This window comes from Quercus lobata, chromosome 10 (assembly GCF_001633185.2).
Source record: "Quercus lobata isolate SW786 chromosome 10, ValleyOak3.0 Primary Assembly, whole genome shotgun sequence".
NCBI classification, from domain to species: Eukaryota; Viridiplantae; Streptophyta; class Magnoliopsida; order Fagales; family Fagaceae; genus Quercus; species Quercus lobata.
This window is the reverse complement of record NC_044913.1, coordinates 16670594-16742682: the sequence shown is the minus strand read 5'-3', so window position 1 is coordinate 16742682 and position 72089 is coordinate 16670594. Positions and strand designations below refer to the sequence as shown.

Here is a 72089-nt window from a genome sequence, read left to right as displayed (position 1 = left end):
CACACATAGCTAATAGCAGTAGCACATTGCCCATAGCATACTAGCACACACAGCTACATGACCCATGGCATCACACGCTAAAACCAACTTCCCGAAGAAACTAACCCACCCATTGTAGCATGAATAGTCTTTTTTACTTTATTATAAGTTATCATATCAATTAATAAAATCTTATTTAGGTCTACTAAAATTAAGTGAATTAGTCATATCATTAATTGAAAAAGAAATGTTAAAGGAATTTAAAAATAAAAACTTAATTAGTAATTTTACATATCAAAAAGAAAAAAAAAGATTTTAAATAAAAAATAAAAATATTCAATAAATATTATTTAATTAATATTGAAATATAAAAAATAAAAAAAATCACATTTAAAATTTTTTCCTTAGCCCTCAAAGTTGTTGAGCCGACCCTGTTATACACACGAAAATTTTGTAACAAAATATATATATGGGCATGAAGAACAGAACAGTGAAAGCAGCCCTATCAAATAACCAAGCAATCAGTATGTATAATAGTATTAGAGCCCAAAAGGCAATGTTTCTTCCTTTATTTTAAAATGAATCAATTATTTCTCTTTAAAATAAAATAATTTTTTTTGAATGATTAGTTTTATAAAATTAGACCTACTGGGGGGGGGGGGGGGGGGGGAATCCAAGTGCAGGTTGGGCTCGGCCCGAGAAGTGTGCTAGCCCAACTGCATATCCTTGATTGGTGTAACCAGAGATGACTTGGAAGAGGAGCTTAAATCGCCAGACCTGGATCGTCCAAGGAAGTTCCTTGGATGTGGACCACTCGAAGAGAATGAGATAAAGCCCACACATCAAGCTAGGAACATGAAGCAAGGGAAACAATAGTAGCAAGTGTGGATAAGGGGGGAGGAAGGCTTTCCAAGGAAGCATTCATTACCTACGCATTAAATGCACTGCACCAACTATGTCTGCCTTAATGACTAAATGACACATGAACAGTGTCAAGACAGCCTGTAATTCACTCAGCACTTCCACCAAAGGAGGGATGTGATAAGTATCTAGTGAAAGATTAACCACCCTCCATGTGGAAGGTTAGGATGAAAAGGAAATCATTATAAAAGGGGGATGGATCCCAATGAACAAGGATTGAAAAACAAAGGGTGAGAGAGAGAAACACTGTAACCTACAATACCCCAAGTGTAAAAGGCATCCTTGGTTGACCGAGGAAATATAAATATATATGTTTATATTCATTTTTGCTTGTTTATCACTACTTCTCATGTGGGCCCACTTCTTAACTTCAGCCCATTAGATAAGAAGTCAAGTGTTGGTCCGCTTTCCTATCTCTACAAATTAATTGTGATGAGCTCTCATTCCAAGCCCTTTCTTTCTTTTTGAGCCTTTTTTGGCTATTTGTGCTCCACACAAGGCTAAACAAAGAATTGAAAAGGGAAGTTGTTCTCACATTTTTCTAGTCCAACTAGGGTCAGACTCATGGTTAAACCAATGATGTCATATATAAATCATTAATAGTTATATAATTATAAATAGTAATTGAAATTATAATAATTCATGTATTTAAAAATAGATTATCCATAAAAAAATATAAACAATTTAAAGTAAGTTTCCATGTCTTATATCCAAAAATTGGAAAAGAAAGCAACTTAAAAATAACTTGAATAACTTTTTTTTTTTTAAATAATCACAATAGAGCTTATTTTTTGTCATCTTCTCTAATATAATAGAGAATAAATGGATTTAATTAACTTCCTTTGCAAAAATTAATAGGATTGATAGGCCCCTCTTTAGAGCATCTCCAGCAGTGTATGTATCCGGGTATATTAGTTAAAATTTGGAGAATTTGTGCACTGTTCATACTCCATTCATGCTCCAGCAGATTCGGTAAACCTGGATTTTTTTTTGGCTCATGAACAGTAGCCCATCAGACCTGATGGGCTACTGTACATTAGCAATCGAATTTCTTGGATTAAAAAATTACACCATCTATTATTATATCAATTCTTTCTCTTTCCTCCGGATTTTTTTTTTCTCTCATTCTCTCCGTTTCTCACATAATCCAAAAACAAAACACAAAACACAAAACAATTCTTAAAATAAAGTTGAATCAAAACAAGCAAATATGCAAAAAAAAAAAAGAACAAGCCGATCTGACCCCGTTTCTCACATAATCCAAACACAAAACACAAAACAAATTCCAATTCTTATAAAATAAAGTTGAATCAAAACAACCAAATATGAAAAAAAAAAAAAAAAAAAAAAAAAAAAAAAAAGAAAAAAAAGAAAAGAAAAAAAAGAAGAAGAACAAGCCGATCTGACCCAGCCTGGTGGTGGGGAGGAGGACGAGCGGCGGTGGGACGGCGAACGTGGTAGTGCATGGTGAACGCCGATCTCCGACGGCATGGTGAACCTCGATCTCCAATGGCATGGTGAACGCCGATCTCCCAGTCTTTCTCCTCTCTCTCTGTCTCTGTCTCTCTCTTTTCTTTGATGAGAAGAGCAAAAAAAAAATTTTTTTTTTTTTTTTTTTGAGGAACAAAGGAGCAAATAAGATGTTGCTGGAACTTTCACCAAAAAAAGAGATGTTGCTGGAACGTTCTGGAGGAGAAAAAGAAATAAAAGAAGGGGGGTAAAGGACACGTGTGTGGAGGAGAATGAAATGAAAGAATAAAAATCTTAATTGAGAAATTCTACCACAATATTTTCACAATAAATTTTAAATAACAAATTGTTATTAGTTAATATTGGTGAGAAAAAAAATAATTTCAGTGGTGAGTTCAAATTAGAACTATTAAAAACTTTCCACATAAATTTTGTTGTGAAAGTATTACGAAAAATGTTGTAAATATAACACTTTTCATTAAAAATATAATTGTTGGGAATAAATATAGGAAGAATAAATGATGATAAAGAATGAATGAAGAAATAATATTTAAATAAAATAGAGAATGTAATAGAGAATCTGTTAGAAGTGTATTTGAAAAAGTGGGTATGTAAAAACTAAATGTCACTATTCATTCTCCAAACAGTACAAAAATTTGATGAAACTGCTAGAGATGCTCTTAGCCGTCTATCAATAATTTTAATTGCTCTGACTGGGATCTGACACAATAATTTCAAATAGAATATTGTATTTTATTGTTTGGGAGGACCACTAGGTAAAGGTGATTTGTTTTATTGAAGAATTGAATCATTTCTTTAATTCTAGAGGATCTAGATCCCGTTAAAAAAACCAACCCAACCATAAATGCCAGATATATATATATATATATATATATATATATATATATATATATATAGACACACACTCTGATTGTTTCATCTCATATTTTTGTGCCCTATGTTTTTGCTCTTTGAGAAACCAAAGTAGACGGAACCTTTATATAATTTGTAGCTTAATATTCTTTATGCCCCCTGCCCACACTAGGAGGGATAGATTGAGATTAAAGATGGATGTAAGAAGAGCTTAGTATGCGTTGGAGAATTGTTAAAAATTTGTTTTCTTGTCTTACCTATTTTGCAAAAATCTAGTTTTTTATTTATTTTTTATATGCCATCTTTTAGCTTTTTGTAACACATTTAACATAAAAATTACCAAAAACTATATCTTTTTATAAAAATTATGCAATAAGCCACTAGAAATAAGCAATCCTCAAACAAACACTAATATCATTTGAAGATATTGCTCATAGTGGCAGATTATAGATGGTCAGAAATAAAGCCCTATGACTTTAGACTCGATAACAAAAAGGTGAAGCAATACTATGTTTAACCAATCTAGGTGCAGTCCCTGTCCACACCACACACCGTGTAATTACATGGACAAAACCATTGCAATGGCCGTAAGATGCTAGCTTAAAGGTTTTGAATTTAAGTTCTCATAAATCTCATTAGACCTTGAGAACTATTAGACCAACCGATAGGGATTTATTCCAAAATTTCCATTGGTATTATATAGTTAATGGAGTTTTATATTATAAAAAGAAAGAATGTAAATTTGCTAGTGGAATTTTTTTTTATATTGAAACTAAATATATTAGTCAAAAATAGCAAGATGTCTTAGAAATTAGTACAAACAACTAACTGCTAATACACATAATATTATCCATTACCGTTACATGAAAACCCCTTTTTTATCCAACGTTTGGCCGCCACTTATTAAAAGTACTTAATGGATCAAAGAGCTAAGAACCACATCTTTTTTTTCTTTCTTTTTTATGAACAAAGACTTTATTCAAGCTGAAGTAGATTTAAGTCTCCTGTCTCATATATTTGAGAAACCCCACCGTCTTTTCATGAGGGGGGAGTGCCTCCTTCACCAAAGGTAACTCAAGTAAAGCTGTCAGCCAAGAAAAAAGAAGGGGAGTCTATAAGCTTTAGACCAAGGTATTCTTCCTGAGCCTTATAGTGGCTCAATGAAGTTACAACTACAAGGTCCAATGTTGGGTTCTAAGACTTTAGGTTTAAATGTATTAAAACTTCAATTTGTAATGTTGGCAAACCATGATCAAAACGTTTTAGTCTTGTTTAGACTTGCTCAAAGTATGTGATTGTATGTAAAGTTGGAATCGAGTAACTGCAGGATTTATTATGTAAATCTACCTCGCTGGATCGATCGATCGAAAGTCGTGTAGATTGTTTTTTTTGCATAATTTCCAACTCAACCCAAGCTCGTTTGTCATGTAAGGTTTTATGTTTTGTCTTAAGTATAAAAGGGAAAACCCTAGCCATGTTTTGGGGATGCTCCTTATGCTGTGTGTGTGAATCTTTTGTGAGATCAAGAGGTGTTTGCCTTCACACATTCTTAGGGTTTCCAATATTCAAGATTATGTCAAAAACTTGGTGATCGATTCAGTTGCTGCATTAAGAGCTTAAAGATACACAAGCGGGGGTGTTTGTACTTGCTGTGAATCCAAGAAAGAAGTAGTCCGTGAACTCAGAGTTATCATGTGGTCGTAGTAGTAAGTTTCCTACTCGATGTAGCAATAGGATGTTAGTGGTCTAAGTCGCTATTGTGTAAACTTCAATTCTATCATAGTGGATTCAATTTTACTTTGAGGATAGCTAGATTAAATTCTCCCTAGGTTTTTACCGGTTTGGTTTTTCTGAGTTATCATATTGTTGTGTTCTTTATTTTCCGCACTTTACAATAATATGATATTTGTGTTAACTTAGACTGCATAATTTACCTAAGTTAATCACTTGACTAAATAACTAGGTTAATCTGGTTGTATTTTAAGGGGTCTAAAAACAAACATCCAAGAGTCCCACATTTTTCTGATCAATGACTTGAATCCCCTCTGGAAAAATGTTCTTAATTTCCACTTCAAGCGTGCTTATTCTCTCGAAAAATTCCTTGACAGCTTTCTCTTCTTCTTCTCCATTGGATGTGAGTACTAACATCATGGTCTCAAATACCTGCATGCCAGAACTTGCAAGCATTAGTTCCTGTATAGGTTAGTTTTTTTGAAAAATGAAAGATTGTTCATTGTGTTCCGCACTGATTACTATGTTCCTATAGCTCGAAATTATATATTTTTAAACAAATATTTGTGTTCTTACATGTGCATAAGCATGCATCTTGACTAAATAACACAAACAATCTTCTACACTCTATACTATGAGGTTATAACTTGTCCTGATAATTAAATCAACGTGATTAAATCAATTCCTATAAATCGCAACTTGCAATATTCTATGTTATTTTATATATGCATGTAAAAATTTAAAGTAAATATAAATTTTACTAAAATAAACTTACAAATTGATATGATAAATATATAGATTAGTGTCACTTTAATAATATAAGAAATAAATATTGATTTTTCTTTTTTCTTTTTTTGTAAGCGAGACACTTGAATATATAAGATTTATACGATAAAAACCGTTTAATATCTACAACAATATAAATCCGATCGATTAGCCAGGTTATATTTACCATACAAAGAGGCATGAATTCAAACATGAATTTTTCACTAACTTGTTCATGGACAAAGCTACACCAGAAGCGAAGTTGTGCTTTTTTATATGGATTTTCAGGTAAAAATCGAGGACTATTCTTCCAAGTTTCATCAATATATTCGAGGATGATGAGTGACTCAACGAGTGGTTTTCCATTAACAACAAGTACAGGAACCTTCTTATGGACTGGGTTGTACTTGTGCAGCACTAAACTTTTGTTCACCAAATCTTCTTCCACGTACTCATATTGTATGCCTTTAATTTCGAGGGTCAGTTTCACAAGCCTAACGAAAGGACTAGCCCACATATTCCATGCAGCCTCACTTTGTTTTCCTCCACCATCTCTGTGTGTGATATTGAGATTTAGGGGGTGTTTGGATTTCTGATTTCCATAACTCATAATTCAAAAATGGTGGGACCCATTATGGAAACAAGTTATGAAGCTTGTTTGGATTTCAATAACTCCGTTTTCAGTTTTTGTTTCCATCACTCAATTCTATGATTTTTGAGTTATGAGTTATGGAAACTGAAAACACATTTTAGGTGTTTTCAATTTCCATAACTGAGTTTCCAATGGCATTTTCGTAATTAAACACACATTCATGGGACCCACAGCTAGAGACAAGCCACGTCAGGCGCACCTTTTTCTTCTTCTTTCTTTCTTTCTTCTTCACAGACTCACTCCAATGGCCATTTTTTTCTTATTCTTCATTCTTTTTCTTTCTTTTCTTCTTCACAGAAACACCAAATATACTTTATCAAAAAAAAGAAAAAAAAGAAACACATGGGTACCGATTTCTCAAACCCAAAAAATCAAACCCATAAACACATGAGTTAGATCATACACATTAACACAGAAACACAAACCCACAAACTTTTCTCTCCTTAATCTTGTTTTTGTGTGCTTTCTCTTTAGCCAAGCACCAACAGAGGTAACCACAATCACCATAAAAAAAATAAAAATAAAGCAATAAAGCACAAGCAACAGAGACAAAGAAAGGGGCATGAACAACAACAGAAAAAACAGAGCACAAACAGAACAATACCCACAAAAATCAAGCCTTGGGGTTTTCAAAAATCAACACCGATAAAACGTGGAGATCGGCACTGGGTTGAGAAGGTGGGAAATCTGTGTCAATCAACACCGCTACACGTCAGAGGTGGGAGATCGGCGCCGCCACTACACCAATCGACGACGCTGCTACACCGATCATCTTTTATCTTACCTGGGTTTGGGTTTGTGTTGGGAGAGTAACAGGGCAATGGTGACTGGAAGAGAAGAAAATGAAATGAAAAGAGTTGAGAGAGGCAGGTAAGCTAACTATACTCAGTGACATGGTGCTCAAGCAGTGGGTCCCACAAACAGTAGAAATATTTGAGTGATGGGGAGTGAAAACAAAAACCAAACGGGTAGGATATTTTAAGTGATGAATGATGAGCAATGAGTGATGAGTGATGAGTGACGAAAATTGAGTGATGAGTGATAAGTGATGAGTGATGAAAAAAAAAATCCAAACAAGGCCTTAAATTGCAATGGAAGCCTTGTATACATAGTTGTTTGTCAGTTGTCACCTTCTCCAAACCACCTCTAGTCAACTTTCTTCAAAAATACAAACATAAAGTGGCACAGAAAAACCCACAACTTGCCCATGTGGTGAGTTGTGGTTGGTGGAAGGGTAGTGGTGAGACACCCCTCTACCAACCACAACTCGCCACATGGGCGAGTTGTGGCCTTTTTTGTGCCACTTTATGTGGCACAAGACTTTTCCAATAAAAAAATCATAATGCTTCATCATGGATTACATCGGTCTAGTGGCAGCGCCACATGGTGTTCAGAATCAGGGGGTTCAAATGAACCCCCTAACTTGTGTGTGTGTGTGTGTGTGTGTGTGTGTGTTTTTTTTTTTTTTTTTTTTACATATAACATTTTAAAATATATTTGTTTTGAATACCTTAAAATAAAATTTTGAACCCCTAAAATAAGTCCAAAGAACAAATCAATTCAATACTAAAATTTATCTTGGCCTTCTTAAACAAAAAGAAAAAACCCAACATCAAACTAATTTAATAAAATCTCAGGAAAAAAAATAGCAAGTCCAACAACAAAAATTAGTAATTTGTTAATCTTAAATCTCAGAAAAAGACAATTAAATGAGCTATAAAGTGTAAACACTAAAAGAAAATTAAATGTGAGGTAGTGGAAGTGGGACGTGAGATGGCAAAAAGTGAAGACAGTTTTTTTAATTATTATATTGTTGCGTTGAATTCTTAATAGAGTAATGTAAAAATCACAACAAAATTCTTCTTAATGAATTACAAAGACTTGTAAGTTGTCACAATTGAGTTCAATTGTTAAATAAAAGAATTGAAAAGAGTAAAAACAAAAACTGATAAATAATGAATTAGAGTATTCTAAGTAATAATAATTAAAATTCACTTAACAACAATAACTAATAACTTTATTATAGTAATAGAGAATAGATAATTTACAAAATTTAATCTTAGCAATAATAATTAATATCTTCATTATACTAAGAAAATATATGCCCAATGAACTTATAATTTATCTTTAATTCTTTTGCTAATACTATGAATAAATTTTTGATAAGGAAGTCACATATACCGCAAGATTTATCTCTTACCTAAGATTTATTATCTAAAAGAACTCGTGTTGACTTTAAAAAAAAAAAAAACTCTTCCTTTGGATCATAGGTTACGAAAGATCTCATCAATATTATCATAATGATCAAGATGAAAAAAAAAAAATTTATTTACTAAGAGCTCCTTATCAACCTCTTCAACACGAATTTGAATGACCCTCCTAAAAAATATTCTTTGAGTCATCATTGCGTCGGTCACTAGTCCCATTTTTATTTTTGGCCATTCACATTTGTCACCACTAATTAATAGCCTATCACACTCAGCACCCAAAAAAAAAAAAAGCCAAAAGTCATTGTTTCTTCCTTTTTTCTTTTTTTTTTTCTTTTTTTCTTTTTTTTTTTAATGAATCAACTGTTTCTCTTGAAAAAAATTTAATCAATAGTTTTTCAACTTGTCCCTGATATATCTTCAACTTAAATGACAAGTCATTAAATATAATAATTAAGATAAAAGAGATTATTAATAAATTAAAATTTTTAAAAAGTAGACAAATTATCACTAAAATACATGACAAAAGTTCTAATCAAATAAACCAATGACACGTTAATAGCAAAATATTTGAGAGAAGAAAAGTCATATACTTGAGTAGAAATTTGCATACACAACTCCAGTCGAATGTGGAACGGCGACGGTCGGTTCGCTGATCGACTCCTGACATGGACTGATGTAGATTGCGATGGCAGCCCAAGTCTGCGCTGTAGTCATGCATGCAGAGATGTCGTTGCTACGAACATGGTGGACAGCATGCCTGCCTTAGCAGCGTGCACGTGAGGCTACCATATTTGGGCATGTTGGGATGCCCAAATAACCACTTTTAGGCATGCTAGCATGCCAATGGCAGCCCCTCATGCATGCTGCCAATTCTCTGGCATGCCTGCATGTATTTTGGCAAGGGCGGATTGATGCATTTTGGGGCCTAAGTCTAATACTGCAATTGAGACATTTTATATATTTAAATATAACTTTAAAAAATTAAATATTACTTAAAAATTTATTATCTTATTTTAGATCCAAAATTATTATTAATTAACATGAACCACATAGAATTGTTTTCTAAAAAGTCTATAGACAGAGAAAATTGACAAAATTTTTCACTTATGTTGATGTGGCAGATTAATAGTGGTAAGTAAAAGAGTAATGTTAATGGTAGACTTAGATGAAAACTAGTAAAAGTTTGCCAACTCAACTATTGTGAAACATGTTGTGAATTTTTTTTTTTTTTTTTTTTTGGTACATTGCTCTCTTTTTCTTCTTCTTCTTCTTCTTCTTCTTTTTTGATAAGTGCTAAATTCACAATATTTTTCACAACCAATCATAAGTGTTAAGTTGTTACTGATTCTAATTTAAACACACCACTAAAATTATTATTTTACCAATATAACAATCTATTACTTAGGATTTATTGTAAAAGTGTTGTGAAAAATATTATGGACTTAGCATTTCTCTCTTTTTTTTCTTGTTTTTCATTTGATAAAAAAATATTATTTTATTTATTGGCAAATATTTCTATGGGGCCAGAGAATTTATGACCCCGGCCCACTTTACATTAGGGCCCAAGGCCCGAGCCGAGGGGAGGCATTGCCGAGGACGTACAATGAAAGTCCAAATGGCCTACAGATATAGCCGAGGACGATTTTGTCCTCGGCATCCCAGAGCGCTCTTAAAAGAAAGGGCGAGCAGAGTGTGGGAACGGCCCAAGTAAAAGGTTGCCAATACTGCAATTAAGTACTCTGCGCCTGACAGGTCCATGCTCTCCACCATGCTCTTCAGCTTTTACAACCACCCCCAACAGTACCAGCCCTAAAAAGTGAAACCTACACGTGGACGCATAAGAAAGGGGAAAGGCTAGTATAAAAGAAGGGGGAAGCAGCCAAAAATAAGGGGGGAACATATCGTCTCCCAGACCATTGAGCCCTGAAAAAGGAGAATAATAAGAACATGAAACTCCTCGAACGAGGTCTAAGGACCGGAGCCACTAAAGGCGTGTTGGAAAAAAGTCTTGTTAGATACGCCAGGTTCACCCTCGTGCAAATTACTACGAAGACCATGACTAATCACTGTCTGGTGACCAAGGTCTAGCCTTTCAACCCACTCTTTACAAATTTATTGTTTGAGCCTTTAACGTATAAACCCAACACCAGTTTGGGAACGTTACAAATTAAGTCCTTACAATTTCAACTTAATTAATACTTTACAATGAAAGAAATAACTATATTAGTTAAAATTTAGGGGCCTTTTTTCTTCTTGGACCCTTAGGCAACCGCCTCAATTGCTTATAGTATAAAGTCAGCACTGCATGCTAACATGCCCAAATAACCTATTTTTCCCAAATTGTATTCCTAAATTCCTTCTATGATTTTAGGGAGGGTCCCAACAATCGGTTTGGCATTCCAAGCATTTTTTAAATTTGTTATGATTTTTCCTAACTTTCGGCTTTCGAAAATCATTAAAAAAAAAAAAAATATATATATATATATATATGTTGATTTTGGCTTCAAAGAACATGTATGAGTACGCAAGCTAGGGCACGCGTACGTAGAGAGTTAAGCATGCATACACATGCTCAAGCTTGTGTACACATGCTGACCTTGTAGTCCGAGACTATCTAAGAACTTCTCTTACTTTTAGAGACTTGAGCAGTAAACTATACACATGTAGGACTTGGAGCAAGCTCGCAAACTAAAACTATGAATAAAAATTATCTATCTCACTTTATTTTGTGTTCCACTTTATACTTCATCAATCACAATATGCCATGTGTTTGATTATTTTCCATTTTGAAGTTTGGTTATTTTATAAGGAAAGTTCAATGAATATATTACAAGTTGTGATTGATAAAGTATAAAGTGGGATTGAGGATTTGTATTCAAAACTTGTTGATGAGGATAAAATAAGTGAAGGACAAGGGTGATGGGACATGTTTTGCCGTCAGCATTTCCAAAGAGCTGACGGCGATATGGTGTGAAGGAACTCCACGTAGAGTACCATAAAGCTGGACATCCAGAAGCTGACGGTGCTTAATCTGACGAAACAACATAGACTGACGGCGTCAATCATTGAATACTTGATCACCACGTTTGCGTGTATAAGTAAATAACTTGCTCCCCACGCTTCATGAAACCTAAGGACTCCTATATGGAAAGAATCCCGCAAAATACGCCGAAAGAGACTCCTATAAGGAAAAGACTTCTATTCCAAGGAAAAGAAGGCAAGCCCTACAACTATAAAAACCATGCTCCCTCACAAACCAAGGTACGAATAATTGACCCTCTCTAGCACTCTAGAGCAGTGAGAATAATTCTGACTTGATCTTCGAAGGGTGTTTGGCCGATACCACACCGGTACTCTCTACTAGGTCCTTTCTTTTCACTGTGCAGGTGTCGTTTGTAGTGCGCGAGGACTGTGCGGCTTACTGGTGGTATTTTCGGCATCATCACTTGTAAAAAAAAATAGTCTTGGAATTAGAGATTAATAAATGAAAACGAAAAAAAGCAAAAACAAAAACAAAAAAACTAGGTCAAACTAACTAGTAAGCCTAGATGATGTATATTAAGAGCATTAGCATTAGCTCATGTAAAAGAAGACTTGAGCATTAGCATTAGCATTAGGTTATATTTACCAGACAAAGAGGCATGAATTCAAACATGAATTTTTCACTAGCCTATTTATGGACAAAACTACACCAGAAGCGAAGTTGAGCTTTTTTATATGGATCTTCATGTGGAAATCGAGGACCATTCTTCTAGGAGTGTGTTTGGATAGAACTTATTTTGCTGAAACTGAAAACTGAAAACACTGTAGCAAAATAATTTTTAAATGTGTGAATAGTACTGTGGGACCCATTTTTAATGAAAAAATTGATAAAAAATGAAATTTGTGGGTCCGTGAACAGTGCATATGTGCACTGTTCACTGCAAAAAGTCAACATTTGCTGCAATACTCCAAAAACGCGTGAAAAAAAAAAAAAAAGAAGAACCAAAACGCAACGCAACTTATTAGTGAACCCAAACACACACTAGATTTCATCATATATTCGAGAATGATGAGTGACTCAATAAGTGGTTTTCCATTAACAACAAGTACAAGAACCTTCTTATGGATAGGGTTGTACTTGAGCAGCACTAAGCTTTTGTTCTCCAAATCTTCTTCCACGTACTCATATTGTATATCTTTAATTTCGAGGGTCAGTTTCACAAGCCTAACGAAAGGACCATGCAGCCTCATGAGGAAATGCAGCCTCACGAGTGATCACTTTGTTTTCCTCCGCCATCTCTGTGTATGATATTGAGATTCAAATTGCAATGGAAGCCTTACATACATAGCCAACTTTCTTGGAAAAAACAAACAAATAAAGAAATCACAATGCTTCGTCATAGATTACGTCGGTCACTAGTCGCATTTTTATTTTTCGCCATTCACATTTGTCATCATTAATCAATAGCCTAATAGACTAATAGTTATACAACTTTTTTTTTAATAGTCATACAACTATTTTATACATAAGAAGAATAGAGCAAAACATGTATACCGTCATAAAGAACAGAATAGTGAAAGCATCCCTATAGATAACCAAGCAATCAGTATCTGTAAGCATAATATCTCCAAGGTATATATCCGATCGATCAATAAGCCAGGATATTTTACCATACAAAGAGGCATGAATTCAACCATGAATTTTTTTTACAACCTGTTTATACACATGTAGAACCTGGAGCAAACCAGCAAACTAAAACCGTGAATACAAATTATCTATCTCACTTTAGTTTGTGTTCCACTTTACACTTCACCAATCACAATATGCCATGTGTTTAATTATTTTTCATTTTAAATTTTGGTTATTTTATAAGAAAAGTTCAATAAATACATTGCAAATTGTGATTGATAAAGTATAAAGTGGGATTGGGGATTTATATTCGAAACTTGTAAAAAAAAGTCTTTGAATTAGAGATTAATAAATGAAAAGGGGGGAAAAAAACAAAAACAAAAACAAAAAGCTAAATTATGTATATTAAGAGCATTAGCATTAGCTCATGTAAAATGGCACAGGGGTCAAATTTTGCCCATCCAACCCCAATAATCATCCACATCAGTATATGCATCTATTGTACAAAATACATTTTTAGTATAGTACTTGTGTATATTGCTATTGTGCATTTTTGGTTTTTATTCTTGCTTTTTGTATCCCAAGAAAGAAGGAAAAATATGTGTTGCCATTTCTCAATAAAAAAATCAAAAGTTTTGAAACATTAAACCCCCCCCCCCCACCAAAAAAAAAAAAAAAAAAAAGCCTCTTATGTTTGTGGTGTCACTTATGTGTCTATATCAAAGTGATGTTAATCCAACATAATTTGTCACTTTAGTAAGTTGGGGAATATTAAAAAAAAAAAAATTTTGCTCAAAATAAAAAGTCCAAGAGTTTTGAAACATTAACAAAAATAATAATCACTGTTAGTGGTGGGTCTAGATCACAGTGATATATTATTCCAAGAAAATTTGTCAAAAAATTGTCTATAATATTGCTCCATCTTAGAGTCTTGTAAGTTGTAGCTTAGAAGTATTGACTACTCTTATTTACAAGCAATGGCAACTCTAAGAATTTTTTCCAGGGAATCATTAAGAAACTTAAATTTAATAAAATTTAATTAAAAAAAAAAGAACTTGAATATATTGAGTTATCAAAAAAAAAAAAAAAACACAAATACATGAAGTTTTACAATTTCCTTTTACGAGTTTTCATATTTTGAAAATGATAATTTATTATTAGTTGTCATTATCTATTGTCAATGTAAGTATGATCATTTTATTTTGTTAATTTTGCATAATATTTTTGTCTTTATGCAATTGTGGTTATATATTTGTCATTTTTTTATAAAAATATTTTAAACTAAATGACAAAACTCAACTCCACTTGCACTGTATAATTATTAACTCTCACAACTACACTCATCCATACATAAATAATACACGGAGTTGTTGTTTAATTGTGGGATCAGCTGATATGTGACTAGGGTGTGCAAAAATATTTTTAAGAGTAAATTAAATTAGTAAAGCAATATTTTATATATATAAATTTTTTTTTTTCAAGGCAAGGGGTTCATTTGAGCCCCTTAAGTGTATGTACAGCCACCCCTATTTACAAGGAGAGACGATGATCAACTCCCCCCTCCCCTAGGACTGTAACTATCAAAATAAAAACTCAATAGCTTTTAAACTATAACAAAAAAAATAAATTTAGCAACACAAAAAATTTCACACACACACACACATATATATATATATAAATATATATATAAATATATTGTAACTATTAATATAACCTTTTGTAATTGGTATATAATAAAATTCATTTTAATGATGTGCAAGTTTCACAATGCATTCCAAAAGAACACCAATAAACGCAACTACTAATGAAATCCAATAAGAAGAATAAATTTTATGGTTGCTTATATATGAAGTGATGTTATTCCAATAAAAATAGTGACCTTAACAAGTTGTAAAAATATTTAGTAAAAAAGTCACTTATGTGTTTATATCAAAGTGATGTTAATCCAACATAATTTGTCACTTTAGTAAGTTGGGGGAAATGAAAAAAATATTGCTCAAAATAAAAAGTTAGAGAGTTTTCAAACATTAACATAATCGATGTTAGTCGTGGGTCTATATCACAGTAATATATTATTCCAAGAAAATCTATCAAAAAATTGTCTACAATATTATCCCACCTTAGAGTCTTGTAAGTTGTAAGTTGTGGCTTAGAAGTATTGACTACTCTTATTTACTAGGAGAACTGATGTTCAATTGCCTTCATGACTGTAACTATCAAAATAAAAACTCAATAGCTTTTAAACTTTAACAATAAATTTAGCAACGCAAAAATTTTCCTATATATATATATATATATATATATATATTGCAACTATTAATATAACATTTTCTAATTGATACATAATACAATTGGTACATAATAAAATTGATTTAAGTGATGTGCCAGTCTTCATAATGCATTTCAAAAGAACGCCTATGAACGCAACCACAAATGAAATCCAATGAGAAGAAAAAATTTATAGTTGCTTTTATATATGAAGTGATGATATTCCAATAAAAAATACTGACCTCAACAAGTTGTAAAAAAAATCTAGTAAAAACTTTGTCTCTAATTTAATTTTGCTTAAGTTGGAGATTTAAAAAAGCAACGGCCAACAAGTTGTAAAAAAATTTTAGTAAAAACTTTGTCTCTAATTTAATTTTGCATAAGTTGGAGATTTAAAAAAGCAACGGCCCACAAGTTGTAAAAAAATTTTAGTAAAAACTTTGTCTCTGATTTAATTTTGCTTAAGTTGGAGATATAAAAAAGCAACAGCATTATTTTATTTGTCAAGAATGGGATTCGAACCCATGCCCTTTCGGACCAGTACCTGAAACTGGCGCCTTAGACCAACTCGGCCATCTTGACAGTTTTTAGCAAGTTGTCGCAAGAGAAAATATTTGTTTAAATCTACGATTGACACGCAGAAACTCTGAGTCCCGCGCTCGGTCAAACCAAATCTTCTGTATGCTGTGTCTCTAACTCTCTTGCTTTATGAATCCAAATGAACACTCTCCTCAATCAAAACTTCCATACAAAAATCCCACTTTTGGCTTCAAAACTCATATCTTCTCTTGCAGTTTTTGAAAAATCACCGACTTTTCTTGCCAAACATGAACAAAATCTTACTACTCCTTTTGACCCATTTCAGTTCTTCAATGAGAATAGGAATTCCACACAATGCACCATCAGAAATACAAAAGTTATACATACCCATTTGCTCAAATCTGCTGCTTTACAATCTAATATCTTTGCTGCAAATTCTTTACTCCATTGGTATTGTAAATCCGCTGCCATGGTTGATGCACTCAAACTGTTTGATACATTGCCTCAACCAAATGTTTTTTCTTGGAATATCGTTATTTTGGGTTACAATCAGAATGATTTATTTGAGGATTCATGGAGGATTTTCTGTAGGATGCATTCGTTGGGTTTCGAGCTCAATGAGATAACCTGTGGGATTGTTCTTTCTGCTTGTACTGCTTTGCAGGCTCCCATGCTTGGTACGCACGTTTATTCGCTTTCCATGAAAAATGGATTCTTTTCGAATGGTTATATTCGGGCAGGAATGATAGATTTGTTTGCAAAACATTGTAACTTCAAGGATGCCTTAAGGGTGTTTCATGATGTTTCATGTGAGAATGTGGTCTGTTGGAATGCTATTATCTCTGGGGCTGTTAGAAATGGAGAGAACTCAGTTGCCTTGGGTCTTTTTCGCCAAATGTGTTGTGGGCCATTTCAGCCAAATAGTTTTACATTTTCAAGCATTTTAACTGCCTGTGCAGCACTTGAAGAACTTGATATTGGAAAAGGAGTTCAAGGGTGGGTGATTAAATGTGGTGCTGGAGATGTCTTTGTGGGAACTGCTATTGTTGACTTGTATGCCAAGTGTGGAGAAATGGAAGAAGCTGTTAAGGAATTCTCTCAGATGCCATCACGCAATGTTGTTTCTTGGACTACAGTTATCTCTGGTTTTGTGCAGAAGGATGATTCTACTTCTGCCCTCAAGTTTTTCAAATATATGAGAGAGCTGGAAGTGGAAATAAATAAGTACACTGTTACTAGTGTACTAACTGCATGTGCTAAACGAGCCATGATTGAAGAGGCAATCCAAATCCATTCCTGGATATTAAAAACCGGGTACTATTTGGATGCAGCAGTGGGGGCTGCTTTGATTAATATGTATTCAAAAATAGGAGCTCTTTATCTATCTGAGTTGGTCTTTAAAGAGGTGGGAAATATAAAGAATCTGGGTACATGTGCTGCAATGATATCTGCTTTCACTCAGAATCAAAACTTTAGGGGAGCAATTGAAATGTTCCAGAGGATGTTACAAGAAAGTGTGAGACCAGATAAGTTTTGTACTTCTAGTCTCTTGAGCATTATAGGTTGTTTATATTTAGGAAGACAGATCCACTGTTACACTCTTAAAACTAGTTTAGTATCTGATGTTTCTGTGGGTTGTTCGCTTTTCACTATGTACTCAAAGTGTGGTAGTTTGGAGCAATCATACAAAGTTTTTGAGCAAATCCTTGAGAAAGACAATGTTTCATGGGCTTCAATGATTGCCGGTTTTGCAGAACATGGCTGTTCAGATCAAGCTATTCAGTTATTTAGAGAAATGTTGCTTGAAGAAATAATACCTGATCAGATGACCTTAACTGCAACTCTAACTGCATGTTCTGCTCTTTGTTCTATACGAAAGGGTAAAGAACTTCATGGTTATGCTCTCCGTTTTGGAGTTGGCAAAGATATAGTTGTCGGTGGTGCACTTGTGGGTATGTACTCAAAATGCGGCTCCCTAGAATTGGCAAGTAGAGTGTTTGATATGCTTCCTGAAAAAGATCAGGTTGTGTGGTCATCTTTGGTTTCAGGGTATGCCCAAAATGGGTACATTGAAAAGGCCCTTATGCTGTTCTGTGATATGCTGATGGCTGATTTCACCATTGACTGTTTCACAGTTTCATCAGTGCTGGGGGCGGTTGCACTTTTGAATAGATCAGGCATTGGGACTCAACTGCATGCCTATATTACAAAGTTGGGCTTAGATTCAGATGTTTCTGTTGGCAGTTCACTGATGACTATGTACTCAAAATCTGGAAGCTTAGGAGATTGTCGCAAAGCATTTGATCACATAGAGAATCCTGATTTGATAGGTTGGACAACCATGATTGTCAGCTATGCTCAACATGGGAAGGGTGCTGAGGCTTTGAGTGTCTATGAGCTTATGAGGAAAGAAGGAATTAAACCAGATTCAGTGACTTTTGTTGGGGTTTTGTCTGCTTGTAGCCATAATGGATTGGTTGAAGAAGCCTATATCCATCTTAATTCAATGGCCAAAGACTATGGAATTGAGCCTGGTTATCGTCATTATGCCTGTATGGTTGATCTTCTTGGTCGGTCAGGGAGACTGAAAGAAGCTGAACAGTTCATTAACAATATGCCTGTCAAACCTGATGCTTTGGTTTGGGGAACCCTGCTGGCTGCTTGCAAAGTACATGGAGATATTGAGCTTGGAAAGCTAGCAGCCAAAAAGGTTATGGAGTTGGAGCCATGTGATGCTGGAGTTTATGTTTCCTTGTCAAACATTTGTGCAGATATGGGCCAATGGGAAGATGTCCTGAAGATTAGAAGTCTGATGAAGGGAACTGGAGTGACAAAGGAACCTGGTTGGAGCTTTGTGTGACACAGTTGCAATATGAATGGTGAGTCTCGATAACTTATGATTGTGAATATTTGGTTTCGTGTCTGTGTGGTGTTCTCATATAATGCCCCTTTGAAGTTGTGGAACAAGGAAAGTTGATAGATGTCTGAAGAGTAAGCAAACCAACGCGGAAGGACTTTAATTAATGGGAAGACAATGCTATGCCCAATAGCACATTCTGTTTAGACAAATTTTATGGACTTTCATATTGCTTTTCAATTTTCTCTTGGTTTTGCATTTATAGTTTCTAACTTCACAGTTTTGGATGGGGTTTTGCCTCTTATGTTCTCAGTCTTCTTTTTGTTTTAAGCTTTCCAGTTTACAGCCTACAGGCATCTACATTATCTTATTGCATTATTCATGTAAATTATTAAGTTAAAATACCACTAGAATATCTTCTAGTGTGAAGGCCAGCTTTACCAATCGAAAGTAGAAGCATTCTCTGTACATAAATTTGCTGATTTGTATCACTGCACTTCCTTGCAGAATAACTAGTCTACATTTCACCAAGAGTGGTATTGAAGTTTCAGAGTAAATCAGGCAGATCTGGTGGTGACCTGTTCAAAAATTCAAGAGTTTGGACACTTCATATAAATACAGGGTGATAAAACCTACATTCTTTTAGTCCAGTAAAGAGGGCAACACAGATAACTCAGGCTAATGGAAACTTTTCAGACTCTGAACATATGTAAGTCATCCATTGTATTCATGCTTCTTTAACTCTCTTCACATGAAAATATGCAAGGTGGTCTATGTTTATTACTTGAGGACATGCATGGGTCCTTATCTCAGATTGTCTACTCTTCCTCAATCTACCTTCTTTGATGTTTGTAATATTTTTTTGTACTGAACTTTAAGTAATTACTAATGACTACAAAGGAAAGGACCCAAATAACTTACCAATCAAAAGAATAGTTAAGATGAGGCTGCAGGAACAATGGTGCTAAATTTTGTCTGTGTTATAATTTGGTAATATATTTATTTGTTTTTCTGTGGCTCTTCATATACATGATACTGCAAAATAACATCACCAAACTTTCTAAATAATGCATTCAACCCAATGCTATAACAATTTGAGGAATGAGCTTGTTATTTGGTTGGTTGACATTTTACATCATGGTCATGAATCATGATATTGGTGGCCACACCCCAAAATCAACTAACTCTGATAATTTTAGTAAATACGACATGGCTGTATATGCATAGAGAGAGAAATTTGCATCAACAAGAATAATTACCAATGCTACAATATGTCTTACTGTTGGACTTTTCCACAACGTACCTGATCTTCATATCTTCATTCCAAATCCACATTGATTTAAATGCTCTTATACTTGTTAATATGGCTGAATTTTATCACACTGCTTTGCATTTTTTCAATTCCCTGTCATATGCAATCAGAGATTTACCTTATCAGCTGTTTGTTTTTCCTTCTATTACTATTAGTTTTGAGTTTTGAGGGCAGGGTGAAAGAGGGGCGACTGGGGAAGGGTGTGGGAAAGAGGTCATGCCCAAAAGTTTGTACATATTTTCTTCAAATGAATGTATGTTTTTATTGGGATTCCATATGATAGTAGATGAGTTTGTTTTAGTGGGCATGTGTTTGGGGTTTTACGAATTGTATTTCCATTTCTGAATTCTTACACTCTATTATATTAAGTTTTTGAACCTGCTGTATTTTTTTTTATCAGAATGTTCACCATCGTGAACATGATGCTCAGCATTTTTGAATAAAAGTTTTATTACCTATCAAAAAAAATTTATATATGATAGTAGATGAGTTATATAACATGTAAGTTTTTCCTCTTTCTTCTGCATGAGCATTGAGATCATTCCCAACTGTTTTTCCTATCCAATCCAATTCTGTACTTGAACTGTCTCCACTTCAAACATTTAATTTTGCTTTCTTTTTTGAACTGCTTTGTAGTCTGAATGTGGATATCTATCATGTTCCATTGATGAAACAATGCAAAGATCGAAAGGTGACATGCTATTCAAGGATATTTGCCAGGGTTTAGTATGCTCTTTCCAGCCTGTAGTTGCTCTTAGCTTCGGATATAAGAAAAAATGAGCTGAAGGCCGAGTGGACACTGACCGCACAGTTGAGTATGTGTAGAATGACATGGGTGTAATCTGTGATTGCATATCATATACAGAAGGGAGCAGACCCTTTTTTTGGGTGATAAGTTTTCTATTATTGTGGCTAAATTACAATTACAACGGGCCTTTGCCTGAAAGAAAAATAGCACCAAATGTTTGGATATTGGTTGTTCATTTTTCATTGTAATTTGTACAGACATTATACATGCAGTATTTTGCCAGTTTGTTATGAAGGGTGTGCCTCCAGAGGCTTCAGCATTCAATGACCCTTATTGACCAATCACCTAGTGATAAAAGAAACTAGCAAACCAAACTTGCACTGCAAACAAGAAATCCTAACATGAGCATGCAGCAACACAAGTTTTTGTACAATTTAAAGGAACTGAAAGTTGAAACAATGATTTTTGTGATATTGGGGCTTATGTGCAATTGTTGAAAGTTTATGGGTTACAATAACATTTCTGAAAGGTTAGGAGTCTTTGTACAATTTAAAGGAAGTTTTGGGGTCAAAAAGTAATTTAATGAAAGTTTTTGGAATTTATGTGAAGTTTATGAGCTCTTGGGCTTTGTTTTTGGGGTTATGAGTTAATTTGATTTGGGCTTGGACATGACTCTTAATGATTTTATTTTTAGGTTTGGACCGTGGGTTGGTGGTGTTATGGGCTGGCTGTATTTTTATTTGAATGAGCTTCTCAGGTTTCAGATTGGGCTTTGTCTTTGCATGGTTTTTATTTCTTGTATTTTGTTTTTGGGTTTTTGGGTTGGGCTGTGTATGTATATTTTGAGTTTAATTGTGGGCCTGAGACCTGGAATGGGTCCAAAATAAACTGGGTAAAGCACCTACAATGTATCCAGCTAACCGGACCCAAATTTGGTTCCTCTTTAACCTAAACGTAAGGCACCCTCTGGCCCCTAAATCAAGCTTCTTCTTTTTCTTTTTCTTTTTCTTTTTCTTTTTTATAGATTTCATCATTATATTCAAGTTGATAGTAAAGTCTTTGATGGTTGAATAAGAGATCTGGGGCTAAATTTTTGCTTACACCAAAAACCAATTGGTCTAATGATAAAAGAATTATTATCAGGAGCAGACACCATACGTTGAAACTTTATAAATATATATATATATATATATATTAATTATTATAGATACCAATTTTGAACAAATGATAATGGTGTTAATTATTAGATTATTTAAATTATACATAATTGAATGATAAGTGAGATCGACACTATGAAATACAAATTCAGGGTTCTATTCATCTAAAGTTATTTCATTACAGCTTATTGTATTCTTTGTAATTTTACTTGTTTTCAATGTAACAAACATGCCTTAAGTGTTGTTTGTGCTTAGGAAGCATATTTTATATTTTTGAAAAGTCTTAGTAGTTTATGGTATTAGTCTAAAGCTCGAGGATATTTTTGTATTTTACCTTTTTCTCCTTTAGTTATTATTTTTAATTTTACACCTCAATATTATTTTTCTCGAAAACAAAATCTTACATAGTTTTTAAAAATTATTGATAAACATTCTAATCAATTAAATATTTTCACACACACACACACATATCATATCATATACTATATAATAAAAGTTGGGCTTAGAAGCCGTAATTGCGCCAAGTGACTTCACCAAATTGTAGAAATTTTATTAGATTTTAAAAATATATATATAATTTTTATTTTCCTATAATTTCTAAGTTGATAAAAATCTTAATTTGATTACAATCCAAATTCTTCATCTAATCCTTATTTTTTAAGTGTAGTGTATTATAATCCAAATTCTTCATCTAATCATTTAATTTTATTTTATTTTAAGTATGGTGTATTATTAAAGAAAAGTAGCAACTTTCTTATTTTTTTGTACTACACTACACCTATTTAGTTGGTTTTTTTCTTTGAGAGGTAAATTTAGTTGGTTAGTGCCATACAGCTAAAACCTTCAAGTGTGTCTATCTAAATATTATCAACAAAGTCTAAAATAATAGGATAGAAAGAAAAAAAAAATCATCTAAAGCATAAACTATTAAAATGTGTAGTTATGATGTAGAAGTATAGCTAATCCCATGAATTAAAAAATAAAATAAATAATAAATAAATAAACCAATTTCATTGGGATACACACAGTTTTTCCAAATATATTTTGTTATAATTTTTATTTTTTTGGATAAATGTCAAATTTTTGGATAACAAAAAAAAAAAAAAAAGCTAATAACGTTAACAAATAACAACTTGATTTTTACGGTGTAGGGACACGATTTTCGGCCCACGCCCAAAGTGTATGGGATACTAGCCCAATGAACTTAGTACAATAAATTTGTAGAGAGTGGGTAGAAAAATTAGGTTTTAGTGAATGGGATAACAGTTATAATGAGTTTCCAAGACAATCAAACAGAAACGAACCAAGTTTGTACAAGAGAGTTTGTCCTCGACACAATCCGAGGAGCTCTGTTTCAGTATATATTGGATGATAATGGTTACGGGAGTTGTTAAGATTGCTACAGTGCTTTCTCTTCTCCTTCCCCCCTCCCCCCCCCGCGATCTCTAGGGTCTCTACCCTTATTTATACTACATATCTTCCTTCATCTCTACCTTACATGTGGATAGTTGATGGTTTATGCTGATACTTGTCCTATCAGCCCCCTCTAAAAGTCTTCTGGGGTAGTTGTAAGGTTGCAATAATACTGTACAGAGGTCACTTCCTCATCAATGCGGCCAGGGAGTTAGATGGGGTGTATTCAATGCAGTGATAACAGCTTTTCCCAAGATATTTTGGGATTCTTCTCTGTCTTTTGTTCCTACAATGCTTATCCATATTTCCAGAACTTCATGGATCACACCTCTAGATGGCAGGCATCCTTTACGGACCTCGGCCTTGGCTAGCCAAGGAGAAATTCATCCTCGACACAAACTCCTAGGCCATTATGTTCAATATTGTCTTCCTTATCCACTAGCATGGGTTTCCTTGGCTATACTTACCCATCCTCGGACGGCCCCTTATCCTCGGCTTGGGCCTTAAGCCCAAAACCCAATTGTATGATCTGGGCCCATGACCCCACAATAGCCCCTCAAAACTCCAGTTTTTTCCTCTCATCAGAGGAAAAAGGTAGGGTTTTGAATTCTTAAGAGTTAATTTTGCTTTGATCCTTTGATTTACACCCGAAGGAGTGCCGTTTCACGCACCCCATATTTGTACTATAAATTGCTCCTTTCAGAGCTACCAATCTGAGGAGTTAGTTATAATTTTGGATCTGTCTTAACACTTATAGAAAGATGTCATGTGTGTTAATTTTCCCAAAACATGTGGTTCGAGGACTTATGCATAGCTAAGGCTCTGTATAACGCTTAGCAGGAGATCTGAGGGGTCCGACATAGCTAAGGTTCTTCTTAGCAGGAGGTTTGAGGGACCCGACATAGCTAAGGCTCTGTATAACGCTTAGCAGGAGATTCGAGAGGATCCGACATAGCTATGGTTCTTCTTAGCAGGAGGTCTGAGGGACCCGACATAGCTAAGATTCTGTATAACGCTTAGCAAAAGATCTGAGGGGATTCGACATAGCTAAGGTTCTTCTTAGCAGGAGGTTTAAGGGACCCGACATAACTAAGGCTCTTCTTAACAGGAGATCTGAGGGATCCAACATAGCTAAGGTTTTTCTTAGTAGGAAGTCTAAGGGACCCGACATAGTTAAGGCTCTGTATAACGCTTAGCAGGAGATTCGAGAGGATCCGACATAGCTATGGTTCTTCTTAGCAGAAGGTTTGAGGGACCCGACATAGCTAAGGTTCTGTATAACGCTTAGCAGGAGATCTGAGGGGATCCGACATAACTAAGGTTCTTCTTAGCAGGAGGTTTGAGGGACCCGACATAACTAAGGCTCTTCTTAACAGGAGATCTGAGGGACCTGACATAGCTAAGGTTCTTCTTAGCAGGAGGTCTGAGGGACCCGACATAGCTAAGACTCTGTATAACGCTTAGTAGTAGATCCGAAGGGATTCGACATAGCTAAGGTTCTTCTTAGCAGGAGGTCTGAGGGACCCGACATAGCTAAGACTCTGTATAACGCTTAGCAGAAGATCCGAGGAGATCCGACATAGCTAAGGTTCTTCTTAGCAGGAGGTCTAAGGGACCTGACATAGCTAAGACTCTATATAACCGCTTCAAAAGATTAGAAGATACCAATATATTCCTTCCAAAATAGAAGTTTTTGCAAGGAAATTGTGCCAACTGATTTTCCGTCCATGCTTTGATTCTCGACTTCTTTCTCCAATGGGATTTAGCGAATCGGGTTACTTGACCTGCTAGAACTAGCCCTTTGACAAGTGTACGGGGCATATACTTGATGTCAATGGCCCCTAAAACTGTGCCCCATTTAGCAATCCTCCATGCGTAATCAGTACTTCGAAGCGTAGACCTGAGCAGAAGCTGAGTTATGACAACAACTGTGTGTTCTTGGAAATAATAGGGAACCTTTCGTGCAGCATGCACCACCGCCAAAATGGTCTTCTCGAGGGACTCTTGCTGATAAGAGCTTGGTTCTATCATGATTAACCGTTGCACTCACTAACACACAAGCTCTTCCCATAGACGACGCCAATTATAGGGACATGATTTTCGGCCCAGGCCCAAAATGTATGGGATACTGGCACAGTGAACCCAGTACAATAAATTTGTAGAGAGTGGATAGAAGAATTAGGTTTTAGTGAATGGGATAACAGTTATAATGAGTTTCAAAGACAATCAAACAGAAACGAACCAAGTTTGTACAATAGAGTTTGTCCTCAGCACAATCCGAGGAGCTTTGTTCCAGTATATATTGGATGATAATGGTTACGGAAGTTGTTGAGATTGCTACAGTTCTTTCTCTTCTCCTTTCCCCCCCGATCTCTAGGGTCTCTACCCTTATTTATACTACATATCTTCCTTCATCTCTACCCTACACGTGGATAGTTGATGGTTTATGCTGATACTTGTCCCATCAACCCCCTTTAGAAGTCTTCTGGGGTGGTTGTAAGGCTACAATAATACTGTGCAGAAGTCACTTCCTCATCAATGCGGCCAGGGAGTTAGATGGGGTGCATTCAATGCGGTGATAACAACTTTTCCCAAGATATTTTGGGATTCTTCTCTGTCTTTTGTTCCTGCAATGCTTATCCATATTTCCAGAACTTCATGGATCGCACCTCTAGATGGCAGGCATCCTTTACGGACCTCGGCCTTGGCTAGCCGAGGAGAAATTCATCATCGGCACAAACTCCTAGGGCATTATGTTCAATATTGTCTTCCTTATCCACTAGCATGTGTTTCCTTGGCTATACTTACCCATCCTTAAACAACGCCTTATCCTCGGCTTGGGCCTTAAACCCAAAACCCAATTGTATGATCTAGGCCCATGACCCCACATACGGTATAACAGAAAAAAAAAAAAAAAAATTGTAATTAATTATGGTATTTGATTTTAAATCATTTTTTTTTCTTTTTTTGCTTATATCAACTTCTTCAAAACTTAAAATTATTGTTTTTAAATGGAAACGACTTCTTATCAACTTTTTATAACAATTGAAATCATATAATTAAACTAAATTTTAAAATATTAAATTAAATATTTAACGTGATGTGTATCACAATATTCTTCATAATTATCGTTAACATGTCCTCTCACTTATGATTTATTTGATTAGCAATTGGAGATTTATTAGATTTATGACTTATGACTTATGGGTCTAGGGTGATTAGAATTTCTGCTTCACACCTGCACTCTCTACAATAATATCCATTCCCTTAATTGATAATTATGTCTCAATCTAAAAATCATGAAAGAGTTTAAAAAATATATATATTTAATATACGGATCTCTTCTCTTCTCTCTACCTGATAACATGGTTTACATGATAAAAACAAACTCTATATGTTATGCTAGAGATAAGGATAAAGATGACATACTTAATTCTTTCACATACGTGTGTATATACCAACCATGATATAGAAAACTTTAAACGCAAAATGGTTATCATTTGAAATGCCGTTGACTTCAATTTCCTCTACAGGTAACATGTAGATGAATCTTTTCCATTTTATGCTTTGAGAAAAATAAAAATATAACTTTTTTCTTTGAAGATGTATATAAATATTAATGTTATTTATTTAAGTAAATATGCTTGACACAGATGTGCAAGGCAAATGAGAAGTAGGTACATTTTACAATATTGAAGGAAGTACAAGTTGGACTTAGAAACTGTAATTAAATAAAGTGGTTCTTTTGTTCTCTTTTTTATTTATTTATTGAATTTGTTCATTTTATAGATAGTTTAAAATTTCATGTATGGATATATTTACAAATTATGCTGGCTTTATCATTTATTTTTATGTTATATGTTATTGACATCAATATTGTGGATTTAATTTATTGCAGTTTTTGCTTGATACTTTCTTATGTATAGTCTAGCTTTTCTAAAAGAAAAATTTGTTGCCAATTTAAATTGGATAAGAGAAAAAGAAATTGGATAAATTAGATCCATCAGTCCAATTCCTATGTGTATGGACGCGATTTGTAACGACCCGTAACAGTGTTGGGTTCGTACGTAAAAAGGCTCAAACAATATCATTTATAGAGCGTGGGTTTGAAAGGCTAGGCCTTAGTCACCAGACGGTGAGTTTTTCGTGGTGTTCATACATGGTTAAGTCGTTTTCGCCCTAGGAGTCTTTCTCCTAGAGGGGGGCTGGGAGGCTCTGGTTTTTTGCCATATTTCCCAACCCCTTTCTTGGTGCACTAACTTTTACATTATATAGTTCTTCTTGGTTGATCTTAGCCCTCCACTTGTTGGTCAGGCAGGTGCTTACTTCTATACCCGTCCCATCAGCTGTCCCCTCTTACTTTCTGTTAGTTGCGATGATCGAAGTTACACCGTCCAAGCGTCTTTTCTCATTAACATGATCAGGACGCTGGCGAGTGCATTTAATGCGGAGGGGACGTATTTTTCTTGATCCAATTTTGCACCGTACCTCCATGTGGGCCCCATTCCACTCACATCCCCTTCAGGGGGCTGTTCGGGAATAGCCTTCATCGAGACGTTGCTCTTCCCATTGAAGTCCTGGAGTGCCGAGGATAGGGTCGTCCTCAACTGTTCCCCTTGACACCTCGGCCTTTGATCATTCGTCCTCGGCACACGACTTCCTCGGTGCGGGCCCTAAGCCCGAATAGAGCGTGGGCCGGATCATAAGCTCCCCGGCCCCACACTATGTAAGTCTCTCTTTGCTTAACTTAAATTTGTTTTTCATATTTTTAATGTTTAGAAATTTGGAATATTCTTTTTTCTTAAAAAAAATGGATTGTTCTTAATTAATGAATTGAGATTTCTATTTAATTTTCTTTTTGGCTGTTTGTAATTATTAAATTAATTTTTTTTTTCATGTGTGTGTTGCTCTTTTTGCCTTCAGTTTTAATTTTTTTCTCTTCTAAAAAAATGTTTTAAATATTTGTTACTGCTTATAAATTTCAATAGTTTTTAAAGTACAATCCAACTAAAGACATTACTCAAGTTATATAATTTAAGGGGTTAGATTATATATATATATAATTATGTTAGATAAAAAAATATGAAATGATGTAATAATAATTTATTCAGTTCACATAAAAAAAATGATTCATTTAGTTATAGTTTCTAAAAAATATATAGAACAAATTAATGACTAAAACCGTGCAACGCACGGGACTTTTACTAGTATATATATATCAAAGAAAATCTAGCTAGTTTACTAAAGATATTAAAAAAAATGCATATATATACTTTATGTTTCTAAGTTCTCTTATAAAATTTACACCAATTGGATCTTAAGTGGTAGATTAAAATTAAAATTGAATGAAAAGTAGCTTTTATCCAAAAAAATGAAAGAGTTGTGTTGTAAGAGATTGTTATTAATGTGAAAATTACTATTTTTTTGGTCCATTTCTATTTTGAGTAGTATAAAAATATGATCATTTTTAAAAAGTTAATGACACAAAATTTATAAACTTTTTAGTACAATATTTATAGACTTATAGTATCCATTTATTATTACATTAGATGAGATGAAAATAAGTATTTCTAATTCTAATATTTATGAATGAATACATCCAACCCACACCCACGATGATAATGAAGAGGAGATATAGAATCTAATGGGATTAATAATAAAGATTTTTAAATATTCCTCTTATTTCTCTTGCTGTTGTAACTCTGTTCTTTGTACGTTAATCCGAGTGGGTTTTTAAGGTGCATACATTGATTTTTGAGGGTGACTTTTTCAGGTTTCTTCCTAAATAACTTTACATATACATTTTTTTAACTTATTTCAATTGGGGATTTTTTTTTAGTTATAGCGTAGATGAAAGAGAATGGAGGAGCAAAGTAGAGATGAGGCCATGGTGGTGACTAAGGTATGTAGTGTAGAAGGAAGAGAATAATGGAGCAAGGTAAAAATTAATTAATGGTGGTGATTGAGGTTGTGTGAGAGGGTTTTAGGAGTGGAGTAAATGTGTTTGTGCCAACTATTTTCAAGCCGATTTGTGTTGATAGTGAGGTACATGGAAAGTACTATATTGAAAATGAAATTCACATCAATAAGAAAATTTACTAATGCTACAAACTACAACTATGTCTTGATGTAAGACTTTTCCATAACTTACATACTTTTAAGCTTGTTGGTTACTTCGAAATAATCAAAACCTCCTAATTAATAGATAAATTACTTCGGGGAGTCTAGACCTCCAAAGTGAATACTCACCCAATAATATTTTTCAATATCAAGTCATATAAATAGATGGTTTTACAAGATAAAGCTAACATTTAAATTCAAAAGAAAGCTAATCTTTATCTACAACAAATAGATAAAATTTATTCAAATACTAAGCTAACTCCTAATACGTAACATTCTATAAGAGCTCAATCTTCCCAAAATGCGAGGTGAAAAGCTATTTGGTGCTACAAAACTATCTTTAACCTAATTTAAAATTTGTTGGAATGATTTGATTTTGTAGAGCTCCCATGTCCTTCTTATCTTCAAGTTTGCATTGCCCATCATTTCCATTAGTTAGCTTCTCTTGTTCACAGAGCCATATTTATTCCTCTCTTTGGTTGCGCATTTCCCAAATTCTTCTCTTTGGTTGCGCATTTCCCACCACCCTTTTTAGTTGGTGTCTCTTGTTCATATATAGCCAAACGCAAGGACTTGCAAATCACTTGCATTTTTTTGATACTTTCTAGCCAAACGCAAGGATTTGCATATCACTCGCATTTTTTTGATACTTTCTAGCCAAACGCAAGTACTTGCATATCACTAGCAATTGTTCCTTATGCTAGTTCTGATACCAATTGTTATAAACCCAGTTAAAATTATTAATTACTTCAAAGAATCAAGACCTCCTAATCAATAGATAGACTAATTCAAGTGAGTCATACAAATTCAAATAAAACATAATCTTTATCTACAACAAGTAGATAAGATTTATTCAAATACTAAGTTAACAATTTATCCTATTCATTATTTGATTATCCAACTCCTAATAACAAAAATAAAATCTTAAATAATAAAATTAAATAAAAACTACAAAATTTCCTATATTTTGTATTTCACTAATTTAATACAAGTTCATTTATTGTAATTAGTAAGAACTAGCCGAGTTTGCACAATGTGCTATGTAGTTTATTATTAGTTTTCTCCAATATTTCAATACTTTTTTACCAAATCTTGTAACTCAATTGTTTGGCGAATAGAGACGTTAAAGGTTCAAATCCCCCACCCTCAACTATCATATGAAAAAAAAAATCAATAACTTTTCTTGTAAAAAATTGTAATATTTAGTATTATGTTTTATAGACAAAATAAAAAGACAATAAAAATGGTGTAGTGATTTGATCATACTATATGTGTTTATACAAATTTGAAAATTGCATGATATAGAGACTAATATAGATAGGCATGTTTTACACCTAATCAAAAATACAAATATCATTTTGATAAAATTAAAATGAAAATATCCTTCAATTTCTTTTTTTATTCTTGATTGTGAGTTACTAGTTTTTTTTCTTTTGTTAGACTTTGTTTCAATTGTTAGTGTAGGGATAAAGGCCCAAAATTATATATTGGGACTTGGGCCTTGGCTCCAAAGACAAATAAACAATAATGAGGATATTAAGCTTACAGTCCCATGAGTATGTGGCAAATGGAAGGATTGGGGGAGGTTGTTTGAGGAGAAATATCTCCTTGGATCAGTGAAGTACAGACCAAATGTATATTCTATCGTTCAAAGTAACATTCCAGTAAGTTCCACTAATAGGGTGCATTATGAACGTACAAGAGGGATGGAAACCCGGAAATATCTAAGGGACTGCTGCTATCGCATTAAATACTCTGCAACTAACTTTCTGGTTGCATTAATGTGGAGTAGACTCCTAAATAGTGCTGTCTTGGCTACCCTTACTCACAGAAGGCCTAAAGGAGTGTTCGATAGGACAAGCACTCAAGTAGTGGCTTAGATGATCAACAAGTGTAGGACTAAGATCGTTTAAAGGGAACTATATAATATAAGAGACCCTCCATAGAGGAAAGATCAGAAATTTGTGAGAAAGCACGATAGCAGCTTGAACCACATTTGTAACCATTTTCAATCAATATATACTAGAACAGACTTTCTCGGATTATGCCGAGAACAAATTTACTTAGATAACTCCAGTCCATTTCTATTTGATTATCTTTTAAAATTCATTCTAACTGTTATCCCATTCATTAAATCCTAGTTTTCCAACTCACTTTCTACAAATTCATTATATTGAGCCTATTAGACTTGGATCCAATCATACTTTGGGTCTAAGGATCACAAATGCATCCTTATAGTTGTAAATGCAACTAAATTTGAGCAAGAATACCACATTTTAAATCAATTGTTTCTTGTATCAATCTTAGAAAAATGACATCAAAATTTCATTATACTTAAATAATTAATGCACCACTTAAAATAATTTAATATAACAAAATAAATGTATTTATCTTATGATTTCTAAAAAAAAAAAGTATTTAATTTATTAGTAATTTTTTTTCTAAAATATTAGTAATATTTTTAATTGCATAAAATAAATACTACAATGTTGGTTCCATATATATATTACATGCCACTAAAAGAAGTTAGGAAATCAAAATGATTAAGATTAATTTTAGTGGATTCACTACTATTTAATTTTTTATGGCTTTATGTCAATTGTTGTCAAAACAAATAAACATAATGAAGATTGTCATATTCTAATAATAATATTATTATTATTTTAGATAAAAATTGTTTCTTATGTAAAATTTAGAAAAATAATCATATAAACTCCTTTAATAAAAACAATTAATGCACAACTACAAACAATTTTTAATATATGCATTTAATACATCACATTGCAAAACTTTAACTCATGCTCTCCCACGTAAGGTTCCTACTATTTTATATATATATATATAGTCATGGTAGCTGATATAAAAGTAATAACAAAAACGTAGCAATAGTTATAATCAAATGATAAAATTAAAAACTAGAATCATATTCATGCTTTCACAACAAAGGACTAGATAATTTCTGAATCATGAAATTTTATTCCATTGTGGAGAGAGAAAAAAAAAAAACAGTTGTATGGGCACAGTAATGTTTACAACAGTACCACACAAACTCTTGGTCAATCAGTAAGGAGTGAATAATTTTACAATGTTTTCTGGCATCTTCCATTTTTGCTAAGCCAATCCAATTTTTGAAAAACTAAGATAAAATGTACAATTGGAGGAATCCCCTACATCTGCATAAGTTAGAAAGGAGGAATGGAAGAAGGATGGCCAAGGTGCTGCATTGAAGCCAGAATGCAAGAATCCAGCCCTGTAGAGAGGGATTGACCAAAAGATATTCACCTTCAAGAAAATACATTCTAAAAAGTTTCTACAATTTTCTTCCCTGTTTTAGCATTACCAAATGTCGGGTCCAGAGAAGGTAACATTTTCATGCTCAACATCCATTAGAAGCTACTCCCTGATGCTGCTACTCTATTGGGCATGGTCCCAACATATTCTTGGTTTCATACCTGAAACACGAAATGTGGCAGCCATAATTTTATATTTTGAAGTTTATCCATATGAATAACCCTCACTAACAGAAATAAAAAGTTCAATCTAACACAGAAGGGCATCAAAAAATTTCATTACTCTTTTTTTTTGTCGTTCTATTGCAACTTGCAAGAGATTTACCTCAGTACTTAATTTTCTATTTGATTTCTGCTTCAGCTAGTTATATCTTCAATGTCCTTCTTTTTTCTGCATTTTAGCAGATAAAGAATAGAGAACAATGGCGAAGTAATGAGACCAAAGGAAGAGTCACGAGACGAACCTGCATTACTTTTCCAGTTGAATAGAAGCAGAAAAAGTAACCCAAAGCACTTTTAAGGTACGCTGAGCTGCATGAAACAGCAAGTTGATTCACATTCTTAATTCAATTTAAGAGATTAAATTACTTAAAATGTATCAAATGAGCTCTAGCACATATGGTACTTCCTTCACTTGTAAGAGCAAAATTTAGGTTCAAGCCCCACTAGATGCATATATATTACCAATAAAAACAAATACTAAAAATGCAAAATCAATGAATAGTATGTGGCAAGTTCACAGCTATTTTTATTCCTTAGTTTCAAGGGACAATTGTTTAGTAGTAACCAACGCCCAATACCAAGATTATCAATATGGGCATTCTAGATGGGATTGATAATGGGGTTCTTAAGAGCAAAATGGTTAGTCTAAAGAACTAAATGGCAATTATCCACCATTTATACAACCAAATAAGGTCTTAGGAAGGGCGATTTCAATATGATCCTATTCTACCCTCAAGAATTTATACATAGAAGTGTTCACTCTCAATCAAACACTCAAGTCCAGAAGCCTTTGGCATTTTTGGCCAAATGTGTACTAGGCCAGCACCTGAGTAGCCAGGATATCCTCAAGCCCTAGGGACATCCCTTTTGAAAGCACCCTGTGCCTTTGACAAGGAATGGAAGCCCATTTAAAGCTGAAATATTGTAGGTGGTAACCTGACTGCAGAGAAGCCCACCCACCCAAAAATGTCCAGTTTTGTAACAAAAATGTAAGCCACTTACCAACAACCAGAAATTTAGTTATAGTCCCTCTAATAACCCTGAAAACCCCGCAGGAAAGGTAGACTACATTTTCTTAGATTATATGGAGAATAATATTTTTCCTTATAATTACTATGCATAATCTAAGGGGTTTTTTTCATTGATAAGCTACACATGCATATAGTGTGTCTTGAACCAAAAAATTACCTTGCACCTTGCCCTTACAAGGGGAGGAGGTGCCTTTCAAGCTAAAACTCATTGGCACCAAACATAGTCTAATTTAAACAGGTAAGAGATGAAAAAGTGGACAAGTACCACATTTGCTGCAGTAACTTCTCTTCAGATGACACTGGAGCGTACTGTCTAACAGGTTGCCACTTGAAGCTTCAGGCATCGTGGAATTAAGGCACAGATGATAAAGGCTCAAGAGGTATAGTTTTCACTTTCAAAATCATACAGTTCCATCAACATTTAAAGACCCTGTCCCCCGATCATGAGAACACCTAGTTGGAAGCTTTTTCTTATGTAATTTTCTATCCCTGATGCCATCATATAGAACCTCATAGGCATAATAAGTTATGTGACTTTTCTTTAACAAATCTTCTACTACGATCTTTGGTGCTGCTACCTCTTTTTTATCAGCCTCAAAAATTGTATTCACAACCTCAGGGACAATGCCTTTGCGAACCATAAGTTGGATAATACCAACTGCCTCAAGAACCCTATGCTCCACGCAAAGACAATTCAGTACCTGTCCAAATGTTGTCAGTGATGGAATGAACCCCTTCTCAATATTTTCTACGAGAAAATCATACCCAGAATCAATATTCCCCGTTTTGCAAAAGCCATCAATTATTACACGGTAAGTGTAACTGTCTGGGGCACAACCCTTGTCACCCATCTCACGAAAAAGCTTTTCTGCCATATTAATATTTAGCTTTTCAACAAAAGAATTTATCATGATATTGTACGTTGCTGTTGTATGGAATACCCCATATTGTCGTTCGATTATTCTAAACAGCTGGTAAGCTCCATCCAGATCACCATTGGAAGAAAATCCATTAATCAATGTGGCAAAAGTAACAGTATCTGGAGTCAAACCCTTGTTTTTTATTTCTTTAAGGAGTTCCGAAGCTTCATTTACCTTTTGAGTTTTGCACAGGCTTTCTACAACTATGTTATATGTAATTATGTTAGGGAGACACCCTTTCTCAACCATCCCATTGAAAGTATCTATCACATCATCATACTTTTTAGCCTTGCAAAGCCCATTCAACACAGTGTTATATGTGATCACATCAGGAATAACACTGTGACTCCACATTCTATCTACTATCTCAAGAGCATTATCCAATTTCAATTGTTTACAGTATCCATCAATCAAAGTATTAAAGGTAAATATGTCAGGAAGGTAGCCTTTTGCAATAACATCATTCGTGAGAATATTGGCGTCTGACATACACCCCATCTTGCACAGTCCATTAATAACCAAGTTATAAGTCCATATATTGGGGCTGCAACCATGGTCCAACATCTCATTGATCAACTGCAAGGCCTGCAAAATTAGTGCTTGCTGAGATAACCCTTTGACTAATGTATTGTAGAGAACAATAGTAGGCTTCAACCCTTTCCCTAATGCATCATTAAATACAGCCATGGCACGGTCTATGTCACCATCACAGCATAATCCATTGATCAATGAGCAGTAAGTAAATTCATCAGGCACAAACCCCTTGAAAATTGCATCATTAAGAACCTGGTCTGCATTTTGTATCATACCCATTTTGCAATATCCATCAATAATACTATTGTAGGTAAAGGCATCAGGCACCAAACCATCATTCACCATTTTATGCAGATAGCGCTCAGCTTCCACAGCCTTAAGGTTTTTACACAAGCCACAGATCAATGTGTTATATGTGACAACATCAGGAGTCAGACCTTCACTTCTCACACTATCCAACGATCTGACAGCCTCACTAAGCGCTCCTTTTTTGCAAAGCCCCTGAATGAAGATATTGAATGTAAACAAATTCGGCAAAATTCCCCTCTTCAGTACCTTGTTGAGAAGTTTTTCACTTTCTTGGACATCACCCTTCTTACAAAGTGTATGAATAAGCTTATTAAAAGTAGTAATATCAGGACAAATACATTGCTCAAGCATACCTTCAAACAATTGATATGCCTCAACTTGACAATTCTCTTCATAAAACCCACCAATCACCGTACAATATGCAACCGCATTTAACTCACATCCTTGGGAAGGCATGTTATTAAGAAGCCTCAATGCAACATGAGGCCTCCTTGTTCTACAAAAGGACTTTATCCTAATGGTGAAAGTATACACATCAGGAATAATCCCTTTATCTCTCATCCTCAGATACACTTTGTGAGCTTGATTGAAATAGCCATACTCAACAAGTATATTCATGACCGCATTATAAGATTGAACCGACGGCTCACAATTATAAAAATCCATCCTCTCAAACACATCAACAGCCTCTTGAACCTTCCCTTTCCTTCCATAATTCCTAATGGCTCCAATATAAACTCCTTCTAGTAAACTATTATCAATATTCATCCTTATCTCTGACATCAAACTCTCCATTTCCTCAAACTCCCCATGAAACCCAAGCTTCTCAATCATACATTTATAAGTCAACAATGTGTGCTTGAACCCATTTTCATTTTTCACAGAATTGAACATTGCAAGTGCTTTAATGGGATCTCTTTGATACTTAACAACCGCGGCAACATGTTTAGGAAGTAAAGCAGGACTCATTCCAAAAACAAAAAGCTTATAAGAGAAAAAATCACATTAAAAATCCATAAACCCAGTTACAATTTGAAGCTGTTTAAGCTTTATTTTTTTCACTTTGCTTCAAGTTTTAGCTATACTAAAAAAATAACCCAGCATAAAGAAAAACCCAGAAAATATTATGATCCAAAATGTGGTTTTATAGAACTAAAAGAAGGGGGAAAAAAATGAAAATGAAAAGTGAAAGAAAACTCTTACTAGTACATGTTTTCTTTGTTTGGTGAGTAACTGTGGGAAAGTGAAAGCAAAAGCAAAGCTGAAAACTTTGAAAGTTGAAGACACCGATAACGAGGTCGGCGAGTGGTGGAGGACTTGTTCGGGTTTGAAGGGATTTGGCGTAGGGGTGAGAGACCTTGGTGAAGAAGCTGTGGAATGTCGGGTTGGACACTTGGACTCGATCTTGGATAGGGCGTAAAGCCCACCCGAATTTTTTTTTTTTTTTTTTATTTTAATTTTTAATTTTTTACCAATATGGTATATTTAAATATTTTAGAGTATCTTATTGTTCTCTTGGAGGTATAAATCTTATAGAGGTGGCTCCAAAATGTTAATGAGAGGTTTCGTATCCAGTATCTAATGGATATCATGAGAACCATAGGAACCACCCGACCAACCTTTTGGAGTTTTATTTTTAAAATTTTATACATAAGCAAATGGTGTGGTCAAAATATGCCACTCCCAACCTCACAAGACACTGATCTATGACATGTTTTTCAAGCTCACTAAACCAAGTTAATTGACCACCTGGTTCACATTCTTCCAAATCCAAAGGATGCCCAATCGAATATTAACTCAAGGTTTTGAGTAAAGTTGTAATTTTCTATTTGAGTAGATTATATTATATGATCAAATTTAGTTTGCTTTCTTATAGTACTAGTATAAATTTCTTTGCAAGTTACTTAATTAAGTTATTCTTTTCTCATATATTAAATATCACCACTAAAATTCTTTTATAATTGTCATAAATTTATGATTAAATTTTAATTGAAATTATATTATTTTGAGAATTATATATACTTTTCTCTATAAAAATATTATTTATGTCTCTATAAAGTAAAAATAATAATTTAATATCTCATTAACTTAATTAAAAACTTACATAATATAATCTCAAGTCTATATGAATATATTTTTATATATGTATATACTATATGGTATAAACATATAATATTAGTATACATATTTAAATTGAGTTTCTTGCTCGACAAGTTTGTTTAAAAACAAAATATTCACATTTGAACTTCTTATTAATAATTAGGTCTAAATTCTAAACTTGAGCTAAAATATGGTTTGTTTGCTAAATAAAATAACATAAATAATTATTTTTTCTGAACCAACTCAAGTTTTTTTTTTTTTTTGAGGGGCAAGTTGTTCATACATATAATTGGATTTATTTGTTGTCAGTTGTCATTAAGACTAATAAATAAAAGGCAATATTTTATTTCAGATTGATTATTGCACATAACTGTACATATATATATATATATATATATTTTTTTTTTTGAGCTGAAATCGTGATTTTGTATACCGTTGTGTGTGCGACTGGTGTACACTAGTATTTAATATAATATTTAACCATAAATGAAAGGAAATGAGGAGTATGAGTTTTGGGCCGGGTTGTGTTAAATGGGTGGATCTTTCTGAATTTGACCCGGAACCTAAACCGAACCGTCCACAGGCAAAAAGAAGAAGAAGAAAAAAAAGAATGTAAAAAACCAGAAAGAACCCCAACGATTTGCTAAACTCAGAATTTGAGGAGAGAGAGAGAGAGAGAGAGAAGATGGAGACGTCGGGGCAGTGGTTACAGAAGGCGCTGGTGGATCTATGTCAAAGGATAGAAACGGGTTTGGGTTTGGGTATGGATATTGATATGATATCCGGGTTGGTCTCTTACTGCGAACTTGCTCATCCCCAAGACGCCAAAGAGTACCTTGACGTAAATATCTCTCTATCTCTCTTTCCCATTATCTATTTCATCTTGTTTACTTGCTTATTGGATTTCACTTTGTGTTATAATTAATGGGCCTTCTTCAAAATCTTTGCTTACATTGAAATTATGATCAATTTTGGAACCCAACTTCTTTTTTTTTTTTTTTTTTAACTTGCTTATTGGATTTCACTCTGTGTTATAATTACTGGGTCTTCTTCAAAATCTTTGCTTTCATTGAAATTATGATCAATTTTGGAACCCAACTTTTTTTTTGAACAGGTTTGATAATTTATTGGATATCATATTTTTAAAGCTTTGTAGGCATTGTTTTGATTAGAAAGAGTTCACAGTTATCTTAGTTCTTTAGTCATGATTGCCTGATATTAATTGGAGAAAACCCAGATTGTGCTCCAATTGTTTTTGATGGCCAATTGGGTTTTCTTGTACACTGTTTTTTTATCTGTAATCCTGGACTTTTGAAAGTTATGGTGAATAAAGTTTCACTATTTGTGTGTTTTAGTGCAATGACAAACTTTGCTTCTTGAGGTATTGGACAGTGTAAATTTGCCACAATGTTCTGCTAGTGATGACACCACATTCAAGAATGAGATAATGTAACAGACTCTGACTAACTCAGGAGCATCTGTACCCTGTTAACTTAGCTTTTACAGGAAAGTCTATGGCTTTACATTAAGTTTGTTCAACATTTTTTTTTTGGTAGAAAGTTTGTTCAACATTAATTCTAAACCTTTAAGATTTAGGATGTGTCTCATTTCATATCTTAAGATTTGTACTTTTTTCCCCCTAAGTACTTTGGTTGGTTATATTATATTCTTTAATCTTTTATAACTTTTTTTCTTGGGAAATTTTGATAAAGTCATGTGTTGGTTTGCGTTGCTTTTTTTTTTTTTTTTTTTTTCCCATGTATCAGAAAGGGCATTTGTTAGCTCTTTAGGGGGTTCTGTCGAAGGTTAATTTGGATCCTTCATGCACTTGTTGAACATGTTAGAATTTTTTTTCATATCTACAGCTTGTTACAGTCTAAAAAACCAAAGATTTGAGGAATATAATGGAAGCTAAGGAACATTAAGATTAGAGATCATCCAAAGACACTTAAAAAAAGAAAGGATCATGCAAAGACTGAAAATTTGGATTCAAATCAAACCTTGTTGTCTCAAGGTACAAAATTGTTATTGCAAATCCATGGATGTTGATAGGCATGGCATGTGTATTTTTTCTTAACAAAAAAGAGAACGTGTTTACATATCCTGCATATGCCATGGCAAACAAGGGTTTGGAATTAGTTGTTTTAGATTACTTTTATTACAGTTCTGGAAGAAAAATGCAACTTGTATTAAAATATATAGATATTTAACAGTCAATCTAATTATGTCCATGTTTGCTGATTGACATTTGTTGGGTCCAGTAATAGATTCACGTGAAACAAAAGGGAAATATCACTTATTATAACTGTCATCTGATGGCTATAATGTATTTTTTCAGTGGCATATTTGAACAGTATTGTGCATGAATATAGTACCTTTTAACAATTAACATAGAAGAAACCTAGACTGGCTTTTAAATTTGAATTTCATACGGATCACTCAATTTAATTTGTTATCTAAATGTTTACATTTTTATTAAATGTATCACCTGATACTTGTTTGAGATGGCAATTATAGAGACATGGGGGAAATGACTATTTTTTCTGAAGATTAATGCAATAATATTTGAAGAATCAATATTGGCAGAAAATGTCACTTAATTTTTTGTGACAAAATTCCAGTTCCTGCTATTTATCCTTATTTTTCTTTGGATGCTACATTATCAGATTCTTTTGTTGCTGCAGCTGTTGAAATTAAAAATTATGGTTTTCATTTTCCTATGCAGAATATAATTGGCCAGGAAGCCGGCAAAAGTGTTATAGATGAATATTTACAGCGGAGAGGCCACTCAGATGTCAGTAGCAGCACCCCAAATGTCCCAACTTCAAAATTACAAGCCTATGTCAAACCACGCTCTGATGAAGCATCTGTCAGTGGAACCAGGAAACCTAAAGCACCAAAAGTGGTTTCAGTCCCCAGTTCCCAGGCAGAACCAAAAAAACATATGGTGTCTACTCATCAGGAAAACCAGGTCTCATCAGAGACTAATGAGTCAAGAACCATGCAGAAAGGGAACCAAGTTAGTTCTAAAAAGAAGAAAGCTGGGAAAGTTATTTCACTTGCAGAGGCTGCCAAAGGGTCAATTGTATTCCAGCAGGGGAAACCATGCTCATGCCAAGCTCGTTGCCACAAACTGGTCAGCAATTGTTTATCTTGTGGCAAGATAGTTTGTGAGCAAGAGGGAGAGGGCCCTTGCAGTTTTTGTGGTTCCCTTGTGCTGAAGGAAGGGAGCACATATGCTGGTCTAGATGAAAGTTTGCCTCTTCAATCAGATGCTGAAGCAACTGCTGAAGCTTATGCAAAGAGGCTTGTTGAATATGACCGGAACTCTGCAGCGCGTACAACAGTTATTGATGACCAAAGTGACTATTATGAAATTGAGGGGAACAGTTGGTTGTCAAAGGAGGTAACTAGTTTCTTTAAATCTGTATAGTTGAATCATATAGTAGTACACTAGTACTTTTGTGTACTTTGAATTCACTTCAAGTAATATTTTTCTTCCAGGAAAAGGAACTTCTAAAGAAGAAGCAAGAAGAGATTGAAGAAGCTGAACGGGCCAAACGAAATAAAGTGGTTGTGACTTTTGACTTGGTTGGCCGCAAGGTATTAAATGCTTTACCAAACGTACTGTCTTATATTTTGTTATCAGTTGGATTTGTTGCTGCATGAATATATATTCAGCCAGTTGGATTTTGCACTAGCAAGACCTTTTCATTATTACTAGTACTGTATTCTTTTCAAATATCTATAATCATTTTTTTCCTTCTTCTTTTTTTGGTGGGTAAGAAATCTACCAAGTTATGCTTTCTCACTAGTTCTTTTGCTTTCATATTTTATTATTATACCTAATTATGGAAATCTTGATCACCAGCTTTTGTTTTTCATTGTGCATACAATAGGTAACTCCCAATAGGTTATAACAGCTTTTGTTAATAGGCAGGTCACACACATACTCACACTTGAAATTGTTATTAGGGTCCTTTCTTTTCTTTGCCCATCTTGTTATAGATGCTGATAAACAAATTTCTCCCTTTCTTTCTTTCTTACTCTTTGACTCAGATCTGCTAAATCTCAAGGTGTATTCTTTTTCTAATATAACAATGTTTTGCAGGTTCTTTTGAACGAGGATGATGTTTCAGAATTAGAATCAGAGAATAGAATATTACGGCCACCTGATGAACGAGAAGTGAACCGGATTAAACCAAACCCAACTCTTAGAGTTCAACCAGTCTTTGTGGACCCAGGCCCCAGTAAGAAGCCTGATAAAGGTAGACAACCAAACAAGGGCCTAACCAATGGCATTTGCTTGGAGATAACAGGGAGGGTGCAGCATGATAGCAATGAATTGAAACATTTTATGAAGGACAAGCAAACTGAAACAGCTTCAAGTGGGAAAATTTGGCAAGTGCCATCAGTAAATGGGGGTCTGCATGCAAAAGATGATGGTGAATGTTCTCTAGATTATTATTGAGGTATATATATCCTGATTACTTGAAGTTTTGTGCTTTCTTTCTAACATGTTTCAATACAATGGCAAGAAATTTTTTCTGAAAAGGGTTACTGGGCATGCCAGTTTGATACCATGGTTCAGTGTTGTTTTTGTCGAACTGAAAATAGATGAATGAAATACAAAAGTTTTGGAATGCCACTTTGCTTTAGTAATCCACCTCTCTCTCCATTGCATAAAATCTACCGGTATTTTCCAAATCTATAGCCACAAGTCCCAACCTATGAGGAAAGGGTGATAGAAATGACTTTCCCATTTTCCAAATAAGATTTTGTTATAGAATAGGCATGTTTGGCATTGTATATAACCGGTAGTTGTACTACCATGATACAATCATAAAAGATTGATTTGTTAATGCCAATTACCATGAGACAACACTTTTTATGAAGAAGGGCAATATGGTATGGCACTCCAGTTTTCCTCAGAAGAAATGCCCAACTACAATTCCTTAGTTACAGTACAAAGTATCTCCATATAATTTATAACATATGGTTGCATTAACCAATGAAGTATAAACAATGTTATGTGTTTTCAAAAAAAATTAAATTCAATCCAGTTATGTGTTTGAAGTTAATTGGTATTGGTGATCGAATTTAATTGGAGAACCTAATGTATTGGCAGTACTGCAGCTAAAGAAAGAAACTCAAGAACGATATTAATCCATCTTCTTCTTTTTTTAGTCAAAATTATTTAACAAAAGAAACTCAAGAATGAGATTAATTAAGTTATCTTATTATTGTTAGCCAAATTTTCCCTCAGACTACTCTCTCTCTCTCTCTCTCTCTCTCTCTCTCTCTCCCCACAAGCAATTGCCATAGTTGTACCCTTTGATGTGGATCAAAATGAATCTTGAGAATCTAAGCACAAATCGGAAGGGTGATGCCCTCACTCGTGGTCCTACTCATTAGTGATTATGGTGAGATACATGAGAGCTACACAATTCGTAGTGCTTGGCTATGAAATGAGATCATTGTTGCCTTCAATCAAAACTACTCTAAGGTCCTTGTCCCCACTACTTTGGAAGAGTCATGATCTAGACTTGTAATTATATATTTCTAGCACGATTTTGATGTAGAGCTAAGAGAGAAGATGCTATCTTTGAGAAAAAATGTGAAAGAGATTTTGTAAATTTATGGTTTGTGAAAAAGAATGAGTTGAGATAGAAAATGCCCAAAAAAAAAAGGGAAAAGGTGTGTGAATATTATACAAATAAAATGGAGTGTTTGATGCAGTGTGTGAATAATGGATTAATTAAAATAAAAACAGAAAAGTGATTATCAAAATATATATATATATAAAAGTAAGGAATTTTTGGTGGTTTGTAAGATTTGTCATCTTGGAGGTGGATGTGAAATGAGTTCATGAAACAAAATGAAAAAAAAAAAAAAATAAAGAATTTCATTTTGTTATTGTAGGTTATGGAACAGTTTTATATCTTTTAAAACAAGAACAGGACTGCGCAGCAGCAACGAAATGTGGAGATGGCCGAGTTGGTCTAAGGCGCCAGATTAAGGTTCTGGTCCGAAAGGGCGTGGGTTCAAATCCCACTCTCCACAATTTCTTTTTCTCTTTTTAAACTTTATATATATATATATATATATATATATATGAAAGAGATAGACTTTCTCCACAATATTTTCGCAACGAATAGGTATGTTCAAATTAAAACCATTAATAACATGCTACCTATGATTTGTTATTAAATTGTTGTGGATATAATACTTTTCTTTTGTTTACTTTTACTGCTAATTATTTAGTATTATGAGGAAAAGTAACAACAATTTTTTTTTTTTTTTTTTTTTTTTAAATACGAAAGGGATGGACTTTCCCCACAACATTATCACTTATTTTTTGGATATGAAAGAGATAGATTTTCTCCACAACATTTTCACAATATTTTTGTAACAAATATTAGATAACAGGTTATTATTTGTTATTATTGGTGAGCAAAAAAATAATTTCAATGGTGGATTCAAATTAAAACTAGCTAATAATAATCTATCACCTATGATTTTTTATAAAATTATTGTAGACGTAACACTTTTCTTTAAATTATTTTACGGCTAATTATTCGGTATTATGAAAAAAAGTTGTAACAATTTTTTTTTAATATGAAAGAGGTAGACTATCTTGATAACATTTTTACAATATTTTCACAATAAATTATAAGTGACAAGTTATTATTTGCAGTTATTAGTGGATAAGAAAGTAATTTCAGACGTGGATTCAAGTTAAAACCATAACAATCTCCGATTAGGATTTGTTGTGAAATTTTTGTGGGTGTAACACTTCTTTTTTCTTTACTCTTACCTCTAATTAAGTTATTATGAGGAAAAGTTGCAACAAATTTCGTGTGAAGAGTAAATTTGATCACAGTGTTAGATCCCGTGCCATCGTGATGGAAAAAGAAAAACATTTTTGAAATTAGTTTCCATTAATGAAAATAAATTTTGGAACTTGGAATCCCGTTTTGATTCTTTTTTATTTTGAATCAACGCCTTTCTTTTTTTTTTTTTCTTTTTTTTTTTTATAAATTAAAAAATAAACTAAAGAAGCCATTTATGAAATACGCTTAGAAAAATGTTTGAGAAAATTAAACCAAATGGGCAAATAGAGCTAGTCATCCTCTTGACTCATTCAATCCACCTGATTTTTTTTAAGCAAATGAAGGCCCCTTTCTTGTTTTTAAAACTTTCTTTAAGAGAATAAAAATGATTACGTGGACTTAATCAAAATGAGTATGATCATACAAGTTGAAAATTTGGTAAAATAACAACATCAAATTTTTGCCAAGAATCTTATAACTTGACGGAAATCTATTAAAATTTTCAAATCTCCTTTCTTATCAAATTATAAAGAATTAAAAAAAAAAAATCGAATCTTTAGTACCAAATTTTGAAATTGTTAAAATGAAAATTTGGATATTTAACTTTTTTTTTTTCTTTCTAAACCATAAGTGTCATAAAATTACTCTACTTATATAAAAGTGTAAAGACACACTTCTATTAATAACTTGCCTTATTCCAATCAAATTACATGTGCTTAGATTTTTTTTTTTAAATAGAATACTTTCTATTAATCTCAATTCGGGATTGATATTTTTTCCAATCACGGAGTTTTGAGGATGTTGAGTATCCTAAAATTACTCAACTTCTATAAGTTAAAAACACGCATCTATTAATAATATCAGTAGATAAAACTCATTATTATTGGTCCAAGGATTATTCTTTAAAAAAAAATTATTTCTAAGTGTGGCATGCGTGATTGAAGGCTTTAATAGTTCGAGAAATAGTAATTTACTTATGATTTTTTTTAAAGATTTTGTCATGTAAATTTTTTTTTATAAAATAAAAATATATTTTTTAATTAAGTAACCACATAACTGTATCTTAAAAGGAAAATATAAAGAATAATATCTAAAAATATTGTATCTAAATTTTATCATTTACTAATTTTATTTTATAAAAAATAAATAAAGTGAATAATCCATAATAATCAATATCAAGTAGCAATGATTACTATTTTGCAAAGAGTAAAAAAAAAAAATTTAAAAGATCAAAAGCAGAACTGTTTGGAAACTGAATTGGCACAATATAATTGGCCAATGGGAAAAGAAATCCTCCTCTGCATTGAAAGCATCGGATCATATGAGTCCTTAACTAACCCAAAGAACTTAGATTGGATAATAAGCCAAGGAAAGAGAGAGAGAGAGAGAGAGAGAGAGTCAGAGACAGAAACAGAGACACATATGCAAAAACAAAAAAACCCATCACACGCACGACTCTGTCTCTGTTCTTTTGAGAGAGAGAGAGAGAAAATTGAGTGAGACCCCGCCTCTACAATCTCATCTCCTTTGCAAAATTTCAGCACTTACCCACAATTCTATACACATTTTCACACTCTGAAACTTAATCTATTTTTCTCTGCCTCTTCTCTCTCTCTGTTTTTCTTGCTTGGGTTATGGATTGTGAGAGATGAGAATGTGAATCTGATTTGACTTGGTACACAAAGATTGCGAATTTCTTGACTTTCTAAGATCCTGAAGCCTTCTGGGTCTTTGATTCAGATCTGTGTTTGCAAAAAAAATCATTTTTTTATAAAGGTTATGATCTTAAACTCTACAACTTATAATACCCTGTTTCGTTTTGGTGTTTTAATTATTGGAATCTCAGTATGCTCTGTCTTTACTTTTTGCTTTGAATTTGTTATTGCTGATTCATCTGTTTGGTTGCAGAGAAAACTTAATTGATCAAAAGAAAGAAAGAATTGAATGTTATTGAATGTTTTCTATTTGTTTTCCAATTAATGATAAATCCAGATAGAGTTAAAGCATTCCAAAAGCTAAAAGTTCGTTTTGCTCAGCTAAATGGGAAACTTTGGATGAAATATCAAAGATCCATTTTTAGAGTGATAACAATGAAGACCCAATATCGACTTATATCTTTTTTTTCGTTAATGATATCCTCAGATTTGTTTGTGTGCCAACACGAGTAGTGATGCTTGATTGCTTGTGCTTCTATCTTTGATTGATGCAGCTCTCAAAGCTGCAATAAAAATAGTATGCTGAGTTTTATATTCTTGAATTGAGATTCTTTTTTAATTACATGACATAAAGCATACCCCTTCTTTCGTGGCCATTTGTTACAAATTTTATTTTGGAATAAAATTGTTCAATGTTGTAGGATTTGATAATTTGTGAGATCCAAAAATTCACATTTGTGCACAGACAGGTGAACACAAAATAATTTAGGGGTGGGCTTTGACTATGAATTAATCAAATTAGGAGAAACTTTTTCTTTCTATATTTATGCACACACACACACACACACACATACCTCCAAATTTTGCAGATTGTCCATGTTTTAAGCCCTAAGGATGACCTTAACACACTATTCTAATTTATAAGCTCCAATATGAGTTCACTAATTTTGGAGAAATATGGATGTGAGAAATCACCTTTTCTTTCTATCTGATATATTTAATTTCTTGTATATTGTATATGTATCAATCATTTATGTCCTTTCATTGATTTAGACTTTCTAAATACTATATATATTTCAGGTACATCATGGCGACAAAAGGGAACTCAGGAGACCATAGAAGTAGGGGTTCAATGTCAATTTTCATTGTTATTGGTTTGTGTGGTTTCTTCTACATATTGGGAGCATGGCAGCGTAGTGGTTTTGGAAAGGGAGACAGCATAGCCCTGGAGATCACCAAACAGTCAGACTGCAGTATCCTCTCCAATTTAAATTATGAGACCCATCATGGTGGTGATGCTGGGACAGTTGATGAATCTGAAGGAGAAGCCAAGGAGTTCAAGCCATGTGATGATCGCTACATTGATTACACACCCTGTCAAGATCAAATGCGGGCAATGACATTCCCCCGAGAAAATATGAATTATAGGGAACGCCATTGCCCTCCTGAGGAAGAGAAGCTGCATTGCCTCATTCCAGCACCCAAAGGATATGTGACTCCATTCCCATGGCCCAAGAGTCGTGACTATGTGCCTTATGCAAATGCACCTTATAAGAGCTTGACAGTTGAGAAGGCTGTTCAGAACTGGATTCAATATGAGGGCAATGTTTTTAGGTTCCCTGGTGGAGGCACGCAGTTTCCTCAAGGAGCAGACGCATATATTAATCAACTTGCATCTGTGATCCCATTTGACAATGGGATGGTTAGAACTGCTTTAGATACAGGCTGTGGGGTAGGTTAAATTTATAAAACGTCCTTGTTTGGCTTTATCTGCTATTTTGTAGATCCCCATAATCTTTTATTCACTCATATTCTTTCCCTTATTGATGCATACACCTGCTCATTGATTGTCATCTTAATGTAATTTTTAAGATTTGTGGGTTCTTTTCATTTGCAATGCTACATACTTAATATGATCTTCTTCTTCCTTTAATTTGTTGAACTTATCTTCATCTCATTTATTATGTGATTAATTCTCCTTCTCATATTTTATATAGTCTATTGAGCTTATATTTGTATATATGGCTTAAATTAATTTGTATTATAGTTGATTGATTGCTAATGGATCATGGTTAGGTTGCAAGTTGGGGTGCATACCTGTTCAAGAAAAATGTTTTGGCCATGTCATTTGCTCCAAGGGACTCTCATGAAGCACAAGTTCAATTTGCTTTGGAAAGAGGTGTGCCAGCGGTTATCGGCGTTCTTGGAACCATAAAGTTGCCATATCCAGATAGATCCTTTGACATGGCACATTGTTCCCGGTGCTTGATTAATTGGGGTTCAAATGGTAAGAATAATTACAATATAGTTTGATGTGTTGTATGCCAGGAAGCCATTAGCACGGGGCAAGTGCAATACAAGATACCTTTTTGATGCTACATTATTAAATTATTTGTTAGACCTAATTAAGCATAAGTCCAGCTGGACCTCCTTGTCTCTGCGGAGGCTGCCATTATAGAAAAAAGTTTGGCTCCGAAATGGTTTGGAACTATCTTCCTTCAATCTACTATATGGTAATTGAAAAGACCATCCATGTGTAGTTTTTTTGGTCACATAACTTTTTTAATGAATCATATGACTTGTTTAAATACATGGATAGTTTTATAATTTGCCACATAATGGGTTGAAATTTAGAAAAGATAGCTTTGAACTGGTGTGGAGCCAAACTTTGGCTGCCATTACATATCAATTTTGAATTCTTTGAAGCCAGCAACTTAATCTCAGGCCAGCTTATGATGACCCTTATACTTCCTTGATGCAGAATCCCAAAGGACTATTTCAAGATAAAAATTACTTGCTTTCTGAAAGATTTATGTAAATTGACAAATGATTTGTTTTTTTTTAGATGATTTTTTTTTTCTTTTTTTATTTTTTTCTTTCCACTTTAGTATCTAAAATCACATGCAGGTACTGAAACTTATTTCTAACATAATTATTTGACTCTTACAGATGGAATGTACATGATGGAAGTTGATCGAGTTCTTAGACCCGGTGGTTATTGGGTGCTTTCTGGTCCACCCATCAACTGGAAGGTCAATTACCAAGCATGGCAGCGTCCTAAAGAAGAACTTCAGGAGGAACAAAGGAAGATTGAAGAGATTGCCAAAAGTCTTTGCTGGGAAAAAAAGCATGAGAAGGGTGAAATTGCCATCTGGAGGAAAAGAATAAATTATGATAATTGCCGTGATCAAGACTCTCAACCTACAATGTGTGAATCTGGAAGTGGTGGTAATGTCTGGTATATCTCTCTCTCTCACAACAAACATGTTAAATGTTATTGGACTAACAAATAAATGTGTCTGGAAAAGTTAGATGCACCCAAGTTAGACAAACAAATTTTTTGCTGCAATATAGATAAAACATTCTTAACTCTTGAAGAAAAATGTACGTAATCAGTTTCCAGTGATGTACTTGCACTCCTATAACTTCTTCCATAGCTTGTTTAAATAATAATAAGACATCATTTCAGTGTTGTACTTCTTACTCTTGTGTTGCCTTTTGTTTCTATGAGTTTTGTGAATTTGGAAAGTGAACAAGAGGATAGTTGGATGACTTGGTATATGCATTAAGTAGATTCTAAATTATATTTGACATATTTTTAAAACAAAAGTTTTGGGGTGCAAAGTTTTTGTATATTTGTAAAATATGTAATTGAAAAGATTTGAGAATTTGTAGTTGTTCAAAATAAGCCCCCCCCCCCCCCTTTCTCCCCCACGCACCCAAATCTATTATATCATTAATTAGGTTTTAAATGTATCATTACTTTTAACAATAATCTAGAAAGTCTTGTAATTTTGCTCTGGAAAATCTGTCTTCTGTTGCGATTCTAGGTACAAGAAGATGGAAGGATGCGTAAATCCTTATCCTGAGACTACAAGTGCAGATGAAAATGCCGGTGGAGAATGGAAACCATTTCCAGAGAGACTCAATGCTGTTCCTTTCAGAATATCTAGTGGATCCATTCCTGGAATATCTGTTGAGGCGTACCAGGAGGACAACCAATCATGGAAGAAGCATGTCAATGCTTATAAGAGGATCAACAAAATCCTTGACTCAGGGAGGTATCGTAACATTATGGATATGAATGCTGGTCTTGGAAGCTTTGCTGCTGCTCTTGAATCACCCAAGTTGTGGGTTATGAATGTTATGCCTACAATAGCTGAGAAAGACACTCTGGGTGTTATATTTGAGCGTGGATTGATCGGCATATATCACGATTGGTAATTTCTGGGACATATCTCCTGTTTTGTCATTGCTTGTAAATGTGATTGGTTAAAAACTGGATTATTTGCTTATGGGCATGAGCATAAATTACTTAGCCCGTCAAGGGGGAATTCCCTTGGATTACCCAACAATTGGTTTCGATGGGTGGGGTCAGTTGCTCATAGGTTTGACTGACTAAAGGCTATAGTCCAAAGGGCTCTTCTTTTGAAAGGTTTTCTACATTAATTTTTTTTTTTAAAGGACTTGATTATTGGTTATTAAAGAACGCATATGTAAATAAGCTTTGCTTTTATTTATCCAAAAAAAAAAAAAAAGCTTTGCTTTTATAGTAATCTTGATGATTCCTTTCCTACCATGTGTCCAATTAGATTTGGGGAGCAAAGTGCTAAGCAAAAAAATAAGCCCCTTTCCCTACTATTTGGCCAGTCACAACAACCATTTTTTTTTTTCCCAGTTTTCTCTATCCAGGGACCATACTTTTATTCTAAATCATAAGCAAACATGTTCTTCCTTACTACCTTTAACCTAGCCTGATCTGGTTTTTATCCTTGAAGCACCTTGACCTTGAATCATAACACTCCTCTCCATGTTACTGTTGTAGCAGCTGTTATTAGTTGGACAATGGCTCTCATTGTTTTCCTGAATGGTGCTGACTCCACTTTTCAATCTTCCTTGTTAATTCTATCCCTTTTCTTGCAAGTTTATCCTTCATATCATCTTCATGTCAGCCACACGTTCTATGAACAGTTTGATTTTAACTCTTCACCACTATCTCATAAAAGCTTTCCTGGTCAATTAGCTGCATTTGATTTTTCCCCTTCAGTTTGACAGCCTTCTTAAGATAATATATATCACAAATTTTATCATCTTCATGTCAGCCACACATTTTATGAACAGTTTATTTTAACTGTACACCACTATCACATAAAAGCTTTCCTGGTCAATTAGCTGCATTTGATTTTTCCTGTTCAGTTTGACAGCCTTTTTAATACTATATATATATATATATATATATCACTTTTTTCTCCTGTTTCTGAATGATTGTACCCATGTAATGAATTAGGAATTACGCTTCGTTTAGTATCCCATAGTCTCAATCATTTTTTCTTACTTCAACAACTTCTAACAAATTAAATCACATTTCATATATTTATTCTAAGTCATACTTCTTTTACATTACTACACGATTTCTGTTACTCAAGCTGAGTTTCAACCTCACATTGGCTTTATTAATTATGCTTTTCATCATTTTTTTGGGATTTAGTGAGTGATTGACCTGACATAGTCATCAATTGTAGATTTTGACTGAATTCTGGACAGTAGATGTGTATTTATATTTTAGGATAAATTGATGTGCACTTCTTGAGCTCAATATATATGTTTATTGGTTGTCATTACAATAGTAAATGTTCTCCTCTGTATTTGGTGAAAAGAAAAAATATAGACAATACAGAGTTTGGTATAGGTGTGTCATTGAGCTCTATATATTCATAAACAGGATTCTTTCTGATTATTTAGGAAGATCCATGACAGTTATCATTGCCATTCCATTTATCAAGGGAGAAATTTTGCATTGGTTTAAGTTCTGATTGATTGCTATACCATCTTTTGTACAAGGTACATTGTAAATGTCTATGCTGTAGTGGATTAGATAATTTTTTCTCTGATTTTAGTAAGGTGGACAAGAAGATACCTATGAAGTATTAAAAGGAATAGGGTAGATGGTTTTGGAAATAAAATTAATCTCTATTTCCATATACAAAAATTTTGAATTTTTTCTGTTCTTTGACAATCCTCCAACCTCCCAAGTTCCAAGATATTAAATCCCCTAGGTTGCTAAAGAAAGTCAAATAACCTTTGGTTGAAGTCCTCAGTCCAGGTTCATGGAGGAGAAACAAGACCAGGGGAGAGCATCTATGTGCTGGAGAACTAGTTTCTATAATTGAAACTGAGAAAGAGGTTTTGGCATGGTTAGGGAATAAAGCAAATTAAGGAATAAAAGCTCTGTGAAAAGTTAACACACTGCAGAACTTGGATTATTTCTAGAATAAAATCTCAATTTATTTATTTATTTCCGGGGTTTAAACATTACTATCTGGGGTTTTGCCAGCCAGAAGATTCAACCAATTTATTTTTTAAGTTGAGTAAAGGATGTCAGGATCTAGGAAGTAGTGTTTTCAAGAAATCTCATTGGGCCCACATTCAATTCAGTGTTTTTGATAATCTATGGCACTTATCTAAGTTGATCTCTTATTAAGTTGCCATTATTTCCTTTCTGCTCACTGCAAGATCACATTGATAGGGCTTTTTTCTGCTTAGAGTTGAGATATTTGAATGTATTTTATGGAAAATCATTTATTTTATTTGACTGGGAATTGTTTTTATCCATTGAAAATTGATAAAAAATGTAGAGTGATTTGTTGTTTTTGGACAATCAAAGCTGAAATTGATGCTTACTTGCTTCCATATTTTCCTATGTTACTTCTTAGACACCTTTCTATGTTCATAATCTCTCTCTATTTTCAACCAGGTGCGAAGCCTTCTCCACGTATCCTAGGACGTATGACCTTATTCATGCAAATGGTGTTTTCAGCTTGTACAAGGATAGGTAAGACTTTTTTGACTCTAATTACTTTATTCTGATGGAATGAAAGCCTTCATTATTTGCAATATTGATATAAATCATACTAGGAGTAGGCACCATGTGTTTGGTGAAATTAAAACTTTGTTTTATAGGAAATTATTAAAAAGAAAAAAAAGATGATGAAATGGTTTACCCATGGATACTAAATTAAAGTTCAATCACATTACTATTAGTACAACCGTAAAAATTGGCTTAGGCATGTAGAGTCAGCCTTGTAACAAGAATCACTTTAGGGATGACAATGGCCTTGCCATCAGTTCATGTTGATCTTCCTAGATGTGGGATTCACTTTCCTGTATATGGGCTGCTTTTCAAATCTAAACTGATGCAGGTGTGATGCGGAAGATATTCTTCTAGAGATGGATCGTATTCTACGGCCTGAAGGAGCTGTTATATTCCGTGACAAAGCTGATGTTCTAATCAAGGTGAAACGAATTGTGCAAGGAATGAGGTGGAATACAAAAATGGTGGATCATGAGGATGGTCCTCTTGTTCCAGAGAAGATATTGTTTGCTGTCAAACAATATTGGGTTGCAGGTCAAAACGTATCTTCACACTGAAAGAAAAGATTTAGAGGGAAGTTTCAATGCAATTATAGAAGGAAATGGCACCATTTATGATAAAAATTCAAGGAATTTATTCATACCAACCCACGGGCGTTCATGGAAGTAGCAAAGCTGAGGAGTGAGACTATTGTGGGAGCTATTGCTGGTTCAATTGAGTTTTTCTGTGATAGATATAGGATATTGATAGGAGTTATTAATTTTTTAATGTCCATGTTAATTTTCCCTTTTAGATTTTAGTTATTGAATTACTGTCATCTCCCTTTGAATATCCCACAGCTGATATTAAGGGGCTGTTTGGATTGAGTTTTTTGATAACTCAATTCTCTGTTTCCATAACTCATAACTCAAAAATGGTGGGACCCATAGTAAAAAAGGTTGTTTGGCCAAACGATAACTCTGTTTCCATCACTCAATTCTCTGATTTTTGAGTTATGAGTTATGGAAACTGATAATAACAAAAGGTTGTTTTCAGTTTCCATAACTCATAACTCAATGGCATTTCCGTAAATAAACACACATAAGGGACCCACAGCCGCAACTTTTGATTACTTTTTTTTTTTTTTTTTCCTTTTCCTGGGTTGGCTGTTCGGTTTCTGGGTTGGCATGTTGTTTTGTTGTTTTTGTTTTTTTTTTTTTTTTTTTTTTTTTTTTTTTTTTTTTTTTTTTTTTTTTTTTTCTGGGTTGGCGTTTTTTTTTTTTTTTTTTTTTTTTTTTTTTTCTTTTTTTCTTTTCCTGCGTTGGCTGTTCGGTTGGTTTTATTTATATATATATATATATATATATATTAGCTTCGGTGAGTTGGGTGCTAAAAAAAAAAAAAAAAAAACTGTACTGGCTGACAAGTGTGGGACCCATGAATAGTGTGAAAAAATTGAGTGATGAAAATAAAAGTGATGTTGCCAAATGAGTATGAAAAAATGAGTGATGAGTGATGAATTATGAGTGATGAGTGATGAGTGATAGAAATTGAGTGACGGAAATTGAGTGATGAAAAATCCTTACCCAAACAGGCCCTAAGCTTCAGGCTCAGACACCAGAATGGAGCCTAATTTTGGCTTTAGCATGTCCTGCCAGTTCATAAACAGATTTTGAGGTTTTACCTAATGTATTATTGTGTTTAATTTATTCCTTCAGTTTAAATATTTATTGAATTGACCAATTCGGCATATATGCACTAGTGAGGAAGAGAGAGTTGATTTAAGTGACTTTGGATAGAATAGAATGGTGAAAAAATTACCTGTGACCAACCATGATTAATATTTTAAGAATCTGTAGTTGTCCACAAAGCTTTTGAACCGAGGCTTGGTTGTTGTACTAATTCGGTTTAGATATATGATCCTTGAATTAATTGTCCATTTTATATCATCCCTGAATTAGTTGTCATAAAGATGGAGCTAAAGTAACTATAAGAACCCCCCACCCAGTAAAGGCTAAAGGGTATGGGGATCTGACCCTAAATTCAAATCCAACAGAGGGGAGCAGATATAAGTAAGGCCATATGTGGACCAGGTTCCTAGCAATTTGTTTAATGGAAATTTAATGGGATTTGAGGTGACTAGTAGCTTCCTGAATATGTGAGAAAGAGAGAGAAATTGGGTTATAGTCTGCTTTCTTTATTACCCATTCCTCAATATTTTAATGCAGTGCTCACCGAGTTGCAAGGAAACTGATAGTGACAAATAATCTATACGATAATAATGAAAAAATTCATCAGAAATAATCAAGCTAACTCTTCCTAAAGGCTAGGAAGTCTTTATTTGATAAAATCTATGGCGAATTAAGGAATTCAACCAAATCTACATCACTTAACCATCTTATCCAACCCAGTTTCCACCAAGCTGAGAAGACTCATGCTCTCCAACTGCAAACCATGACTCCTTGTTTCAAGCAATCATCAATCTCAAAAATTATATGTTTCTGACCTTTAGAATTGGCAAAACTTCTGCAATTTAGTCTAGTATGCTAGACTTTAAGTTTCTTCCTTGATGGCTCTAAGAAGTAACAACAGTGAGCACAATCAACAGTAACATCAATTGCCCAAGCGTGGATCAAAGATGCTACAATGTGAATATGAAGAAGTAATAAGACTTATGAAACTAAATCCAGATGCGTATTCGTAGAAGTTATGTTAGTAGGAAAAGTTGTCAAGGGGCTTTCCAAGGTAAATAACAAAAATGAAAAAGGTTTGGATTAATTTATTAACCACATGTGGTATTTTTCAAGTATGATGCTATGCTCATGGATGATAAGGAGAGTTTCCGACATATGCCCAGTAACTTTAACAGATCATCAATGTGCATCTGTCTATAATTGGGGTTTGTAATTATGAACGTTCATACAACAATCAAGTCTTGGTTGGAAAATTTTGAGGTCGGCTATAGAATCTTAATAGACTAATTAGAGTTGGCCACATGAATTCTATTCTCTATTCATAATAGACCGACTAAATTAGGATTAAGATTAATGATACAATTTAGCTCCCAGGTCAATAATCAAGTTCAATGAAATGATCAACAACCAATCAAATCATGGACTTTTAACACTGTTCATTTGCTAATGAAATGGCATGTGAAAAACAAAGTAGGCACTCTTTTTATACTCATTTAGACCTTTGCCATCCCATAGGCAAAGCCTCTTGAACAAATGGTCAACCTGCAAACCACCTCTATGGATGATGTCTATAGATCATGATTCGAAGAGTACATAATCAAATCTACTTGAACAGTAGCGATCATTTCCAAAGTGTTGGAATCAAGTTAATACCACTATTAAGATATTAGTGGATTAATGAAAAATATTAAGGCATTATTTTCATCTAGTGAAAGAAATAGGCAATATATTTCCAGTCAAGCTCCAAGGAAGTAGGACCCAAATCCTTCCATATTGTGCCCTCCAAAAGCCTACATATAGAAATTTGTTTCCAAGAAAGCAAGTGATCTCCAAGCCTTCCTCAAATAAAAAATTTCTGTTGTACCACAAACACCATATCATATGTTTGTCTCAGCTTTAAAATACTATAAAGCTCCTTGTCATTGAAAAGTCTCTTTGTCCATTTTGTGCTGTCATCCCCACAAGCTTCTTAGGCAAATTTCAAGCTCCTCAATCGACCTCTCCACTACCATGGACAACAGCAAGAGTCTTTGCAGTACTGCTGCCTTTTCTTCTAAACACAGCACAGATGGAGATAGCTGTGTACTTAAGCTTGCCAAGTTAGTTCAGCATCCTCCTCCTGCCATTACTTCAAGCCAAACTACTCCCTTTCCGGTATGCTTAGGGAGAAACAAGGCGGAAGACGGTGAAATCAGTGTCTTTGGCGCTGAAAGATACTTCAACATGAAACTGGAGAATGACAGTCTAAGAACTATTATAGACAGTCAAGCAAATAAGCGTGGGCTTAAGAAAGATAACCGCAATGATCTTCACTACAGGAGGCCTAAGCCTAAGAGCAGGCCAGGAACTCCAAGCATAAGTTCTGAAGCAAGTTGGAATAGCCAAACCACTTTATTGCAAAGTGCCCTCAGGAAACCATCCCAATATATGGACAAGAAGGTAAATGAAAAGATGCATTTTTCTGGTTTTATCTGCAGTTGGTCTTGTTCAGATAAGAAGTCAATTGATATTCACAAGAATAATATTGAGCATGAAGTGAAGCAGGGAAAAGAAGTCAGGAAAAAAGCAATTCAGTTTGATCTCAATCCTGTCATTTTGGACAGAAGATTAAACCGGTTCCAACCACGATTTCAGGCAAAAGATGAGCTTCATTGCACAAGTTTTGAAAGGTCAGAGAGAGAAAAGAATGTTTCACTCCCTATTTCAAGTTGTAGGGTGCAAAATTTGACAGCTAAATCACAGTTGGAAGTGGAGAAGATCATAAGAGAAGAACCACGAATGTCGCTTGAGGTGTTTGGCTCCCATATCATACAGAAGGATGACATTGCAATGAACTTAGAGAGGAAACTCTCCATGCTAACTTGGGATGCTATTCCAGAAGTCCAAGACTTCTCCACTAGTTCTGTCACTGGAGGAGTGCATGAAGATTTGGGGAGTGATTCTAGTTCAGATCTCTTTGAGATAGAGAACCTATCCTGCACTGAAAAGCCTTTGTTCACAAGGCAAGCATCCGATGGCATGTCTAGCTGTATGACCTCCACGACCAAGTATGAACCAAGTGAGGCCAGCATTGACTGGAGTGTGGTCACAGCCAGTGCTGCTGATTTCTCAGTTGTCAATACAGGCTATGATGAAAAGAAACTGGAAGTAAATACTAAGCTTTCTGGTGTAGCCAAAACCAAATCCTTAGTGGACAAGGATGTGCAAAAATGTCGTCCAAGTGGACTACTGAGTTGTAAGAGTCAAAAAGCACTCAATGTTGTTGAAACTGCATATAGGACTAATGAGAAGGCAAAATCTGAGTCAATACAGCATCAAAGGTTGGATTCCTCTGTGTCAGTTGGGAAGCTACAGCATGAGACTAAGGTGAAAGATTTTTGAGTTCTCTTGAGTGCAACAGTACTATTGTCTCAAGAAATATCTCCCCTTTTGCAATTTGCATGTGTATCACTGTTTTATGCTGTAGCGAATAAGAAAACGAAAGGTGTTTTTTTAGAGGAACACTGTTGAAACTTTTCTTGTATATTATGATTATATAGAAATCATGCAATTATGTTAGATCTGAGATATACTCTTTATGTACTAATGTATCCATTTCATATGTACTCCACTCCACATATGAACCAAATTTCTCTCTAGTGATGAAACAAAGCACCTTGTCCATAGCTTTTGTGTCTTTTAAAGTCACAACATCCTGAAGAGATAAAAAGAGAGATGGATTTGTCAAGGAATTGGACTGAAAATAGATTAGTAGACCACAAATATTTTTTACCATATATCCTTGTCCAACCCCTTTCCTTCCTTCAAATGTTCAACTTTTGTATTTGTATGTTCTCTTGATTTACAACCTAGGGGGTTCATTTCTGTTTTGGAGCTTCACTTTTTTAATTGTCAAACAAATCTGCCTTTGGCCAAGCACATTTGGTCATTTATGAGCCTACAATTCTAGAGCTTTGGGTTTGCTTGTACTTATCTTGACTAAGACTTCACAAGGCCCTAACAATCCACATTTTCCCTTCCATTGCTTTGGGTCTCATCCATTCTTAATTCTTTATAGCAAACTGACTGGTGCATATTAAAGAAAACCCCCCCTTGGTTTTCCAAGCAATAATGGTTCAATAGCCATGAGTAAAGAAGGTAGCAATTTATGTGGTATCTAAAGAATTTAAAATAACTAGACCTTTCCAGGAGTTTTCTTCGTTTGAAATGTTTATATCTTTGCATACAACAAAGCACCAATTTGTGAACATCAGGTATCATATGAGAAGGTATCATATTTTTAACAATTGATTGAAGGATTGGAATACTCAATAAACATAGCATGCATTCAGATGATAGGAACTGTTAAGGAATGTTGCCCGGTGATACGTTCAAATCATGACTGTCAAGTAGTTATTTATGCATGCCCAAGTTGGTTAGCTACATTCAATTCTGTAACTATCTTACAACCACAGTGGATCCCATGGCCTCTTCTCTCCCTTTCATCCCACAGAAACTAGGTTGGGAATCAAGTAAACATTTCTGTAACAAAGTTTTGACTAATCTTATCAACCACTAATGGAATTATTGGATGAATACAGTGAATTCTCTGTACAACTAGAAGTTGATTTAACAAGCAACATAGTCAAGCTTTGGATTGAAGGGATATATGATAAAATGAACATCCAAAGCAGAAATTGTCTACATGACTGGTTTGATCTTTTGCTGGCATGACTAGACCTGAGAGGCAATAGTGCCAAACTGCATTAGATTAGATTCATTTGAAAAAAAAACTATATAGTCTTTAAGGATTGGATTAAACTATCACAAATAGATAACTTCAAATTAGCAAAAACAAAGTTGTGATGCAATGCCATGTTGATCATTTTGTTATGTGGCTTATATATTAAACAATATAGAACATCTCACATATTGTAGTGTGGATATGCTAAGATTGTGCATTTATTAGCTATTAATTCTTGCTTAACAAATTGCATAGTAACCAGTAACCAATTCATGTTGACAAGAGCCCCTAGATATTAAAGAGTAAGGTGACCATGTGCATGATGTGACAAAGAGCTAAAAAGTGAAGGCAGATAAGCCCCATAAATGCACATTGAGGGGCAAGAATTTTCCCATCACTCCCAATCTTAAAAGATGGATACTGAAAATTGATGTGAGAGAGAAATTATTTGTGTCATGAAACAAGATAAAAACACAGGTACCCCTTAATGGATTAGGAATGTTGTGAAGGGACCAATTGGGTTTGGTTCATATTAAAGCAAAACTGTGGAGGATCATACTAATAGTGTTGCTATGGACCACCAAGAAGGAATAAGGATAGCCATCCATTGGAGGAACATATTTCATTATTAAAATCTGCATTTGTAAAATTAAGATGGAATTTTCTAGGATCCCACCAATCTACTTGGTCGAACATGCACTATAGCTTGAAACACTTTAAAAAAGTATTGTCTGTCTGTGATTGGAAACAACATAGATCCAATGCAATTATACTTTGAGGAATGTTTTTAGGAAATACATCTTAGACATGGAGCTTGTGTGAACCATAAAGAATGTCCCACCAATGAACCTAAAAGGAAGCATATCCAAGACATTAGTGGAACTATGAGGGGATTAATTAAATTAAAGACCATGTAATTTTCATATATTTTTTTAATCCAACCAAGCCATATAAAATTTTGAGGCACAAAATAATCAATTTGTTGTAAATTTTGAGTGAAGTTGTGATGTGCCTTTGTGTTAGAACCTATTTCCCTCTCTCTTGTGTGTGTATGTGTTTGTTTCTAAAAAAAAAAAAAAAAAAACTTACATAAAAATAAAACTTAATCCGCAGTTGCACTAAAATCTCATTTCCTCTTTCTCGTGTGTGTTTGTTTTAAAAAAATAAAAATAAAGGTTGCACTAATGTATTTTTTTTTTTTTTTTTTTTGAGTTGAAGTGACATCCATGTTTGTCACCATATGCAAACCAAAGTAGGAGTAGTATTTAACACAAAAACCGACAACATAAATAATGAAGAGGTCGCCACCAAAAACAATCACCTGGGCTCCTAAAGTGGTAGCGCTAAAGGTTTGAAGGACGACAAAACACCAATTTGTCACTGAAGCCATAGATATTGTCACACCATAACTCACATCCATTGCAAAGTTGGTATCAAAATCAAATACTCTTATATTATTGATAGATCTTTCGCTGCTTTCAAAGTCGGCTGATTGCTCTTTTTAATTTTAATTTAATTTATTAGATACTACAGAATTTTTACCTATGGTAAGACTTTATTAGTTGAACTAACTGAAACCCATATAATTTAAAAAATGTATATATATCTTAATGTTAAGTAAATAATATTTTTATGCAAAAAATTAAATAAATTTGAATTATGTAATTTTTATTCAAATTTTACTAATATTTATTTTTTAATTAATAGTATGACAAATTCGTAATTGTTGTAGTGGTATAGTTAATCTTAGGTAGGATTTTTTTCATTTGTAATTTTGATTAGTTATCAACAAAAATAAATAAATAAACTTTAACAAATATTATAAGTAAAATTTGTAAACCTAAATGAATTTGGAAAAAAAAATAGTGTTTTACATAATTTAGTAGGCAATTGGAGTACTCTTCTATTTATAAATCTTCTTTTACAACTTTTGATTTTGTTGGATATAGGGGGATTTTTTTTTTATGTGTGTTTAAAGGCTGGGAACACATGTAGAAATTGAATCATCAAACAAGTGGAAGAAGAAACTAAATGGAGCTAACGATTTCCTTGTCTTTTTTTTTTTAGTCCCTCTTGGTAGAAGAAAGAGTACATCTTGTGAATAGGATCTCTTCCCCTAAACCAGACAAAATTGGCCTCTGCCCTTTTCGGGCAAAATAAATAGCATTCTACTCCCTTTCCCAAACTAATTAGGGAAATACCCCTTTTTTGAAAATTGATTTTCTCAAAATCGAGTTAAAAAAAGAAAAATTTCTGGAGCCCTACAGTAGCGTTTTAAGGAGCCTATAGTGACGTTTTAATGACCTATAGTGATGTTTTGTAACTCGATTTCCATGAAGTCGAGTTACATGCAATTTTTTTACCTATAACTCGATTTCATGAAGCTTGAGTTAAAAAACGCCACTATAGGTCCTTAAAAACGTCACTATAGGACTTAATTCGATTTTGAGAAAGTCGATTTTCAAAAGAGGGGTATTTCCCTAATTAGTTTGGAAAAGGGGGTAGAATGCTATTTATTTTGCCTGAAAAGAGCAAAGCCAATTTTGTCCCCCCTACACCATTTTTTGGTGAAACTAGCCCACGAATAAGCCATTATTCTTGAAACCATAGAGGTTATTTCCATTGATGTTCACTATAACAAAATTTCAAGAAGGTTCCTTGGACTAGGGTGCTAGAGATTTTGGTTCATGTGGACAAAGAGTTCGTGGATGAAATTCGTTTAAAATTGTAGAGGTTTTGAGGCTATTGAGGTAAGAAGATAAGCGTGGTGTTTCTAGATGTTACAGTAAAGAGTTTAGTTGTACAAGAGTCTTATAAATAAATTTATTGTAATTTTTGTTCTTATAATAAATTTTCTAAGAGATTAGCTGTGTTCTCAAAATAGTTTTCCCATTGAAGAGATTTTTTGAGTTTCCAATTCAGTATCAAATTTATATGGCATTACTGTTTTCATTTTTATTGCTTTTTGTAAGGGCAGGTTTGGATCTTAGACCCAAAAGATAGGAGGATTAATGCCCAAAGAGCCCAATACAAAGAATTTGTAGAGAGTGGGCTGAAAACTAGGTTTCAATGAGTTGGACAACACTCACAATGGATTCAAGATTAAAATAAAACAAAGAGAAACAGGTTTTATGCAAAGAAATCCTTCCTCGGCAAAGTCCGATGAGAGTAGTTCTTGAATATATTCTTCTTAGACTTGATTACAATTTTTGGTTCTTAGTGCTACAATCTTTCCTCTTCCTTCCTCAAATTCTCTAATGTCCCCCCTATGATTGGGGTCTTTCTTCTTTATATTACCCTCTTGCTTCATCCCCACCCTCCACGTGTAGATCAAGCTCCTGACTTTTATCTTTGTCCCATCAACAACTTCCTGAAATCTTTGGGAATAGCTGTAAGGCTGAACATCAATGTTCAGGTATCAGCTCTACATTAATGCAACCAGAGAGTTAGCTGTAGAGCTTTTAATGTAGTGGTAACAGTTTTCTCTTAGATATTTCTTAGATTTCCTTTGTCACACTCCCTTCTGATGTTTATCCTTACTAGTAGAATTGTCTGGAGCACAGCTCCTGACAGCAGACCAAACCCTCTAACCTCTGCCCTGCTTGGCCAATGAGGCATTTATCCTTGGATAACCTTACCGAACCTTTATGGCTAAATAATAAGAAGTATTAATACTTAAATAAATAATAAACACAACACATAACATCAAAAATAAAAATATGGTAGAGTTGCCTTTCATAATAATAATACTTTCGTAGGTTATTTACATTCCAAGGACGTGGTATGACATTCTTATCTAAATCTTTTAGGAAATAAGCCCTTATACCAATACTAAGGTGATACGGTATGGTCCTTCCTAATTGAGCCCTAACTTTCCTCATGCTGGGTTTTTTGCAGTACCTACAACCTTCCTTAATACCAAATCTCCAAGGGCTAACAATCTTAACTTTACAGTTAAGTCATACCTCTGTTTGAGTTTTTGTTGATAATATGCTAATTGAACCATAGCAATTTCTCTCTGTTCTTCAATTAAATCTAGGCTCTTCTCTAGTAGGTTGTCATTGCTATCTGGTGTGAACAAGCTTGTCCTCAATGTTGGGAATCCAGTTTCTAGAGGAATCACAGCTTCAGCCCTATAAGTTATTGAAAATGGTGTCTCCCCTGTTGACCTACGAGGGTTAGTTCGATATGTCCAAAGAACATGTGATAGCTCTTCCACCCATTTACCCTTTTACATCATCCAACCTCTTCTTGAGTCCATTCACTATAACCTTATTAACAGCCTCGGCCTGTCCATTCCCTTGAGGATAAGCCAGGGTGAAGTACCTATTCTTAATGCCCAATTCACAACAGTACTTGCTTAAGGCTTTGCTATCAAACTAAAGCCCATTGTCCGAGATGAGGGTATAAGGGATCCCAAACCGAGTGACAATATTTTTCCACACAAATCTCTTGACATCCATATCCCTGATATTTGCCAGTGGCTTAACTTCAACCCACTTGGCGAAGTAATCAGTGCCAACTAGTAGCCATTTCCTATTCCCACTGCCTTAGGGAAAGGCCTTACAATATCCAAGCTCCATTGAGCAAAAGGCCAGGGACTAGACAAAGTGTTGAGGACACCCCCTGGCTGATAAATATTTGGAGCAAATCTCTGACATTGGTCACACTTCTTCACATAATCCTGTGCTTCCTTTTGCCAATTTTGGCCACCAATACTCTTGAGTGAAGGCCTTGTGAGACAGTGATCTACCTCTTGTATGACTCTCACAAATCCCTTTGTGTAATCCTCTAGGGGTAGTTCTATTGCCTCAGGATGGACGCATAGCAAATATGGTCTAGAAAAAGAGCACTTGTATAACCTTTGATCCTCGAACAACTAGAATCGATGAGCTTTTCTTCGCACTTTATCAGCCTCCCCTTTCTCCTCGGGCAAGATATCATCCTTAAGGAATAGCACAATAAGATCCATCCAACTAGGCCCTACCCTAATTTGGTAAATATGGACCTTCTCACCTTTTATCTCAGTAGGTTTACATAGATCCTCGACTAGGATAACCCGGGGTAAACTCTGCACCAAGGAGGTTGCAAGAGTGGCAAGAGAGTCAGTATGCGTGTTTCTACTTCTGGGGATTTACTATAAGGAAAAAGACTCAAATCCTGATTGCAAATGTCTAACTTGATTTAGATACTCCTACACTCTTAAATCCCTGGCTTCCAATTCTCCCTTTACTTGGCCTACAACCAATCCCGAATCTGAAAATACCTCCATTGTTTTTCCTCCCATTTTTTGAACCATAGCCATTCCCATCAACAAAGTCTCATACTTAGCCTCATTGTTTGTGGCCAAGAAGTCCAACCTTAAGGATTTCTTAATGATGATCTTTTCAGGAGATATTACAATTAGTCCCACTCTAGATCCCCTTTAATTTGATGCACCATCGATATGTAACTTCCAAGATAGAGGTTCCTATAAGGAGATCATCCTAACTGATTTTTCATCCATGTTCCGCTTTTCGCCATTTTCTTCTACCAGAGGTTCAGCAAACTCAGCTACCAAATTTGCAAAGACCTAGCCCTTTATAGATGTGCGAGGCATATACTTAATATCCAAAGCTCCCAGAATCGTTGCCCATTTTGCAATCCTCCATGTGTACCCAGCTTTCTAAAACAGTGATTGAAGAGGGAGTTGGGTAAGAACCACAATGGTGTGAGCCTGGAAGTAATGAGAGAGCTTCCGTGTAACATGTACCACTGCCAAGATGGCCTTTTCCAATGGTAAATAACGAACCTCAGCCTCATGCAATGATTTGCTCACATAATAAACGGGTCTTTGTACCCCCATCATCAACCCGTATCAATATCAGACTCACCGCATAAGAGGCTACAACAATGTAAGCAAATAGGACCTCCTCCTCCTTGGGCCTGGACATAATGGGTGGTTGAGAAAGATATTCCTTCAATTGTTGGAAGGCCGAGGAACATTCATCGGTCCACTCGAATCCCTTCCACTTATGTAATAACTGAAAAAAGGGCCTACATCTATCGGCTGGCCAAGAAATGAATCGATTCAACGTAGTAGTCATTCCTGTCAACTTCTGGACCTCTTTGAGATCCTAAGGAGGCTGTAGATTATTAATTGCTCTAATTTGATTAAGGCCAACTTCAATTCCATGATGGGTGACCATATAACCTAGAAATTTGCCAGAGCTTACGCCAAAAGAACGCTTGGAAGCATTAAGGTGCAATTTGTGTTTCCTTAGTATCTTAAAAATACTCCCGAGGTCATCTACATGCTCGGACTCCACTTTTCTCTTCACCACCATATCATCTATATAAATCTCAATATTTTTGCCTAATTGAGGCTTAAGCATCCTAGTCACCATCCTCTGATAAGTGGACCCTGCATTTTTCAATCCAAAGTGCATCACTTTGTAGTGGTAATTCCCTGTGGGTGTAACAAAAGCAATCTTTTCCTGATCCTCCAGAGCTAACAATATCTGATGATAGCCTTGAAAGGCATCTAAAAAGCTCATCCAAGGCCTATAGTTGCATCCACCAATTGATCCATCTAAGGCATAGTGAAAGGATCTTTTGGGCAAGCTTTATTTAAATCCGTGAAATCCACACATACTTGCCACTTCCCATTTTTTTTCTTCACCACCACGGTGTTGGCCAACCAGTCAGGGTAAAACACCTCTTTAATGGCCCCAGCCTATTTAAGGTTGAGCACCTCCTCCTTAATAGCATCAGAATGTTCCTTAGATGAGTGCCGAATAGGTTGCCTTTTGGGGATGACAGATGGATTGAAGTTTAAATGATGGCAAATGAAACTTGGATCCACCCCAAGAGCCTCGTAAGCGTTTCATGCAAACACATCAATATTTTCCCTAAGAAAAACTATCAGCTCTTCTTTTGCCCGAGGAGGTAACTGAACTTTGACCTGGAAAAACTTCTCCTTATCATTACCAATAATAAATTTTTCTGATTCCTCACACTTTGCCCTTCAACTACCACGTTTGTAGACAACACTGGCACTTTTGATTGCTATAAATCTTGCATGGCAAAGGCCGAGGACTCACCTCCAGTTTGATGCCTGATTGCAGCCACTAAGCACTGCTTGGCCACAGACTAGCTCCTGACTAGCTCCTCGACTTGATTCCCAGATGGATACTTCACCTTCAAATGTAGGGTGGAAGAAACGAATCCCATGGCATGAAACTAGGGTTTTCCCACAATGGCAGTGTAAGGGGAATAAGCATTCACCACAATGAAATCTACCTCTACCACTTCTGATCCTGCCTGCACAAGTGGCTTAATTTGGTCCTTTGGGATAACAATCTTCCCATCAAAACCCACCAAAGGAGAATCATAGCAAGTCAAGTCTTCGGGCTTCAATCTAAGCCCCTTGTACAAATCAAGGTACATGATCTCTACACTGTTGCCTTGATCTACCAGTTCCCTCTTCACATCATATTCCCCTATCCTAAGGGTAACCACTAAGGCATCATCATGAACTTGCGAGGTTCCAACCTTATCTTCATAAGAGAAACTCAAAGCTGGTCAGACTTCTGTTTTGCACCTCTTCAGATTAGGGGTTAAGTCCTCAGCAAATGGGCAATTTATGGACATTACTCTGGACGGAAAGGAACTAATTCTCCCCGGGGCAGTAAGAATAACACTGATTGTACCGAATTGGGGCCTTGAGGAAGCACCTTATTGTACTCCCGGCCTAACCTGACTACCCTGCTTGTTAGGTTGATACATGAATTGTTTCAACTTTCCCATCTTAACCACTTGTTCCAGATGACTCCACAAAATCCTGCAATCCTCAGTGGTGTGCCCTCACTCCTGGTGGTATTGGCAGTGAAGGTTTTGGTTGCGCTTCGTGGGATTTCCTCCCATCTAATTTAGCTACTTAAAGTATGGTTTGTTCTTAACTTTTTCCAAAATCTGGTGCACGGGTTCTCGAAATACAGTGCTAACCACCTAAGTAGCAATTGAACTAAAATGCCCAACAAAATCTCTCTAAGGTCGGTTATTGTTGTACCTATCCGACCTAAAATCCCTCCGATCCTGAGGAACTACCTTAGCTTTTCCCTTTCCTTGTTGTTGGTCCTCTTCGACCCACTTATACTCGTCAATATGATCCATAAGCTAATGCACACTGCTAACAGGCTTCCTGGTCAAGGACTTCCTCAAATCATACTTAGCGAGCAGGCCGACCTTGAAAGTCCTTATGGTCACATCATCAAAATCCCCATCTATCTCGTTAAACATCTCCTAGTATCTATTTGAATATGTTTTTAGGGTCTCCCCCTCCCTCATAGTCATGGATAATAAAGAGTCCAAAAGTCAAGGAACCCTACTACAAGTAACAAATCGACTCTCAAACGCCCAAGTAAGTCCCTTAAAGGAGTTAATAAAGCCTTCCCTCAGGCCATCGAACCATCTCATCGCCACGGGCCCCAAACTAGATAGGAACACCTTACACATCAAGGCTTCGCACTTGGAGTGAACAATCATTCTCTGGTTGAAGTGGCTTACATGCTCCACAAGGTCCGTTCTATCATTGTACATGGTGAATGTTGGCCAAGTAAACCGCCGAGGAAGTTTTCCTCCTTCAATTCTGCGTGTAAAAGGTGATTTGGAAATCTGATTCAACACCCTACTCATGGCATCGCTCCCCAAACCTTTGCGAGATAGGCTTTTATTTCTGCGCTTATCAAGGTGATCCTCATCACACAAGAAAGACTCACTAGAGGGAGTCCTTGACCTGGGCCTGTAGCTATCATCCCTCTCATTATCAGAGGAAGGGTCAGAACCTGAAGAAGTACTTCTCCGTCGATCACAGCGTAACCTCCTCCGCAGATAGTCAATCTCCAGTTTCATGCTTCTAGTATTCTCTTTATGAGAGACGTGACTCCCACCTCGAGACTGGCTCCTACCAATTTGAGTAGTATGTACACTAACTTCACGGTCTCTCCTACGTTCAAGGTTGAGGAAATGATCTTGGCCCTGGGAACCAACAAATTCTTCCCAGTTAGGACCTGAACCTACCATAGTTGAACGTTGATCTCACTCAAACTCAAGTCTTCCCACAGAAGGCACCAAGTGTGAGGGTAGGTTTTGGATCTTAGGCCCAAAATATAGGAGGATTAAGGCCCGAAGAGCCCAATACAAAGAATTTGTAAAGAGTTTGGACAATGCTCATAATGGATTCAAGATTGAAATAAAGTAAAGGGAAACAAGTTTTATGCGAAGAAATCTTTCTTCGACAAAGTCTGAGGAGAGTAATTCTTGAATATATTCTTCTTAGACTTGATTACAATTTTTGGTTCTTAATGCTACAGTCTTTCCTCTTCCTTCCTCAGATTCTCTAATGCCCCCCTTGTAATTGGGGCCTTCCTTCTTTATATTACCCTCTTGCTTCATCCCTACTCTCCACGTGTAGATCAAGCTCTTGGCTTTTATCCTTGTCCCATCAACAACTTCTTGAAGTCCTTGGGAATAGCTGTAAGGTTGAATATCACTATTTAGGTATCACCTCCATATTAATGCGGCCAGAGAGTTAGCTGTAGAGTTTTTAATGCCGTGTTAGCAGCTTTCTCTTAGATATTTCTTAGCTTTCCTCTATCATACTCCCTTTTGATGTTTATCCTTACCAGTAGAACCGTCTAAAGCGTAGCCCCTGACAACAGACCAAAACTTCTGACATTTGCCCTGCTTGGCTGAGGAGGCATTTATCCTTGGACAACCTTATCGAACCTTTACGGCCAAAATCCTTCCATAATTTACTGATTGGCACCTTTCCGTTAAAGCCCACATATCCTCGAACTACTAAATGTCCTCAGATAAGGCCCACGGCCCAATATACTCTCCTAGGCCCTTCATCCATACACTTTTGATTTGGTATATTATTTGTTGTTAAATATATATGATTGTGTGTTGGTATTCATGATAGTATTCATGATAAACTTGTAGTAATACTACGTTTATCCCGAGTTAATCACTGATTCTTTGAAGGCGGGCGGCAATAATATTGTTTCAGTGGAGCCACTCATTCAGGATGCCATTGCATTTTCCAGTACATATTCAAAATTTCTATACTCTCATTATAGAAGAGAAGGCAATAAATTAGCACATAGTTTAGCAAGATATTCCATTAATGTCTCCGATAGGGGTGTCCATGGAAATCGGCAACCCGCCCAACCCGTCCGACCCGATGGCGTCCAACCCGCCGCCACCTGATCCGACGACTCCGGCAGTCAGGTGCGGGTTCTGACCTCACTAACCCGACCCCAGCAGGTCGGTTGTCAGTTTTTAATTTCAAAACCTGTGAAACCTGACCCGAACTGAAATCCATTCAAAATCTAGCCATTTTTTCAGATTCTGACAATTTTTTTCCATATTCTGGCCACTTTTTCATTTAAATCCTTCAATTTTTGGCACAATAAACACTGGATCTGGCTGAACCAGTGATTTCTCATCACGATTTGCTAGAAATCTTGCCGGATCCAACGGGATCTCACTGGATCTTGGATGGATCTGGCAAGATCTCATCGCGTTTCAAAGTATTTCGGTGATAATCAGGTTGGGCAAAAACCCGACCCACTGACCTATGAACAGCCCTAGTCTTCGACTATGTAGTTTGGATGGAGTAAGTCCCCAATACAATGCTTTCCATTGTTCAGCATAGCTTAGCCAATTTGGCCACCCAAATTTAATAAAAAAATCAAGTTCGTTCTAAAAAAAAAAAAAAGTGGCATAAGAGCATTAAGAACAAATGGGGTCCATTTTTTTTTTTTTTTGTAAAAGAAGTATAAGAGAAATTAGAACTCATAATTAGAGCCTAAAAGAATTTTCAATAGTTACGTTACATTTCCAATTTAAATAACTTAATAATATTGTGTTAATAAAAAAATTAACGAAAATAATCATATGATCCCTATCAAATCCACCAAGTAATAAATTAAAAGAGATTCCTTTAACCAATAGGAAGAAACACCTTTGTTTTAAAAAAAAAAAAAAAATTGCTAACCGACATATTTTGGGCTCAACTTTGAACTCAAAATTGGGCTAAATAAATTTAGAAACACTCATACGGCCCAAAAGCACTTTCGGGTTTCGACCAAACGGGCTGCTATCATGTTGGCTTAATTTGCTGTTAACCTCACAAGCTAGTACAAACTGGTGCAACACCTTTCTTTTTTTTTCTTTTTTTTGGGGAGAAAAACTGGTGCAACACTTAATCTGCATGTTAGAGACTTGTACGGACTGCAATTGCTATAAACGTATTTTTTAATTCTTATACCAATATTTAAACTAGTTACATAACTTATTAAAAAAGTTATGCTTAAAACTATGCATAAATAGTTTGTTCAAATGTCATATAGTAGGTCAAACATGTTTGGAGTGAAATTTTTTTCATAAATTTGTGAGAATCAACCGATACAAAATTTGTGAAAATTGGGAATTTTGCATGGATCCTAAAAGAAAAGGCATTTTAAATGAATTGTGGATCTCAATGGTACTTTTCTTTTTCAAAAGAGCAGTGTTTATTATACACACTTTGTCTCACACGCACATGAAAAAACAGCTAAAATTGTGATTTTCAACTTAAACAAAGTGTGTAGGTTGAAAATCATGACTTTGATGTGTACGATAACTTTTATATCCTTTTAGAAGCTCAAGTAATAGTTTCAACTTTCAAGTGACATTGTAGTAAATATTGTGAAAAACGTAGTACCTTTCTCTCTCTCTCTCTCTCTCTCTCTCAGACTGAGTGTAACTCATCAATTTCAAATCAAAACAATTCAAGCTCTCTCTTTCTCTCACAACGGCTCTCTCAAATTTGGACTCTACCGCATTACTCCTCTTAAATATTCTTCAGCTTTATCTCAAATCCTTACAACACAGTCTCACCCATCTCAGCTTTCTCTCAAATCTCCATTAACGCTTCAGAGTTTCCTCTCATGTCTCTAAATTACTCCTCAGCTACCTCTCAAATCTTCTCAATCCTCTTCTTCTCAACAATCACTGTGAGTTTTCTCTCTTCAACTTTATGGTTAATTTTTCTGGTTACTGTGTATGATTGTTGTGAGGATTAGTGTCGTTGTTGTTAATTTAACTGGTTTTTATGGTTTCAGTAAACTTTATGGTTACTGGGTCTTATGGTTTCTCTAAGTTTTATGCTTGTAAAATAGTGTTGAGTAGTTATAGTTTGAAGACATAAAGTTGGTTTTTCTTCAATAGGATAGTCGGACCCAGAACTTCTGCACAACCAGACAATGTATTGTA

At 34.8% G+C, this 72089-nt stretch overlaps 5 protein-coding genes, 2 non-coding genes and 1 pseudogene across 7 annotated transcripts; 5 read left to right on the top strand and 3 right to left on the bottom strand.

The window, feature by feature from the left end:
* Positions 1-4238: 4238 nt before the first annotated feature.
* On the bottom strand, positions 4239-6291 carry LOC115964422 (annotated as a pseudogene).
* A 9691-nt stretch (positions 6292-15982) lies between these two features.
* Positions 15983-16063, bottom strand: TRNAL-CAG. The gene has a single exon. It is a non-coding gene; the product is annotated as a tRNA-Leu (tRNA).
* A 69-nt stretch (positions 16064-16132) lies between these two features.
* Positions 16133-21255, top strand: LOC115962425 (pentatricopeptide repeat-containing protein At1g74600, chloroplastic). Its single transcript, XM_031081262.1, has 3 exons — positions 16133-18900; positions 19386-19587; positions 20827-21255. The coding sequence occupies exon 1, from the start codon at positions 16200-16202 to the stop codon at positions 18879-18881; it is 2682 nt and encodes an 893-aa protein (XP_030937122.1). The 5' UTR covers positions 16133-16199; the 3' UTR covers positions 18882-18900; positions 19386-19587; positions 20827-21255.
* A 12127-nt stretch (positions 21256-33382) lies between these two features.
* Positions 33383-37327, bottom strand: LOC115965830 (putative pentatricopeptide repeat-containing protein At1g74580). Its single transcript, XM_031085125.1, has 2 exons — positions 34437-37327; positions 33383-33449 (listed from the first exon to the last, which is right to left on the bottom strand). The coding sequence occupies exon 1, from the start codon at positions 36901-36903 to the stop codon at positions 34573-34575; it is 2331 nt and encodes a 776-aa protein (XP_030940985.1). The 5' UTR covers positions 36904-37327; the 3' UTR covers positions 33383-33449; positions 34437-34572.
* Positions 37328-38637: 1310 nt separating this feature from the next.
* Positions 38638-42692, top strand: LOC115962459 (activating signal cointegrator 1). Its single transcript, XM_031081302.1, has 4 exons — positions 38638-38875; positions 40760-41440; positions 41539-41637; positions 42146-42692. The coding sequence occupies exons 1-4, from the start codon at positions 38720-38722 to the stop codon at positions 42503-42505; spliced, it is 1296 nt and encodes a 431-aa protein (XP_030937162.1). The 5' UTR covers positions 38638-38719; the 3' UTR covers positions 42506-42692.
* Positions 42693-44016: 1324 nt separating this feature from the next.
* On the top strand, positions 44017-44097 carry TRNAL-AAG. Its single transcript has one exon. It is a non-coding gene; the product is annotated as a tRNA-Leu (tRNA).
* A 2128-nt stretch (positions 44098-46225) lies between these two features.
* On the top strand, positions 46226-54292 carry LOC115963599 (probable methyltransferase PMT2). The gene is made up of 7 exons (XM_031082668.1): positions 46226-46643; positions 47603-48254; positions 48599-48809; positions 49472-49760; positions 50353-50742; positions 53277-53354; positions 53722-54292. Exons 2-7 carry the CDS (start codon positions 47610-47612, stop codon positions 53948-53950), a joined length of 1842 nt encoding a protein of 613 aa, XP_030938528.1. The 5' UTR covers positions 46226-46643; positions 47603-47609; the 3' UTR covers positions 53951-54292.
* Positions 54293-56633: 2341 nt separating this feature from the next.
* Positions 56634-58667, top strand: LOC115963154 (protein PHYTOCHROME KINASE SUBSTRATE 3-like). The gene has a single exon (XM_031082053.1). The coding sequence runs from the start codon at positions 57077-57079 to the stop codon at positions 58445-58447; it is 1371 nt and encodes a 456-aa protein (XP_030937913.1). The 5' UTR covers positions 56634-57076; the 3' UTR covers positions 58448-58667.
* The last annotated feature ends 13422 nt before the right edge of the window (positions 58668-72089 follow it).

Bases quoted from the DNA above. Each gene is read 5' to 3' on its own strand.
- LOC115962459 (XM_031081302.1), top strand. From the start codon at position 38,720: ATGGAGACGTCGGGGCAGTGGTTACAGAAGGCGCTGGTGGATCTATGT. The intron at 38,876-40,759 runs GTAAATATCTCT...TTTCCTATGCAG, and splicing joins ACGCCAAAGAGTACCTTGAC to AATATAATTGGCCAGGAAGC. The intron at 41,441-41,538 runs GTAACTAGTTTC...TTTTTCTTCCAG, and splicing joins ACAGTTGGTTGTCAAAGGAG to GAAAAGGAACTTCTAAAGAA.
- LOC115963154 (XM_031082053.1), top strand. From the start codon at position 57,077: ATGGACAACAGCAAGAGTCTTTGCAGTACTGCTGCCTTTTCTTCTAAA.
- LOC115962425 (XM_031081262.1), top strand. From the start codon at position 16,200: ATGAACACTCTCCTCAATCAAAACTTCCATACAAAAATCCCACTTTTG.
- LOC115965830 (XM_031085125.1), bottom strand. From the start codon at position 36,903: ATGAGTCCTGCTTTACTTCCTAAACATGTTGCCGCGGTTGTTAAGTAT.
- LOC115963599 (XM_031082668.1), top strand. From the start codon at position 47,610: ATGGCGACAAAAGGGAACTCAGGAGACCATAGAAGTAGGGGTTCAATG. The intron at 49,761-50,352 runs GTATATCTCTCT...TTGCGATTCTAG, and splicing joins GGAAGTGGTGGTAATGTCTG to GTACAAGAAGATGGAAGGAT. The intron at 50,743-53,276 runs GTAATTTCTGGG...ATTTTCAACCAG, and splicing joins ATCGGCATATATCACGATTG to GTGCGAAGCCTTCTCCACGT.